This window comes from Dipodomys spectabilis, unplaced genomic scaffold, assembly GCF_019054845.1.
Source record: "Dipodomys spectabilis isolate Male_0828 unplaced genomic scaffold, ASM1905484v1 ptg000273l, whole genome shotgun sequence".
NCBI lineage: Eukaryota > Metazoa > Chordata > Mammalia > Rodentia > Heteromyidae > Dipodomys > Dipodomys spectabilis.
Window position 1 is genome coordinate 5352580 of NW_024870950.1, and position 71647 is coordinate 5424226.

Genomic DNA, 71647 nt, shown 5'->3' on the forward strand with positions numbered 1-71647 from the left:
AAAACGAGAGCCATATATTTTGTTTTGTGGAACTGTCTCCTTCTGTGGGGAATGGTAGGAAAGGATGATGAACTAAACTCTGCGCTCCTTGTTGCTCTGGAGTTGGTCATGTCCTCTAGGCTTTTTTGAACTTACAAGAAATACAAAATGTGTGCATGTGTGTGTATGTATGTTTGTGAGCAAATGTATATGTGTATGCATGTATGTGTGTTTAAAAGATGATCATAAGTATAAATGAACACTTCCAATTCAAAATTTAAATTACAAAATTTTTACTCAAAATCTTTAATTTTGTATTTATGTTTTGGTTTATAATAGCACCACAAAATTATCATATAATGAAAATCTTAGTTTACAATAACATTATTGGTTTGCTTTATTTTACTGTATGTATGTGTAATACTTGGGGAAAATTATACTGTTATGGCTAGGCACTAGTGGCTCATGCCTAGCAATGCAATGCTGAGATCTGAGGAACATGGTTCAAAGCCAGCCCAGGTAGAAAAGTTCACAAAACTCCAGCTCCAAGGAGGAAGGAAGGAAGGAAGGAAGGAAGGAAGGAAGGAAGGAAGAAAGAAAGAAAGAAAGAAAGAAAGAAAGAAAGAAAGAAAGAAAGAAAGAAAGAAAGAAAGAAAGGAAACAAAGCAACAGTAAGAACCAGGCTCTAGTGGCTCATGCCTGTAATCCTAGCTACTCAGAAAGCTGAGATCTGAGGATCATGGTTTGAAAGCAGCCTACCACGAAAATCCCTGAGACTCTTGTCTCCAATGAACCAGAAAAAGACAGAAATTGAGCTGTTCTTCAAGTGGTAGAATGCCTGCCTTGAGCAGAAAAAAAAAGGGGAAATGGGAAGCTCTAAGTTCAAGCCCCAGGACCAGCACAAAAGTCAGCAACAGGGCTGGAAGGATGGTTCAAGTGATAAAACACTAGCTTAGCAATCAAACTGAACAAACATAAAATCCCGAGTTCAAACCTTATGAGTGACAGAAATAAATAAGTAAAATAAAATAATGCTAGGATTTGGATGTGGTTTGTACCCAAAAGTTCATATGTTGGAAGTTGAGTTTCCAGAGTAGAGGCTGATGGCACTCTACTTAGAAAGCTTATGAATTTATATAACTATAAATGCCAGCATTATTTCCAAGGATATTATTTTTTACTGAAAACATTTTAGTCTTCTGGCCTCAAGATATATTCCATTGCATGTGTACAAATACATTACTACGTTTTCCCCATCTTTTGAAATAATCTCTCTTTGAGTGCCTCCACATGACATTCAATTGGGTTCACTTGTTTCGTATACATTTCTTCCTGGTGTTAGGGATGGATTTTTTCAGTGAATTACGCTTTATAATAATGTAAAAAACATTTATACTCTTGCAAAGTCAAATCTGTAGAAAATACATATTCTGAAAATCCCCGTTTCTATCCCTGTCCATCCTCTTACAAATATCCAATATTTAAAATTTGTTATTATTATTACTTCACTTGTCAATAGCTAAAAATATGACGAATACAAGCAAAGCATTAAAAGTAACACATTTGGGCTGGGAAGGTGGCTCAGTGGTAGAGCGCTTGCCTTGCAGGCTGCAGGCCCTGGGTTCGATTCCTCAGCACCACATAAGCAAAAAGAAAAAAGCCAGAAGTGGTGCTGTGACTCAAGTGGTAGAGCGCTAGCCTTGAGCTGAAGAGCTGAGGGACAGCGCCCAGGCCCAGAGTTCAGGCCCCACTACCGGACCCCCCCCCCCAAAAAAAATAAAATAAATAAAAAATAAAAGTAACAGATTTAAACTTCATTTCTAAGTGGTAACAAAAGCCTTTCCTTCTTAAACAACAATCACAGGATGGGGCCTCTTAGGTGAACTACATTGCTCAATTTTTCTTCCTTGATTGATAAGAAGGGAGGTAATTTACTCATTTAATACAGAAAGGAATAGGAAAAGAGAAAGACATTTCCCTCAAGAGCACAAAACGAATTTGGCTGAGGTTTCAAAGGGCCATTAGGTAGACCTTTGTTATGGTTTGAGTCGTCAACACCTCCCCAAAACCATGTGCTAAGTGTTGGACCCTAGCTCATGGTGCTATTAGAATTGGTGTGAACTTTAGGAGATGGGGCCTAGTTGGAGGAAGTAGGTCATTGAGAGAGCACCTTTGAAGGGTGTATTGGGACCCTGGCACTTTGCCCCACCTCCCTGCTTCCTGGTCACCATGAGGTAGCCATGCTCTTCTGCCATGATGCTCTGCCTCACTGAAGGCCCAAAGTGACAGGGCCAAGTACTTGGTCATGGGTTGAAGCCTCTGAAATCTTGAGCTAAAATTAAGCTTTTCTCCTTTTAAGATTATTTTTCTTAAGTATTTTGTCACAGTGATAGAAAGCTCACTAACACTTCTCTGGCCCATCCAACAGGCAGCACAGGGCAAGTCCACCCTGAAAACACTGATTTTTTTCACCTCTGAGAATCTGGGACCTAAACATAGAGGATTTTGCAAAACTCTCTGGGAACAGTAGGTAGCTCTGGCCGATAAACCATGCACATATACCTGTAACACATATTCAGGCTTCTTTTTGAGAATTTCAAAGCAATTTGTTGTGGAAATAAATCTTGCATCCAAGACACAGGACTGCAAGAAACATGACCTTCTTTTCTTTAAATACAACTTAATCTCTACTCTGACCCCTCCCACTCCAGAGAACAGATGTTAAAACTTGGCCGAATTGAGGATGCCTAATTGTACACACATACACGTAAATCCCCAAGAACATCAAGGGGTAGGGGCTTCTTGCTGTCCCCTGTGCCCTCCAGCTTCTTGGGAATCAGCCATCACTCTGCCTTTCCTCCTCATTGCTGATTTTAGCAGAAGGCTGCTAAGCCAGGGCTTGTTCTGGCCATTGGATCATTCAAGCTCAGCAGTGCCTGGCTGGCTCTGGTCCACAGCACCAAAATCATTCTGCCTTCCTGAGTCCCTGTGACTTTTGATTCTGCAAGCCTGACATCTTTTGCCACAAACCTGTCCTTCCTCAGACTTGATCCAAGGGAACAGAATACAATGGATCACTACCTTATATGTGTTTGCTGCTTTTCCTTCTAATAGCCTAAGGAATATTTTTTTCTTTAGCTTAAGTTGAGTAATCCTTATTTTTGGAGAGGGGACCTGCACATGCATGCATGCACACACACACACACACACACACACACACACACACACACACACACACACACATCCTGGGCCTTGAACTAAGGGCCTAAGTGCTCTCTCTTAGCTTTTTTTTCTCAAGGCTAATAGTCTACCACTTGAGCCACAGCTCCAGTTTTGGTCTTTTTTTTGCTGATTAATTGGAGTTAAGAGTCTCACAGACTTTCCAGTCTAGGCTAGCTTCAAACCACAATCATCAGATTTCAGCTTCCTGAATAGCTAGGATTACAAACCGAGCCACAAACAGACTTCTTATTCTCTTTGTGGTTATAGGGCTTGAACTCAGGGCCTGGGCACTGTCTCTGAGCTCTTTTACTCAAGGCTAGTGCTCTACCACTCTGAGCCACAGCACCACTTCCAGAGAACAGTCTCATGAGGACTTTCCTACCCAGGCTGGCTTCAAACCATGATCCTCAGATCTCAGCACCCCGAGTCACTAGGATTACAGGTGTGAGTCACCAGCAGCCGGCAGGCTTCTTGTTCTTTTTTTATGTTTCTTATTGTGAAAATACTATACAGAGGGGTTACAATCACATAAGCAAGGTCATGAGTACATTTCTTATGAAGCATTGTTGCCGCCTCCTTTGTTTTTCCCCTACCATCCCTTCCCTCCCATTTCTACAACTACATTCCCCAGGCTTCTTATTCTTAACTCTCTAGTGTTCTCTCCTTCTTTCTGGCTCTATTATTAATACCTTTTCTTTTCCTAAAGCCGAGGTTTTGGAATGCAAAATCCTGGGAGCATTATTCTCTCCCTGTGTTGTTATATGTCTTGCCATGGGATTGTTACACACACTGCACAGAAAGCATATGGCCATGCGCAACCTGAACAGCTGTATGTATGTGAACACACAGTCTGCAGGGACAGAGGGATGCCAGAGGGGAAATCACACTAACTAGTGCTTCCTAAAACAACAACAACAACAACATTGTCTTGCCACTTAATAAAGCTCCAGAGGGTGAACCTGGGCGATTACTTGGAAGTCTGAATGAGAAAGAATATGAAAAGTGAACAAGGTTTTTTATTTCCTCTCTCTTAGCTTTAGACTATCCATCCCCTATTGATCTTGTCACTTTGGTCTCCCTAAGACAATCTCAGTCTGCCTCCTAGGAGCCCCAAAATACCAAGGATCCAAGAAGAGAAGCTGAAGATATCCCAAAGACAAGCCCTGGAGATTCTGCTTCCCATCGGGATGTGCTGAATGCTGGCATCAGGAAATACTTGAGCTTCCAAACCCCAGCATGATTTTAAAAAGAAAAAGAAAAAAAGCCTCTGAAAAGTTTACCTTAGTCTCTGGCCTGTTCCCCAGTCCCTGAGTTCTAAAGTTCATCTAGTTGCCATGGCAGCTGCTGCCCAATAGAAACAGTTCCCTTCATAGCAACTGCTGAAAGCAGTCCAATCTGATAGGGGCTGTCCACAGGGAGGACTTTGCATCCTCAGACACAAAGGATGCTCTGTTCCAAAACCATCACTAGATAGCACTTGGCCTAAGCGATGGAGCCCAGATAGTGGCACTGAGACCTCAAGTGATGGAGGGCCTGATTCATCACCATCAGTTTACTCAACAACATCAATACCTTTTTCATGCTGAATTAGGCTGCCAAGTCCCTGCGGCCACCAAAGCAGTGAGTTGGAGAAGCCAAGAGAAAGAATTAGAAGGCAGTATAAGAAAAGAAGAAAATGATGGTGATGAGAGAAGATGTGTGGGGGTTGCTGAGGCACCAGTCCTGGGAGGGAAGGACATAGATACTGTCTGGAGAAGAGCTAAGTGGAGTCGAGTGTGAAGCTGGGTACTTCACAGACAAAAAGTCATCTCCGTTGCAACACTTACATGTGTACCAGCATACTATTTATTTATTTTTGCCAGTCCTAAGAATTGAACTCAGGGCCTGGGCACTGCCCTTGCATCTCTGTGCTCAAGGGGAGCCCTCTACCACTTGTGCCACATCCAGCTTTTTCTGAGTAGTTTATTGGAATGAAGAGTCTCATAGACTTTCCTACCCAGGCTGACTTCAAACCACAATCCTCAGCTACCAGCCTCTTCCTGAGTAGCAAGGATTACAAGTGTGAGCCACTGGTACCCAGCTTATCATGCTATTATGCTAACGGAATACTACTGTTATCACATTACAGAGTTTAGGCAATAAATGTTCAGTGTCCCATATTTCTCTAAACCAAATGGGGATTCAATCCCAGTCACTGAATCTTCAATACATGTCCTCTTCCTTGCTCTTTTTCAGTGTTTGTCAAGGAGCTGTAGAACTTAGAAGAGACCCCCCCCACACACACACACACCCCAAAATCTAACCTTTCCAACTTTATTCCAAGTTCTAACAATTGTACACTGAAAAATATGAATGAATCCTTAAGGAATAGAGCAAAGAATTAGCTGCTCTATTAGACAAGAACTGGTGACAAAGCTGGGCATGTTGGTACATACCTGTAATCCCAGCACTTGTGAGTGTAACTTCAACCCAGACTAGATATGAAGCACTATCTTAAAAATGCAGCGGGGGTGGGGTGAGGTAAGGGACTGAAAACAACAGCTTTCCCTGGTAATAACAATTGGCAAATAAAGAAATTCTAAAACAAGGGATGTTCTGGTTTGTCAAAACGACATCGTAGAGGAAAGTGCAGTGACATGGAAAAGTGGTCAAAATATGTCACTGAACTCAAACAATTTGCACAGTAGAGTCCCATTTTTGTAATAAATATAAAATATGCAAATATATGCAGAGGCAAAACACTGGAAGGAGACAAGCCAAAATGTTAGTAGTGACTAACTCAAAGGGTGAAGTTGTGGGTAGATTTTGTTCTTTTTGTATGGCAGTGTTTACTACAACAAAGAAAGATTTTGCCAAGACAATGTGTGAGTGCACGTGCATGTGCATGCACACACGCACACACACAGAGCTAGCCAGAAAACTTCCCAGGTTGGCCATTGGGTGTACAGGCCCTGAGTTTCTCTTGTTCTTTACTCCCTTCCCCAACAAGCAAAGGGAGGTTTGGCCTGCAGATCCTGTGTTTAGTTCAGTCCTGTTCCTCTAAAATGAAGCAGCCCCCTGGCCCCAGTTAGAATGTTTGAAGCATTGCTGGCAGCCTTGCTTTCCTTCTCAACAGACTTCAGGACACAAAGCTAGGAGTGGTGGCGGGGACCCGCTGCTGAAGCAGCAAGCCAAGTCGGCCAGGGTGCCAAAGCATCAGAGTAATTAGCACTCCACTTGTCAAAGGGCCTAGTGCTATTTTTAAAAATCTTCCAAACACATTGGCTTCACAAAGGATTCCAGGAGTCCTTTGCAGTCCAACCAGTGCTTTGAGAAGGCAAATGAACCAATTAATATCTTAGCAGAAATCACTCTGCACTGGGAACAGATGTACACACCCCCACCCCCGGGTCGATCCAACCAGAACTTTATCAATTCTTTCCACATGTCTCAAGACTCCTGGACTACTTCATTGGCCTGAGCTGACTATAGCCAAACTGCAGCAGACAGATGGGTGAGTTCAGCACCAGCCTGCTGGCCCTGCCACTCTCTAGCCCCTGACTTTCCCCTGTGTTCTCATTTGTAAAACTAGGAGTGCATTGGAGCACCTGTCTTCCAGGGGAGCCTTTCAGCAAACTATGGCCCATGCCCCATTTCTATAAATAAAGTTTTATTGGAACACAGTTGTGCACATTCATTTGCATATCATCTGTGATGGCCTTTGGGCTACAAAGGCAGAGTTAAACCGTTGAAACAGAGACTATGTGATCCACAAAGCCTAGAATATTACTAACTGACCCTTTACAGAAAGTTTTCTGATCCCACCTGAGGTCAGATTTTTTTGTTGTTTAAAAAATTTTTTTACCATCTTTACATAGTTGTACAAAGAAGTTTCAACTCAGCATATCAATTTATGAATATGACGCATCGAGCTATGCTATTCTATCATTCTCCACCTCAGGTTAGACTTTTCTAAAAGCAAAACAAGAGGACTTAAGAAAAACCAATAAGGGAGTGGGGGAAACAGAACAGGGAAAGAAAGACAGCCAAGCAAGGACATGATGTCAGAGTCCCCAGACAGGTCCCACGAGAACAGAGCCAGATCCCACGAGGTGAGGAGGCTCGAGCCATCCCAGTGGAAGGTAGCAGGGGTGAACTTGTAGAAACAAAGTCCACAGAAGCTGCCCAGGACCTGGGACAGGGATCCAAGAGACCTGGTGGAGCTCTGACAGGTTTTTGTCCTGGATGTTCAAAACTGCTCCCACGTTTCAAACTGTCTCAGACGGCATAGAGTGAGGGCAGAGACAGGGGAGACCAAGGTAGAAAGTATGGTAGAATAGATGAAGACCCTAGAAGATAGGCCCTAGATGAAGACATACCAATGGAGCTTTCCATAAGTGAATCTGTGGTTGGCCTGACATATCGGAAAGCCTGCCCTGGTTTTGCTCAGAGCATTATTTGGAGGGGACCAGAGGAGGGAGATGGGAGAAAAATGATTGTAGCTGGCTAGCCAGTCAGAGCCCAAGATGCCAGTGGCTGCTGTGAAAACTTAAGACACTGAGCAGCCATGTCCAGGTTGAGCTGGCCCCTCTCCACTGTGACTGACCCTTGTACCCAGGCAGCAGAGAGAACGGGAAGACAGGTAGAGTTGTTGGACAAAGGCAAACAGAGCCCAGAGCCATAGTGGCCTGCAGGGAAAGCATGGAGGCCTACAAAGGCACAAAGCCAGCTGTCACCAGTCCTCTGGACCAGGCAAAGGGGATTTGGCCTTGGGGTCACTGCCTTGGGAGACTCTGATTTGCTTACAGACTCTCCACCATCCCTGCGCTATGCACTATCAATTGTTCCAAAGAACTGTGTACAGAAGGCTAGAGGAAGGAGGAAGCCTTCTCCACACTGTCCTCCATGATTTTTTCCCCCAAAGGTCTTGTTTTTCTAGATCCTTTGGTCCTGGATCCTGGAAGCATTCACCCTTTGCAAACTATCAGACTCTGACTCTCTTTTTGACTCCCTATCCTGTCTGTCTGTCTGTCTGTCTCTGTCTCTCTCTCTCTCTCTCTTTCACACACACACACACACACACACACACGCACGCACCCACGCACGCACGCACGCACGCACCAATGTACACCCTCCACATTTCAAGTCCCACCAAAAAAATCATTCCTTTAGTCCATCCTCCTGGGAGAAAGAGGGTGCTATGCATTAAGTCACCAACACCTTAGTGTGAATTTCTTAATCAGATTTTCCCTGTGCATCAGCCAGGTGTTAAGAAAGTCCTAAGCTTTTAAACAGGAATGAGAAGGCATGGACTAGCGGGGCGGGGTGGAGGTGTAAGCTAAGGAGAAGCCAGGTGGTCAGGATCCTCCAGCTTCCTTTCCTCCTTTCAGCTTGGTGGGAGCTCTGCCATTGTCACCCGAAAGCACCATCATTGCCACATCAGCAAGGAAGAGGTGCGTGCTGTGTTCTAATCAAACTTTTGTTATGGCTACTAAAAGTTGAATTGCACCCAATTTTCACAAAAAATATTTCTTTTCTCTTCCAACCATTGGCAACTGTAAGAATCATTGGTAGCGGGTGGGCTGCCCATGCGCAGGGGCCGCCTGGTGGCTTCCTCACCGTCCTCGGCCGGCTGATCATCTAAACGCCCTCTCCAAGAGTCCAGGCTCTCAGCTCTTCCTCCTGAGCCCCCTCCCTGCCTCCCTTTCTCCAGGCCTAAAGAAAAACAACGACTCCTTCGTCTGTGCACTTTGTCCATGATCCCTGGGGATCTGCTTTCAAAGTGTGGAGGCCATGACAGGGTGACAAATAGCCTGGCGTGCCCGCAAGCCGCCGGCGGCAGGCTGCAGCAGACCACTGGCCTCCAGGTTCATGCCGGCTGACTGAGAAGCCAGCGCAGGTGGGCTCCATCTGCCTGCCCCTCACCAGCCCACACCTGAGGTGGCAGGGCTGGCGGGGTCCCCATGCCCCGTTTCCAGGACATCTCTATGAAATGACCATCATTATTATTACCATCTGACATAGCATTCCCATGAGTACAAACAACTGCACTTGCTTCTTTTTTTGTTCTTATTGTTGGTTGTGGGGCCTGAACTCTGGGCCTGGGCACTGTCCCTCAGCTCTTCAGCTTAAGGCTAGCACTACCACTTGAGCCACAGCGCCACTTTTGGCTTTTTCTGCTTATGTGGTGCTGAGGATTCGAACCCAGGGCCTCATGCATGCAAGGCAAGCACTCTACCACTGAGCCACCTTCCCAGCCCCTGCACTTGCTTCTTATTGTCAGTGCCAGGTGCTATGGCACTGTATCCTGCTGGACTTTGCCACATGGGCCAGGCTCCATGGTAAGTACTTGACTCTGCAGTTAGGGTGCTCAGGACTTATCACCATCTTCAACTACAGAGGATGCTGACACTTAAGGCCACAGAACAGGCAAGTGTATGTGACTCAAAAACTCGGTTCCCTGCTCCCCACTAGGCTCCCTGTCTCTCTCTGACTCATGGCCACCCTGCAAGTTTGGGTTTGGACCCCAGATCTTCAGATCAGAAACAGAAACTCTCCCAGAGGAAGGTCTTGGTCCTCATTCTGATGATGAATGGAGGTGGTGGAATCACTTGCTGGCACATCACTGATAGGTAGAAGAGCCAGAACCACTCTGTCCTCCTGGGAAAACCCCACATCCATCTGGATGCTTCAGAACCCAAGGCCCTAGCCTGAAAGGCTGGGCTTCCAACAAGTGGTGGGAGATGAATTTTAGTCTGAGTGTTATGCCTGAGGTCCAGAATTTGACTTCTCTTGTCTGTCATCGACTGTGGGCTTTCCCACTGAGTGGAGGTGGGAAGAGCATTTCTGGGCTGGGTCATGGTTCTTCAGATAATGGAGCAGCCATGAGCCTTAGCACCCAACACAGGGCAACTGGAGAATGTGTAAGAGGAGACCCAGGTAGGACGCCATTGGTGTCTGTCTGGAGCAGCACCCAAGAGTTGACTCTGAAACTCCTGGGGGGGAAGAAAATGACATGACTTGCCTTTCTCATTCTTTTCTCTCTTGCCGCTCCTCTTTCTGATCTTGTCCTATGTCATCTTGGTTTTTGTTTCATCTTATTATTTTTTTTTTTGGTTGATCAGGGGGCTTGAACTCTGTACCTGGTCACTGTCCCTCAGCTCTTCAGCTCAAGGCGAGTGCTCTACCACTTGAGCCACAGCGCCACTTCCGGTTTTCGGAGTGGTTTATTGGAGATAAGAGTCTTACAGACTTTCCTGCCTGGGCTGGCTTTGAACCTGGATCCTCAGATCTCAGCCTTAGCCAGGATTACAGCCACTGGCACCCAGCTCTATGTCATTTTTTTAATTCTGGGCTGGACCAAGCTGGGCCTGGATTTCTGGCTCTTGTATCTGACCATCAGCTAGATCTGAAGACTCCAGGAAGCTCCCAGTTTGGCCTCTTCCGGACTGGATCTGCTCACTCTGACCCCCCTTCCTGCTGCCTGTCTGTGAGGGGATTCCCAGTGACGCGCTCAGGAAGGCAGTGCAGGCCAGCACACCCTGAACTACACCCAGGGATAATGAATGAGGGCAGGGACAGAGCCAGGCCGCTCCTCCTCACCAGCCGGCGCTGTGGTCCCCAGCAGAGCAAGCAGCTGCCTTCCCAAGGCAGCCTGAGTAGAATGGGCTCGGTGCCTCGTGCTGGGCTGCCAGGAGCTGAGCAGGCCAGGTCCATACAAGGGTCGTTTCTACAGCTTTCCTGGCTTTAGGCTACCTTACATTACTTCCCTTCTTGTCTTCTGCCCTTCATTCATTCATTTTGCTGACAATTATTTAATGAGCATGGATGGGCCACTAACTACTGAGCGTGGAGAAAAGAAATGAGAAAAATGGACAAGTTCCTTCCTGGAGAGGAACAAGGACTGGACAGAGCAGGGTACAGCATTTCTTGGATCCTTTGTGGTCTTCCTCTAGTGCTGGGGAAATACTTCAAACTTGTCCAGCTCTTTCCTCCTTGGATGAGGCTAGGGGCATGGAGTAAAGAGCCAGACCATAATACTCACAATCCTGGAGCAATCACTGCTCTCCTGGTGGCTACTGGGCATTGAAGAGTGTGGGAGACGGGAAGGCACCAGAGAGATCCAAGGCCAAGAGCAACCCAACTGCAGGAGGCCTGGACCAGTGCAGCCATACACAGCCAGAGTTTCAACACCCAAGGGTTCCCAAACTCACATCTCCTACCCAGAGTCCTCTTCCACGTTCTAGATTTATAAAGCTACCTGCTTGGTCCAAACTTTCCCTTTGATCATGTCCTAGTCCATACAGTTATATCATTGTTCTATTTGGGTGGAGAGGGTGAAACAATGGAACTCTATTTCCCCCCATTACGGAAGCTGGGAAAATCCAAGGTGAAGGTGCTAGTCGGTTCTATGTCTGGTAGATGGCATTCTTGTTTCTTTGTGTGGCATAGAGTAGAGAGAGATCGTGTATCTCCTCCTATAAGGACATTAATGCCCTGCATGGAAGTGCCACCCTCCTGACATAATTACCACCGAAGGCCCCAACTCCAACTGCCTCACATGAGGGATCAGGTTCCAATGTAGGCAATTTTGAAAGGATACATTTAGTCCTTAGGAGATTTGATTTAAAGTGAACTCAAGCTAGAGGCATGGCTCAGCAGTAGAGCACCTACTGAGCAAGTGCAAGACCCTGAGTTCAAACACAGCATTGATAAAGCGATTTCAAACTCAGCAGGTCCAACAGGACTGTCCCTCCCTAATGGAGTCCTTTGCCATCATCTTCCACCTCAGGAGCCCACACTGATGAAGGCATTGCCTTCTCTCTTACCTTTAACACCGACATCAAGTCCTGTGTGTTACCTATATAGCTCCTGACAACTTAGGGACACTTTCCAAAACGAAGGCGTGGCTGACCCTCCTGGACAGCTGCCACCCAATGGCTCTCCCTGGGCCCACTTAGAATTCTGTGGAGTCAACTCCTAAGATTCAGACAGTGCCTGGAGCTAATAGAAAAGGCTGGGGAACTAAATCCTCTGGTCCTGTTTGTTCCCAACAGAAAACCCTCTGTTTCTACGTGCAACGGCTCAGGCCTGTAATCCTAGCTACTCAGGGGATTGAGATCTGAGGATCAAGGTTTGAAAACAGCACAAGCAAAAAAATCTGAGAGACTTCTTAGTCTGGTTAAGATTAAGAAGTTAAGATTAACCAATAAGCTAGAAGTGAAGCTGTGGCTCAAGTGGTAGAGCCTTAAGTAAAAAAAACCGAGTATGAGGCCCTGAGTTCAAGCCCCAGTACTAGCACAAAATGAAGAAAGAAAGATTGAAAGAGGAGGGAAGAAGGGAAGGGAAGGGGAGGGGAGGGGAGGGGAGGGGAAGGGAAGGGAAGAGAAGGAAAGGAAGGGGGAGGAAAGAAGGGGAAGGGGAAGGGGAAAGGGAAGGGATCCTTTGATAGATTCCAATTTCCCACATGCCTTCCACCCCACTGCCTTCTAGTCCCTCTGTCTTTCCTACACTCTCACTTCCATGGTGGTGCTGTGCATGTGTTCAGATCCTTGAATGCGCTCCACCTTCCTCCTGGTTAATTCACCCACCAGGTGCCCCATAAATGCCAGCCACAGGAAGGTTCCTCTTACACACTCTTTTCACTTCTATAGCAATTGTCTGTTTGGGTCAATACCTCTCTCCCTCATTGGACCTCAAATTCCTGAAGTGAGAGACCGTTTTATTTTTCAGACCATTGAGTCCCCAGAGTTGAGTACATTGCCTGGCAAAACCAGATTATTTTGGGGACAGAATGAATAAGATCTAGCCTTATCTGTTAATGGCACATTCCCACATTTCTACTAGTCGGGAGAATCCTGGAGTAGAACATTGCCTCTCTAGGGACACGGGACACTTTTCCTGTTCTGGGCATAAGAATCCAAATTCCTGGCCACCAGGAAGTTCTGTTCTGGCAGGAAGTAGAGCAAATTTGTTTGCACATCAAGCCCAGGGCTCCTTGCCAGATCTCTAAGCTGAGCCAAGCTAGCCACATACTCAGCCTGGCAGATTTAGATTCATTTGCTTCTCTATTTCCTTTTAAGTGAGTTAAACAACAGAATTCTATTTGTCACCATTCTGGAGCCTGCAAAGTCCAAAATCTTCATCTAGGCCTTCCCTTTTTCTACCTATCCTGCCCTTCTCATCGTCCGGAGAGGTTGTCAGCCTGCAGTCCAGCTCAGAGAAGACAGAAGGATTTGGTAGATGTAGAATTCAGCTACTCTGAGATCCGACCCCAGAATGAAGAGGACAAGGCCAACTCTCTCACTCTGTATCAATCACAATGCTAGGTCACCTGCAGACATTGCTTCGTGAGCTTATGAGCAAAATTCTACATAGGTTCTACTAGTGTTGCTGTATCATGAAAGAGGAGATCAAGGCTTTGAGAGGCCAGAGGGAAAATAAAATTGCTGTACTAGATGAGCTCAGTCAACTTGTCCCACAGGCCAAATCCAGCCCCCTGCATGGTTTTGTTGGAGAAAAAGAAAAGAGAGGAAAGAAAAGAAAAATATAGTTGTATTGAAACATAGACACATTCCTTGGCTTACTTGTCTGAAACTGCTTTTGTGACCCTGTGGCCATAAAGCCAAAATCATTTTTGTCACCTGGCCCTTTATGAAAGAAGTTTGCAAACCCTTATTTCCAGTTCCCTCTTCTATCTTTGGATCCAAGTATACTGCAAACACATTCTTCTGTCCATTCAAGCTGCAGCTGCCAAGCATATACTACTAGAAGTGTCATTAATGTCACCAAGGCCACAGCGGCCTCTAAGGGAAACAGGCTCCTCTCTACAGAACCACAGGTGATCATGCAATGGATGGGAGGCTGACCCTTGACACTCAGGCATAGCTAGGCTGCAAGCCAGGGTGTGAGTCATGTGACATGAAAAAGATGAGCTAAGCCAATCAGATTCTTCTCTTGGGAATTTGGCATCTGCTTTTGAGGGAAATGGATGGCATGGTCCGGAGGACAGGTTAAGGCTGTGAGGATGTGTGCTGGTCAGCAGAGAAGAAAGTGGAGTTCAGCGGCTCTAAGGGGTCTGAGATACTCCAAGGGAAAGGAGGAAAGAGATGCTTCAGCTGCTGAGGTCTGTCCAGAGCATACAAGTCTAGTTTCTGGGAGAACAACTAGCAATGACCATTCTCTTTATGCATCAGTAAGGCCTTTTGGTTGCAGATAAAAGAAAAATACCATAAATAAACTCAAAACCTAACAGGTATGATGCCTCATAATAATAATAACAACAACAACAACAACAAACAATGGTATCAACAACTAAATAATCTTCATGTTCTGCAGGCTCAGTGTGATCCAGATGTTTAACTGTCACTGCTGATATCATGCCTTGAGGCTTTCTTCTCTGCCTTTTGCAAATATCATCTTCAGTGTCTACTCTGGCCCTTCTCTCCTATCTCTAGCTACCCTACCATCTTCTCCCTCCTGGCATCAAGATGGCTGCGACAGTGCCAGACCTCACAACTCCATGCTGGACTGTGTAGAAATAGAGAGAGCCCACTGACCTCTTCACCTTTTGCCACATGTTCTCTCGTGGTGGGGGTAAGCTGCACTATATTTAGATCAGCGCCTGCATCCCTTGCCTTCACGTTGTTCCCACTTGGAAGAACAGCTGCTCGTTAGATCCCCCTTTGCACCCATCACCTCCCTTGACAGCCCCACAAAAGCCTCTGAAGTAGCTGTGTAGCTTATTTTCTACTTCATTAATGAGGAAAGCAAAGCTCAGAGACTGTAGACACTTTGTCCACAGTCACACAGCCAACCTATGGCAGAAGTGGGAATACTCAGCAGATCCAAGAGCTCAAGGAGGCCTGTGGGTATTCTAGAGCTTGAGATCTCCTGTGCCCACCTCTTGGGAGATGGGGGGAGTCACCCAACCCTCCCCCCCCACACACACACTGCTATTCCACTTCCTGATGTGCCTCAGATCCTCCGCTCACAGGAAAGTGCGGTCCACATATCTCAAGCTTTACACTGAGTCGCTCAAAAGATTCCTGCTCCCACCTCTGGGTTCCTCTGGACCCTCTTTTCTCCCCACTACCTCCAACCGTTTCCATGGAAACGGCTAGGCTCCTATATCCCTTTTATCCTCCTTTCTGGGAAGCAAGAACAACTCTCTGGCACCCCAGGAGTCAGGCCTGACCATGATAAAGACCAAAGAGGCAATCTTTGAGAGAAACATTTGCAGCAAAAAGAAGGTTCCAGGTTGAGCTTCCCGAGTTTTCTGTGATGTTCAAAATAACACCAGGTGCTGGGGGCAGGGTGGAAAAGGGGGGTTCTGACAATTACCATAGCCCAGCAGAGACTGGCTGCAAAGTTGTCATCCAGTCTCCAGTATCTCCACATCTCTCAATTGTCAAGTCAATCACCCTTCTTGGGGAGGAGTTTGGGGGGGGGGGGGTCCTAGGATGGACAGACAATACTTAGTAGAATCCCAGCTCAGCTGGGCACCAATGACTTGTAATCTTAACTATTCAAGAGGCTGAGATCTGAGGCTCGAGACTTACAGCCAGCCAGGATAGGAAAATCCGTGGGACTCTTTATCTCCCATTAACCACCAACAATCCAGAAGTGGAGCTGTAGCTCAAGTGGCAGAGTGAGAGAGAAATTGTGAAGGTGGGAATCTTTGGGAATTAAGATGAGGTCTTGAGAGTGGGACCTCCATGGTGGAATCAGTGTCTTCAGGAACAGGATGGCTCCTGAGAGAGCGACCTTGCTCTGCATTGCTATTCGATGCCCTCAGCCATGTGGAGGCCACAAGAATCTCCCCCTCCACCACCAGATAGGATTGACATGTTCCTGAACTCAACTCCCAGAATCTCTATTTCTTACAGATTACCTGGTCTAGGTATTTTGTTACAGCAACAGAAAAAAAGGGCTTAGATTGAAGGAGGGGGTCAGAAGGCTCTGCCTCATTGACTGCTTTCCCCTCTGCTCCTCCTCCTCTGTACTCCCTCTTCCTGGGAGCCACAGCATCTCCAAGGGCTGCAGAAGATTGTGGTCAGCCCATCTTTCTTCTAGAAAGCTCTAAACCAGAAACAATCCTGGACTTCCACATCCTGCCTGACCCATTGGTGCTGAGATCACAGCACCTTCCTGCAGACTCCCTAGCACCTGGAGGGGTTTGCTGGCTTCATAGAGAGGCTGGAAAGAAAGCCCTCCCTGAACCAGACTTCCCCTTCCATTCTCTGTGCCAGAGGTGGAGCCGAAAGTGCCACCTTCAGAACATCAATAAAGCTTTTCCCACCAACCGGTGTTAATTACAGTTCCTATCTTTTCATGAAGCACCTGATATTCTTGCGAGCTAACCTCTTGACTACAATTACTTTGGGTTCTTCCACTAACTTTGCAACACCAGTATTACTGCCTCTGTTGTTACAACAATTCAAAGAGATTAAATAGCTTGTACAAGGCCCCATGGCAACCAGTTAAGTGGTCTTAAAACCTCAGCTGTCTGATCTGGGTACTTGTTACTCCTAAACATGGCTGCTTCTGCAGGACTCAACCTGGGGATAAAGGACAAAGGTGCCAACAGGAATGACCTAGGGCTGTTCTAGTGCAGTTTGAAGGTCACAATGGACATCCTGCTGTCACATCTTCCCCTGGTCCTCGGCAGCTCGGGGTGGAAGGAAGCAGACCTTTAAAGGCCTTTGGACTTCACAGAGCCCTGGGTGAGTTTTCCCACCCACAGACCTGAACATGAGAGGGGTCAGGAGCTGAGTCAGGGAAAGCGTGATGGCTGGTGTCAGGACTGACAGGGTTGAGCCCAGGCCCTGAGGAGCTGTGTAGCACAGAAGTCCGGAAACCTGTGTTCTGGAGACAGTACATGTCTCAATCTATCCCCTGAACCTCACTTTGCACTAGCTCCCCCAGATCCAAACTGTCACATTTAGCATCCTTCCCCTAGTGATAGTTTGGATCTAGAATGTTCCCCCAATGGCATGTGTTGAAGGCTTGGTCCCCAAAGCTTCCATACTCAGAAGTGGGGCTTCTGGGAAGTGATTGAGTCCTGGAAGCCCTGATCTCACAGTGGATTCATCTATGGATAGTCTTGGCCCCACCCCATCCCCAAACCTCTCTGCTCTCCAGGCACCAGGAGGTGAGCAGCTCGAAGCAGCTTTGCTTTACCCTGCACTTCTTATCACACCCTGAAAACGACAGAGCCACGTAACCACAGCCTGAAAACTCTCCCTAAGATACTGAGGACTGAACTCAGGGCCTGTCACTTACTAGGTAAGCACTTTACCACTTGAGCCAAGCCTCTAGCCCTCCTAAGGTTGGTTTTCTCAGGTTTATTATCACAAGTCAACACACTGACCAAAGAATTTTTTTTTTTTTTGCCAAACTCACTAGTGATCACTGGCCCCACAAAGAAAATTTTGCAGAAGATAACTCTTAAGGCAAGGACAGGTTAGACAATCCACCAGAGGCTACACAGATTACTCTGTGATTCATTCTGGAGCAACCTGACTCTAGATAGCCCAGTCTGAAAACTCCTGCCTCCCTAGAGGCAAGCAAGGGAGTCCTGGTCATTTCTCAGCCCTGGTAGCAAGTGAGGCCAGAGTTCATGGACACCTCGAAAACTAGCTTGATCTGACTTCTCTCCAAACTCCTTTACCCTGGGGCAAAACCTGAGTGGCTTTGGAGGCTGGACTCTGCATTAGTCTCTTCAAGGCTCTCTATGGGTTAGCTTTCCTTTTCCATCTCCCGCTGGATTCCCCCTCTCCTCTAGCGACCTGCTTTTGATTCTCACTTACCTCCTTCCCTTTCGCTCTCCCTTGGAAGGCAGCTCAGCTAACGCTCATTAGCACGTGTTAATGAGCCACGGATTCATGTCCCTCTGTGGTGGGGAGAGGAGATGGGAGAAAGGAGGGCTGCAGCTGTGACTCTAGGGCGGAGGTGTCCAAAGACCAGCACAGACCAGAGGGGCAGACCATTCAGGCAAGTGGGAAGGCACATACAGCCTGGAGTGTCTCATCTGCTGTCCTCAGGATGTGTGGTCATTAACAGCTTTGGTTTGTCTGGGACCAGCTACGGGCGGGCATCCTAGTTCACAGGTGGATGTTTTCCATCGGCTGGTGGAGGCAAAAGCTCCCCATGTCCCTAGGTGGATGTGGCTAACTCTGGCTACTGCAGGGTTTAGTTCTGCCATGACACCTGGAAAGCTGTCCAGAGGCTCCTGGAGCATGTCCAGTCAGCCAAAGTCATCAGAGGGTAGAAGAAGGTGCTCCGCATGACAGTATACCACCACTCAGGAACAAGGGGACACCCCTCCTCCTTCTCCTCTTCCTCTTCCTTCTGAATCCTCTCTGGAATTTGCTGATCACAGCCATCCCTTGGCTTCTGTGCAAGTCTGGGTCCCCTTTAAAGGACCAAGACGGTCCCTTAAAGTGTTGGTGGTTCAAATCCCAGCTTTGCCCATTTGTATTTGCTGTACAGACGCTTTGATCACTTTAAGGCTTTTTTGGAGGGGCGGGGGTCGGTCGTGGGGCTCGAACCCTGGGCCTGGGCGCTGTCCCTCAGCTCTTCAGCTCAAGGCCAGCGCTCTACCACTTGAGCCACAGCGCCACTGCCAAACGCGTTGATCATTTTCAAGTCTCACGATGTTCATCGAAAAGTCGTCCCTGGCTCTTCCTGGCGGTATGAGCGACACCGAGTGAACCCCAACTCTGACAGCCGAGTGTTTGTTGCTACAGCTGGCAATGGTAGCGGCTAGACTCAAGGTGGACCCAGAGGAGGGGGACTGACAGCTTCTCCCTCTTCCCAAGTAGTCCCTGACCATGGTGGAGGAAGCGGTGCGAGGCGGGGGGGGGGGGGGGGTCTCAGCGCAACCTGAGCACCCCAAGAACCCTTGGCCAGCCCTGGCCGGCCGGGCCTCCCGCCCCCGCCGCGCCCCGCCCCTGCGCGATTCCCGGGGCCCGCGCGCCCCCTGCCGGCGGCCGGGCGCAGCGCAGCTCGCCACCGCATATAAAGGCAGCGTGGCGCGCGCGGCCCCAGCGCGAGCGCCAGAGCTGAGCCTGGGTGACAGCGCCTGCTGCCTCCGGTCTCCCAGCGGCTCGCCATGGCTGGCCCGCAGCAGCAGCCCCCTTACCTGCACCTGGCCGAGCTGACGGCGTCTCAGTTCCTGGAAATCTGGAAGCACTTTGATGCAGACGGTCAGTAAAGCTTCCCAACTTCTGGGTCCTCCCCCTCACCCCACCCCACGAGGTCCCTAGGAGACCTGGGGCGGAGAGGCAGGGGGCACGGGGGGCAGTGTGGGCTGGGTCCCTTTGCCCATCAGGAGCGGGTATTTCGGGACGCAGAGCCTGCTGGGCTTGGGGTTCTGAGTTTGGGAAGACATCCGGCTGCTTTGATGACAACTATCAGTAACTTTTCTTCCCCGGTATAGGGTGCCATAGCCCACCCGCCTTTGCGTCCTCATTCTGGGCCGGGTGGACTTTGCCAGGAGGGGCTTGGAAGGAGAAAGACCCCTCGTGGCTCCCCTTGCTCCTCCTCCCCCCCCCCCCCAACACACACACCTTTCTCTTCAAGGTACTTCTTGAAGAGAAAGGTACCTTAGGTTGACACATACAAGGTGGCTGCTGCAGCCACAGGTGTTAGAAGCCCACTCGTGTCTGCCCTCTTGTTCCCCCATTCTGGGGTGCCACCATAGCTCCTAGCCTATTCTGGGAGCTGGGGCAAGCAGGAGATCCCGAAGGAAAACCCTTGGCCTCTCCACCTCGGTTGGCCAGGAGCAGGAATGAAGACTGGCATTTGGGATTCCTAACACTCCCGGGGCTCAGCTACTTGCCAACCCCACGGGCAACCACAGGAGCAGTGGGTGTGGAGGGAGCCCTGGGGTGCCAGTTCCCAACCCGTTCCTTCATAGTGATGATCCTGGGTGCTTTGCGGCCACGAGAGCTCCTTTCCTGGATGGGAGAAGGGGGAAGCTACATGGGTCTATGTCTTTGCTTTGGGTGGTCTGGACATGGACAGCTGCCAAAAAAATCAAGGCTAGACTGAAAAGCCTTTGGAAGTAGCTTCCAGAGCTGAGAAACCCGGGGTATCGGTGGCAGTCTGATTCAGGCACAAAGGAACTCCCTTCATCCCTTTTCCCAGAAAGGTTGCTGAATTGCTGGAGACTTTTTCCATTACATTCTTCCCCCACCCAAAAAATAATAATAATAAGTGATTTCCCCCTCCAAGGGCCTGATTAAAGTGGACACCTCCTGTCTCTTGACAGGATGATGGCTCAGGGTGTTTGTCCTGGGGTGGAGAGCCTGAAGGATGGGAAACAGAAATTTTCTGGTGACAGCTGGCTCAAGATCTGCTCTTCCCTCTTCCCTATCCCATCTTAGGGGGTGTGGAGAGGGCTAGACAGACATCCTCTGCCCAGAGTGCTGTGGGGAGACAAGGGTTAATGTCTAGGGATGGTCGTGGGTGAAGTTGTGTTTCTTTGGGGATAGCTGGGAAAACTGGAAGGGCAGAGATGGGTCTCTAGACATCCAGGGGTAGGATCATGGTGTGTCTATGAGTTACAGTCTATCAAGGAGGTGGGTAGGTGGTTCAAACCAAACAATGGGGGTAAGAATGGGTTGTATTTCCAAGCCTCAGCTCATGTTGCCCAAGTCCCTTGGCAGAAAGGGCTCTATGAGGATGGCATTCCCTAAGGATGCGCCTGCCAGTTTATCTGCACCAGAGACTTGCATGATTCAAGGAAAGTTACCAAGTGGCCAAGGTTATAGCGCTGGCCTCCTGCTAGATGAGTCAGCTATAAACACACAACTCCAGTTCAACTTTCCCCCCACCCCTCCTAGACTCACAAGGAACAAGCAATAACTCTCTGGATGATCATGCACATCCTTACACTTGCAGATTGTCTAAGACACACTTTTCAAGATAGTCACACCATCTGAGAGGCTGGGAGAGAGAGTCCCCCCTGGATCGATGAGGAGAAAGACACAGAGTGAGTTCGTGGTGGGACTGACCAGTGCTTAGCCTGCACTCAGGTTTCTAGGTACCTGCTGAGGTCACAAGAAGGGATTTCATTGATTTATTTATTTTAGGTTGACATATAAGTCTCCCTCCCCTCTGCCCGTAGAACAGCTCCCAACCCAGCCTTACAGCTGACAGAGTTCCTTTTCCTGGGTGTGTACAGGCCCTGGGGCTTGAACTCAGGGCTTGGACACTATCCCTGAGCATATTTTTGCTCAAGACTAGCACTCTACCACTTGGGTCGCAGCTCCATTTCCCACATTTTGGTGGTTAATTGGAGATAAGAGTCTCATGGCCTTTCCTGCCTGGGCTGGCTTTGAACCATGCTCCTCAGATCTCACAGCCAGTCACCAGTGCCTGGCTTCAGGTAGGTTCTTTTATCCCCACAAGGGATCCTGAGCTTGGCTGGAGCATAGCTAAGCTACCATGGGATTTGAAGGACCACTCACTCCAGCTCCTAGGTAAAAGGGGACCTCAACTCACTTCTGGCTTAATTGACCTCTTGGGACATAGCCTCAAAAGAGTCCCACCCTAAGGAGATCTAAGGAGAAGGAAGGCAAAGGGAACTAAAATGTCAAAGAAGAGCCAGATGCCAGTGGCTCACGCCTGTAATCCTAGCTACTCAGGAGGCTGAGATCTGAGAATTGCAGTTTGAAGCCAAGCCTGGGCAGAAAAGTCCATTAGACTCTTATCTCCAATAAACTACCAAAAAGCTGAAAGTGGAGCTGTGGTAGAATGCTAGCCGTGAGCAAATAAAGCTCAGGGGCAACACCCAGGCCCTGAGTTCAAGCTGCAAGACCTGCACATACCAAAAATAAAAAAGTGAGAGATGAAAGAAAAATGATCTAGAAAATGTATACTCAGCCAAACTATACTGTTAAAGAGTCTGGAGTACATTTCCCCCCTCCCAGCCCTCCCCTCCTAAACATCTTGAGCCCAATGCCTCGCCACCTAAGTCAGCTGGCCTGGCTCCATCTGGACCTCTCTCTCACCAGCTCTGGCTCCTGTTAGCAACTTAGGCTTTCTTCCCAACTCTAAAGTGCCTTGCTCACCACCTTAAACACCGCTGGGGGGAGTCTCCTCCACAGCTCACCAGGTCCCTGGAGTGAGCTACAGAACCCAGTATTAACCATGCCACCAGCAGGAGGGAGCTGCCACCCTGCCCTCCTGTATTCTCTTAGTAAACAAAGACAAGGAGACCAGAGGGAAAAGGCTGGACCCCAGCAAGAGGTGAGGTTCTTACTCAGCTCATTACCAAGGAAGAGGAGACGCCATCTTAGTGCCTTTGCCCAGAGGTTGTTGTCAAGAGTCACACTCGCCTTGTGAGGGAGAAAAGGAAGAGCAGGGGTTGGAGAGTGAAGAATTAGGACTCAGAGAGGCCATCTTCTTTTCAGAAGATCACACAGTGAAGCAGGAGGGGCTCAGGGACCAGGTCTCCCAACTCTTCCCCATTGGCTACTCTGGGCAGGAACTAGGAGGGTTTTGGAGTTGTCACTCAAAGGCTACACCAGGGGTCAGGAATGTAGCAGCTGAGCTATTCTATGCATGGATGGTGGTTGGGACTCCACACATCACCTCCCTCCTCTGAATGACAATGTCTCCAGCCATTGCTCAACTGTTTCCTGGTTATCTTTTGGTCAGTTATCTTTTGTGTGCCAGTTACCCCGGCTTGAACTCAAGGCCTGGGTGCTGCCCCTTACATTTGTTTCTCTCTCTCTCTCTCAAGGCTGGTGTTTTACCATAGTGAGCCACACCTCCACTTTGGGCTTTTTTGGTAGCTCATTAGAGATAAGAATCTCCTGGGCTTTCCTGCCCAGGCTGGCTTTGAACCATGATTCACAGATCTCAGCCTCCTGTGTAGCTAGGATTACAAGCGTGAGCCATTGGCACCTGGCTTGTCAGGAACTTTCTAACTCTGCAAGATCCAGGCGCGGGAGAGGCACACAGGTCAGAGTTCACTGCCCGAGTTCACAGACATCCCGAGCCACTGGTGGCTTGTGAGGAGCCATGCTGTGGCTCAGACGAGAAACATTTTAGTTTGGGCCACCCTTTGGGAGCAATAGGAATATAGGGAGAAAAGGAATCTTCTCCTAGAGGCAAGCAGATGTCCATTGGACTAAAGGAGGAATCTCACTCCTCCTGAGCTTCTGCTCTACCTGGCTAAACTCTCACCCATGTACAGAAAGTTTTGTGGAGATGTAGGTGAAATACTAAACATTGAATTTGGGAGAGGGTGTGTTCTCTGCGGTGGACTATTATACAATGGCTAAGAAGAAGGTAGAGCTTCCACTGCAGCTGATGTGGAAGGTAAAAATAAAAGGACGTTTTCTTTTACTTTCTAAATGGATATACTGTAGTGCTTGCAAATTTTACAGGAGCATGTATTATCGTGCAGACAACAGAACAATCAAGATGTAAAAAGAAAATGTTTATGGAGATCTTCCCTGTACCCCCCCATCACCAAAAAAAGAATATACCCTTATTTCTAGGTATAGCCCCCTAACTCTAGGTATAGTCTTTTGTGAGATTTGTCCAGCTCCAAAATGGCTCTGGTGAGGTTTTGAGACCTCCCTATCCCTCACAGAAACTGGTCCTGTTTCTTATACCTGGGTGGACTTCAGTTCTCCTGCAGCTGAGGATATGGAAAGAAAACAAGAAGGACCACATAGGGCCGGGAAGGGCTCTGTCCAGTCTCATCTTCTCCTCCTAAACCCAATGGTTCTCACAGAAAGTCTCCAAACCCGTTCCTGGCCAGCACTGGGTGCCCCAGGGAACTCGCTCCCTCCCTGAGTACTAACCACTGCTAACTTTCTGTCCCTGGGGGTAGAGGGTGGGGCTGGGGGGGAGGAGGAGGCAATGGAGAGCAATGGCGCTCCGCAGAGGTAGGGACAGGCTTGGGTAGCCGGCATTAGAGAGAGCTTAATGAAGACTCATGGGAAAGTAAAACACATGAACTGCTGCACAATGATACATCACAGACATAAGCCATTGTACGGTATTAACATTGTGTTAATAAAACAGTGTTATTCCTAAGCTAGCCACTGGGCTTATATATTTAAAACAACAACAACAACACTACTGGGTCTAGGCTCATTCCATTCAGGGATGGGAGGGCGAGGGGTGGTATAAGGGACCAAGGTGACAGTTGTCTATAGATGATTTTCATCTAAACCTGTTAGCAAATCTCTGAGGAGTCCGTAGACATCTCAGGGGAGGTGGGGAGAGGGGGCAGGGTTGAAGGCTATTTGAAAGAGCCACCTGCCCACCTAGGGAAGCCCTTGGGAATACATGCCCCACGCTCCACGGCACCCCTCAGCTGTGACACTAACAAGCACTCTGTCTCTGGTGTGGAGCGTTCACACTCGATGTGCCAGCTCTGCCCTGGTACCCTCTGAGTGCCCATCGCCTCGGCTCTCAGACTATGATTGCACCAGCAGAAGAAGGGAAGCAGGGAGGCCATGAAGAGCTGGGGTTCTCCCAGGGAGGCAGGCAAGGAGCTGGGGGACCCAGGGGGAGCATGATTCTCACAAATGAAATGCATCTCCCAGTAAACAGGTATGTCTGCTTCCATCAGAAATGGACTTTTCTGTACAACCTTGAGCGTTTGTTTCCTTCCACCTAAGATGACGTTTGTCAGGAAGAGTAAATGCAGTGTTCCTATCATCCTAAGAAATACTTCCCTAGAGCACAGTGCCCGCCCTGTTCATCATGTTTATTCTTTTCTTCAGACGTGCGGGACTTTACAAGCTGAGGCCCTAGGGAAGCTTCGGGGCCTCAAGGAGACCCCTTCAGGGAAATCTTTCCCAAAGCCCAGAGAGCCAGAATTAATAGAGCGGGCAGGAGGCTCTTCAAGAACGGGGCCTCCAGCCTGCCTGGCCCGGCTGGCGTCCCTCCTGGCGGATTGCATCAGATGTCCTCCTGGGCTCAGCCGGCCCCATCTGGGGCCTCCAGCTCTGCTCAGGCCTTGTCTCCTCCTCTTTGGCTCTCTGCGATCCCCCCTCTCATCCAATCTGCCTCGTCCTTCTGGCCTCTTCATGCCTGGGAATCAGCCCAGAGTTAGGCTACCAGCTGTCCATGGGTTCAGGGGGCCCTGCCCAACTCCAGAGCCCTGTTCCAGAAGGAACAGCACAGCCCAGGAACAGATTGAAATTCAAGGGTCCAAACATTCATCCGGGGACTGTGGATCTGGGGCTTACCATCTCACCACAACCCACACCAGGAGCCACTGGGAGGGAAGGGGTGTGTGTGTGTGTGTGTGTGTGTGTGTGTGTGTGTGTGTGTGTGTGTAAGAGACAGACGGACAGACAGACAGACAGACAGACAAGAGACAGAATGAGAGAGAGTGAGATCCAAATACAGATGTGGACAGAGGGATTGTCCCTAGAAGGAATCAGCCTTATGACAGAGTCTCCATCCTGTCCTCCTCTCTAAGATGAGTTCGTACTGCCACATTCTTTGCCAGGCAGATTCATGAAGATCAGGTGGGTAAGAAGTGGAAAGCTCTTTGGGAAGGAGGCCTACTGGGTAAAAATGATATAAATATCAGGGCAGGGCTTGCAACAAGTTTCAACTCCAGACAGAAACTATGCTCACATCCCCCGCTCCCTCCCTCCCCCTGCCTTTCCCTGAGCACCGCGCTGTGGAGTTCCACACACACTGGAGATCTGGAAATAAGGACCTGGTGCAACACCCAGGGCACCGGCTCTCAGGGGTGAGCAGGGGTGTCGGGTGTGGGCAGTGTTAAAGCACAAGGTCTCTGGGCCATGCTTCTAAAGAGATCCCGCAGGTCCTGGGGGAGGCCTGAGGATTTGCACGACTAACAGATTCCAAAGGACACCAGTGATGCTGGCTCACGCCACAATTTGAGTACCATCAAATCAGTGTGTGTCAGATGTTAGCATGCCAGAAAATCACCTGCAGCCAGGCTGTGTACACCTGCAATCCCAGATACTTGGGAGGCAGAGATCAGGAGGGTCATGGTTCAAGACTAGCCTGGGCAAAAAAGAAAAAGAGGACTGTCATGTCAATAAACAAGCCGGGTGTGCTGGCACGTGTCTGTGGTCCCAGCTATGTGGGAAGCAAAGGTAAGAGCGTTGAGATGTGACACTGCCATCTGATAAATAACTGAATTTAAAAAACAGATTGGGGACATGGCTCACATGGCAGAGTCTCTGCTTCATAAATGTGAGGCCCTGGATTCAAACCAGTGATGACCCAACACCACCCACTTCCCTTACCCCCAAAAAAGAATCACCTAGGAGCCTAAGACATGTAATAAAAACATATCAGTGGGCACTATACCCAGAGAGTCAGATCTGGAAGGCTGGCAGGTAGGGCAGGAAGGGGATAGGTAGGGAGGGACTAGAATTCTGCATTTCTAAAAAGCTCCCAGGACACCATGCTATTGCTAGTCGACAGACCAGTCCTTATGCGGTGGTCTATAGTCACCAACTTAGCAGCTTTGGTTGGGTGATTGTTATCACACACCTTAAAGTTGGAGACACGCTTACACCACAGTGCAAGTCAGATGGGACTTTTAAAAGTGGAGACAATATGGAAATGACATCTTCCATTGACGTGAGATTTTACCTTCTCCAGGACGCTTTCAAAACCACTCCATTGTATGGGTCTTACAATAACTAGGGTGCCAAGAGGGCATAAGTAGTTATGCCCATCAGAGAACCTTGGTTACTCATCAGCCCACAGCTGCTGGTAGAATGACACCACCTTCTCAGGTACCTCTTACCTGCTCAACCCTTCGAATATTTGCACACACACACACACACACACACACACATCCCTTAATGGTGTAAAGCATCATCTTTCGGTCAAAGCTTTTCAAATGCCTGTGGTCATATCAGTAGTGAAGAAGCTCTGTCTCCCTTAAAGCTGGGGGAAACGGAGGCATCTGATGGTGAGAATGGAAGCAGGCCTGGGCTGGGAAAGGCTGTGGGGGTCTGGCCCCCACTCTTTAACGTTCACTGGCTATGGTTTGACAAGAAGGAAAGGAGTGACGGTTACTATGGTAACCACACTCTTATTGATGTCCATTCTTATGAGATTTTTCTTGGTGGCTTTTGTCACTCTACCTGCCTGTAAGAGAGTCACAGAAAACCCAAGCCACATACTCAGTGCTAAAGCCCTAACCAGGGCAGGGACCATCCAGTCTGCAGGCCAGGTAACACCCGACAAATTATCTAGCCTGTGATGAGATAGGCGCTCATGCTCTTTCGTCTGCCTCTATGGAGCATTGTGTACGGACCAAGCAATGATGTTATTGATATGCAAATGACTATGGATAGAAAAGAAGCATCCCCCCTTGTGCCTGAGATGTCCACTAACCCCTCCTGTGCCCCCAACTTTTCATGATGGCACCTCCTGGATGATGGGTGGCACTGGCCTTGAGAGAACCCAAAATGGGGAAGACCTTATTACCCTAGCAGCGGGGAGTGCCCCACGTCCATGTCTCACCCTCTGCCTTTAGCCATCTAGATCCTCGCCCCTGTGAGCCATTCCTTCGCCCTTGGGAAACAGGTCCATCTCCACCACACTGTTATCACTCCCTGAGATCCATGCTGAGTGGAACTATTGCTCCAGTCAGGATCAAGAAACTGGTTGAACTGAGCCACATTGCATCTTTTTGCTGGGACACGGGGAAAGAAAGGATTCCTAGCATGGCGCCAGAGGCTCATCATTCCCCAACCCAGTTACATCAGAATGTAGGAGCCAGATAACCATATTAAAAAAAAACCAAATCCCAAGGAAGTCTGGCACTGGTGGCTTCTGGTAGCTACTCAGGAGGCTGAGATGTGAGGATCACAGTTCCAAGCCAGCCCAGGCAGGAAAGTCCATGAGACTCTTATCTCAAATTAACCACCAAAAAAAAAAAAAAGCAAAAACTGGAACAAGCAGTTCAAGCAGTAGAGTGCTAACCTTGAAAGTTCAGGAACAATACCCAGGCCAAGAGTTCAAGCCCCAAGACTGGCACAAAAATCCCAAGGAAATTTCAGTGTGCAGTAAAGCCTGAGGCATGTCTGATTTCCTCCCCCAAATGCCAGTGAGCTTGGCTAGAGACTCAGCTCAGCTTTGGTGTCTGGGCTATGAGGCTGGAGGTATCAGAACCTACAGAGACTTTCATTCCTCCTATGATCTTCTAGCAAATCATGATTCAACCTTGGGACCTGATTCTGATCATTATACTTCACCCTCTTGCACATGCACTTGAACTCAAGCAACAGTTATGGTACATTCACAATGGGCTATGTGATTGACCTACAAAATTCCACTAATTGTAGATGAGATGGGTTAAATGACTTCCCTTCTCTGTGTATTTCTGTGTTTGTTTCCTAGAAGTGCTGTAACAAAGTACCACGCACTGGGTGACTTAATACCACAGAAACCTGTGCTCGCTCTCTCTCTGTTCTGCAGGGTAGATGGTTAAAGTCATGGTTTTGGTTCTAGCTAGAGGCTGTGAGGGAGATTTCCTTTTTCATGTCTTTCTCCCTTTCAGCTTCTAGAGGCTTCTAGAATCCACAGCATTCATGGGCTCGTAGCTGCATCACAACAGTCTCTGCCTGTGTCTTCACAGGGTCGTCTTCCCTGTGTCTGTGCTCACAGGGCCTTCTTATGAAGACTCATGTCCCCGGATTTAGGGCCCACCATGAGCCAATATGGCTTTGTTGTAACTAATGTCATCCTCAATGACCCTATTTCAAAGAAGGTCCCATTCTGAAGACCCAGGCAAACGTGGAATCTGGGAGAACTCTTCAACTTTCCAACCCCAGTCTCCCAACTTCTGATCTAACCAGAGCCTGCCACCCACTGACAGTCCTGGGGCCAACGACTATCACCTATGGACCCTCAGCATTGATAGCTAGCCACGGTGCTAAGGACAGAAGCCACAAGGCTCCAGCTGCTGCCCACCTCTGCCAGCTCAGCTAGATGTTAATTCCTCTGGCATTCCCTGAAAGCTGGTTGGATGTCCCAAAGATACCTGTTGTTAATCTTGGGTCTCCACATGCAAGTACCCTTGCAAGGATCTTAGCACTGCTACTGACTGAGACACCTATGAGTTCTCCAGGAGGGGAGGGGAGAGTAGGGAAGGGAAAGTAGGGGAGGGGTTTTCAACCCCTGTTCGTGGTGTATCATTAAGCTCTGTGGTTAATTCTTTCCTTTTAAACCTCTCTTTACAGGAAATGGGTACATTGAAGGTAAAGAGCTAGAAAACTTTTTCCAAGAGCTGGAGAAGGCAAGAAAAGGTTCCGGCATGGTAAGCCTGGCCACTCCCATTTGTGGGGAAGTTTTCTGTCACATGACCAATATGATTTTGAGCAACCCCATTATGCTGCCACCCAGCAGAACTGGAGGAGCTCTGGTCTTGACACTTAAGAGGGTTTTTAAAATTTATTTTTAAGGATAAAAAGAAAAATTAGAATGTCTTTAAGAGCACTTTTATCTCAATATCTTCAGGTGTCCGAGATTGAGAGGAAACCATGTTGAGTACCAGGGGTCATGAACTTGCTCCCTACCCTCAGCCAAAACAACCATGTATCTATGTATGCATGTACAGAATAAATACCATTTCTTCTAGAGACAGACTCCATGGCCTCCCTAAAATGCTTTGGAGGATTAAAAACTCAAGATTCAAAGCTCACTAGACCTCTAAACCCAAGTGTCTCAGCCTTGGCACTAGGGACATTTGGAGCCAAGTAGATTTTTGTTCTGTCAACTTGTCCCGTGCATCACATGATGTCTAGCAGCATCCCTCGATCTGCCCATGAGATGCCAAGAGCACCTCCTCTTCGGGTCATGACAATAAAGCTATCTCAAGACATTACCCAATGTCCCCTGGGGTAGGACCCAGGAGAGAGCCGCTACACTCCATCAACAAAGGCTGGATCCCTAGCAGATACCTGGAAGAAAAGCAAGCGTTGCTGTGAAGGGATCTCTGAACCCCAGGCGGGCCTGACTAACCTTGTGTTAGAGGTATCTGGAGTAATTCCAGACCACATCCCAGAGCATAATGATAGGATGCTGCTGCCTCTGGTTCCAACCTGACTGACAGGCACAGGAAACCCTACAGTTTCCTAGAGTCTTCCTGAGGAGATGTGTAGTGTATTATAAAGCTAAGGTGATAGATCTAGTCTATTGTGGTTCCTATGTCCAGTTCTGGAATGTATGGAGCCCACTCTCTCCAACATGACCCTCTTTTCAGGTCCCTTAAGAATCCCTCTGTCCTCCCCTGCTTCATGCACTTTGGACAATCTATTGCTAATTAGCAACTCTTCAGAGAGCAGCTCACGAGATGAGTCATGAATCATCCATGAACTCCTGGTTCAAAGCTCAGCAGAGTATCCTGGTGAGACGGAGGTCAAAGCTGCAGGCTTATGAGTGTCGAGTGATTCATGGGTTTGTTTATCAACAGTTCACTCCATGAGCCTCATTACTGGGATAGAAGACCCTATATTACCAAAATCAGGGCTTCAAAGCAGATTCTGAGCTCATGAGCCAGCAGAGGAATGTGCTCTAATGAAGTATCTCCTCAAATCCCACAGTCCTTCTCTTAGTCATTCCTTTCCTCGGATGGTACCGGGCTGATTTCTGTGCTCAACAGTCCCATTGGGTGTCCTCCAGGTTTTATGAAGAAGTATTATATGGTAGAAAGGACACTGACCTTGGAAGCCGGAAGTAGGAGTACCATTTCTGACTGTATTTAATTGAGTGATCTCAAGAGAAGCCACTTCAGTTTGGACCCCATTTGTATGTCAGAGGGAGGGGGCACTCACTTCACAGGGGCCCATAGTAAAAACTCTAACAGGTTGACCTAACAGGTTGATTTTGTGAGAAATCCTTGTACTGTACACATTTGTAAATGAAAATACTGACTAGCACATAAGGACTGGCAAATGGAGACCAATTTGGAAGCAAAAATAAAGGGTTGTAGAAAAGATTCAGAAAAAACCCTCTGAATTAATAGCATTTCCCTTGGCTATTCATCTCATCTCATGGTCTACATCCTGAAGAGTTGCTAATTAGCACTGGGTTGTCCAAAGGATAGCATAAAATCAGAATAAGAACTGTTGTGGAATTGGTAGTTTATCTTTAAGGAAGAAAATAAACAATTCACCTTGCTATGGTAGAGTACTGAGAACCTATTTGGGAACACTAGATTTGTTTGGGGTTTGTGAAATGTATTTCAGTAGTGCTGAGGACTCAGTTTTCATATCTGAGTAATAGAAATAAGTCTAAACTCTTTTGATAGGGTTATGGTTTAATCCATGTCAGAGGCAAAGAGAGGAGCATATTGCATGGTATGGAACATGTTCATGTGTTCCAACTCCCTTTGGAAAATACATGACTGAGCTTTGAAGAAGAGATCATTTGATTGGGATGTATCCTGACGAGGAAAAAGACGAATGAGTCCTGATCTCTCCAAGCACTGTCTCCAGTATTGAAGTATTTGCGTCCAGGAAACAAAACAATTCCTGACACTGCTACCCTGAGATTCAGGCTCCCCCAGGATGTGGCAGCAAAAATCATCCCCCCCTTTCCCTGTTCACAGATGTCAAAGAGCGACAACTTTGGGGAGAAGATGAAGGAGTTCATGCAGAAGTATGACAAGAACTCCGATGGAAAAATCGAGATGGCAGAGGTGAGGGTTTGTGTGGAAGGCTTGTCTGTCCTGTGCCTCTGCCCTGCGCATGCATCTTGCTGTGACCTAACGAGGAGAGCTCCATTGCCAGGGCTTAGGTTGACCCAAGAGAGCAGGTGGAGCTCTTTCTCTGTGTCATCCAAGAAAATAGGAAACAACAACAACCTAGGATAGGGATGGAGACTTCAAATGCCCCTAGATGTTGCAGCTTGTGTGAGGAGCCTAGCTCAAGGCAGTAGGGAGGATGAAGGCTGATGAGCAAGTATACACATTTACATATATGTGTGTCTGCATATATATATGTATATATATCACATTTAATTTACACATGCTTACATACATACACCTATAACCATATACACACATCTACAATCATATACTCAAACACATAGCGTCACACAATCAATCTGTGTCACTCTGGTTATTAGTATGCCACCCACCGTCAAGGGGTCAGAAATGACAGTGTTGGCACTTGGATTAAAGTTCCTGCCAGGGGGCTGGGAAGGTGGCTCAGTGGTAGAGCGCTTGCCTTGCATGCCTGATGCCCTGGGTTCGATTCCTCAGCACCACATAAGCAAAAAGAAAAAAAAGCCGGAAGTGGCGCTGTGGCTCAAGTGGTAGAGTGCTAGCCTTGAGCTGAAGAGCTGAGGGACAGCGCCCAGGCCCAGAGTTCAGGCCCCACGACCAGACCAAAAAAATAAAAATAAAAAAAAGAAAGCTCCTGCCAGGGAATATTGTCTTAGATGCTGCTGGAGGCTCAGATCCCTCAGCTTTCCTTCCTTCGCATTTTATTGGCCAAAATAGGTCACATGTCTACCCATAAGCCAATCTCTGGCAAGGGGGAGGAGATTATCACACTTAGCTAATTAACTAACTTAACTTAGCTAACTTAATTAACCTGCCCAAGGATTCTGGGAGCTGAAGAAGGCCCAAAGCTCAGGTGTGTGGGCACAAAGCAGTGCTCGCTGTCTGACCATGTTGGTATTTTTCTAAGAATTCAATGGTTGAGGTCTTAAGTAACATCCATTTTCCATAGTGAAAAAATCTGTGAGTTTAGATTTTTGACCATGAAATCACTACCGCAACCTGATACGGCCATTCCCTCACTCCCCGAAGCCGCCTCCTGCCTGGGATGCCTTCTCTCCCATCTACCCAGATTGGTTGGCAGTTTGATTTCATGTATATGGGCTCATCGGCTAAGTATTCTTTTGAAGTCTGAGTGCTTTTGTTTCGAATGAATTACCCTTCTGTCTGTCCAGCTGTCCCTGCGTTAAGGCTTAGGGCCCCTCGCAATCATTTCTCAGACCCGCCTCCCCTCCTTCCTTGGTCTCCAGGAAGGAAGCAAAATGGAGCAAATGGCGACTCCCGTGAGGCTCTCCACTGACCACCTTCTAGCTTCCTATGGGAAAGTCAGATCTGCTTCTGAGGAGCCTTAACGCTAGCATTGTTCTGTGTTCCCTCAGCTGGCGCAGATCCTGCCGACTGAAGAGAACTTCCTGCTGTGCTTCAGGCAGCACGTGGGCTCCAGTGCTGAGTTCATGGAGGTGAGGCCCCAGACACTGCCTTCTCTCTGCGCAAGGGTTCCCTCCTTCCTCCTGTGTTTAGAAAGGCCCACCGTAATGCCTGGGGATAATCCCAGGAGATGCTACACTGCCCAGAGCTCAGCTACTCGAGGTGTGGGCCATAGCCTAGTATCAAAGGCGTCATCCAGGTTCTTGTCAGAAAGTCAAAGACCCTGCTCCACTAAATCAGAAGGAACATTTTAAGATCCCCAGGTAGCATTCACATACTAAAGTATGAGGATCAAGATGGAAAGTAAGTGTGGGCCAAGGTTGACTGGGAGAGGGTGTATGTGTGTGTGTGTGTGTGTGTGTGTGTGTGTGTGTGTGTGGCATGCAGCTCCCCAGTGGAGACTTTGTGGCCAGCATTTGCAGAGGGAAGGACCTAATTCATTCAGTTTGGCACTAGGATGTCCCCAGTGCCAAAGATGTATATATGTACTAAAGCTGGGAGAGTCAAGGGAGAATTACAGCTTCTAGTATCTCCCAGGTTTGATCTTAAACTTGTAGACTGGCTGCAAACTGGGCTCCAGTGTTTTCCTCATATAAAATGGAGTATCAGCCAGGCACTGATGGCTCACACCTGTAATCCTAGCAACACAGAAGGCTGAGAAGGTTCAAAGCCAGCCTGGGCAGGAAAGTCCATGAGACTCTTATCTCCAATTAACCACCAGAAAACCAGAAGTGGCACTGTGGCTCAAAGTGGTAGAGCACTAGCTTTGAAAGCAAAAGAGTTCAGAGACAGTGCCAGGCCCTGAGCTCAAGCCTCACAACCGAGAAAGACAGACAGACAAGAAAGAAAGAAAGAAAGAAAGAAAGAAAGAAAGAAAGAAAGAAAGAAAGAAAGAAAGAAAGAAAGAAAGAAAGAAAGAAAGAGAGAGAGAGAGAGAAAGAAAGAAAGAAAGAAAGAAGGGGAGGGAGAAAGGGAGGAAGGGAAGAAAGAAGGAAGGAAGGAAGGAAGAAAGGAAGGAAGGAAGGAAAAGAGAGTAAAAACAAGAGTATCACCCAGTTTGCAATAGAAATTCTTACATCCAAATTTTGAATATCCAAACTCAGATGTCTCTTAAATCAACCAATACATTAAAATCATGTAAAATGACAGAGATTGAACTATTTTTCCATGCCATAAAAGAGGAAATTCCATATGGTTTGGCCAGTTCAATTACTAATCCTGATTTTTAGCAAACTATCAAGTATTTCTTGCTTCTTTCCTGAGTTCGCACCAGAGCTCTTCCAAGGGTATTTCTCAGCATGAAAAGCAATGTGTACTTGTCACGCAAATTGCCTGTTCTGACACACACTGGACATTAATGTGACTTCAGTTGTCATTCACTGGGTTAAATCCAGTCCCGACTGCCATATGCCCTCCCCATGATTCACCTTCTAGAACCATGGGCCGGCCTGCCCAGAAACACACACAGGCAGAAAGTCAGCTAGAGAGACCCAGTTCTTAGGGTATATTTTTTGTCAGTCATTTTTTTAAACTACAACTTGCCTAAGCATCAGAGAGGAGTTTAATTTTATGGTGCTTTACAGAACTTTCCCAGCTTTTTAGAGATGGAAAGATTCCGTAAACTGATGGTTGGCATTCTGGATTCTGTCCTAAATTCTCTTGCCTATCTGAAGGGGAAAAGTCCAGCATATTTAAAAAAATTTGCCAGGTGTTGCTTTTGAGAATATGTTTTTTTTCTGTCTATAGGAAAGGGAGTATGGGGCTTGGGTAGAGCTCAGAGATAGAGTACTTGCCTAGCATGCTTCTATCCCCAACACTGAAAAAGCGAGGGAGAAACCAAAGAAAAGGAAAAAGAGAAAGTAGGGCCAGGTATGATGTGACATGTACCTGTAATCCCAGCTACTCCAGAATCTGAAATCAGAAACCTCATCATAGTCAATAAAGCTGAGTCTCATCTATAAAGGAAGCATTAATAGGGGGATCATGGTCCAGACTCGCCTGGGCACAAACATGAGAAATAAATAACTACTGCGAAAAATGGCTACAGGCATGGTTCAAGTGGATGCTTTAAAAAGCACAAAGCTCTGAGTTCAAACTCAGCACTTCCAAAAGGAAGGAAGGAAGGAAGGAAGGAAGGAAGGAAGGAAGGAAGGAAGGAAGGAAGGAAGGAAGGAAGGAAGGAAGGAAGGAAGGAAGGAAGGAAAATGAGCATTGTTCCTGATAACTTCTTTCATGATTAGAAGTCAGAAAATGATTGGCTTCTACTCCATCCTGTTCTGGGAATTAAGATGATAGCTTTCATATGGTAGAGGTCCCTAATGGAGAGCAAAATTCATCACCATCTTCCTTTCTCTTTCTCTCTCTGTCTCCATCTGTCCCTCTTTCTCTCTAAATTATTAGCCACTTCTTTCTTTGTGGTTAAAATGATTCCACACTCATGCTTTTATTCTTCCAAAGCCTGGCATAACTGCAAAGCAGACACCCCCTGGCCCCTACATTTGCTGAGAGCTCACCCTCCTGCACTAATTCCTCCTCCTGGAGTTGGCCATTCATTCCATTTTTATCAGGCAGAAACATGAAATGGCCCCTCAGGAGCCCTGAAAGGCTTGTGCTCTGGGACAACTCTGTCCTACTGCTCAGCACAAAATGTAATGTCTAATTTTAGGGAAGCCTCAGGACTTCTTTGAGATTCTACAAAGCCAGGGTCTCTTGAACTTGGTTCCTTGAATGCAAAGAGAATAAGGACACTGATAGATGAGCTCAGAGTACTGGAGGGAAAAAAGAGTCCAGCCAGGGAGTCCACAGCCAGCATGGGGTACGGGGTGAACTGAAGGAGGGAAGATCTGCCACAGGATCTAGAAGAGCAGCCTCTGGATGCCTTGCTCTGTGGAAGAACTGGGGAACCATCTCCCCAAGTTGTCTATAGCAAGTCCACTAGGATTTGCTCATGTCTCGTAAGTTTAAAATCAGGACTAAAGTTTGATGTGGTAGATAGTGCAGCCTATAATGCCAGCAGGAATTGCAGGAGACTGAAGCAAGAGGATTAAGAGTTTAAGGCCAGCTTGAGCTACACTCGAGATGCTTCTCTCTCAAAAAAAAAAAATTCCAATGCAGGCACCAGAGGTGCCGGTGGCTCATGCCTGTAATCCTAGCTACTCAAGAGGCTGATATCTGAGGATCACAGTTCAAAGCCAGCCAGGGCAGGGAAGTCCTTGAGACTCTTATCTCCAATTTACCACCTGAAAACCAGAATTGGTGCTGTGGCTCAAGTGATGGAATGCTAGCCTTGAGCTGAAGAGCTCAGAGACAGCATCCAGGCCCAGAGTTCAAACCCCACGATGAACAACAACAACAAAAATCCATACCAAAAATCTCTGAACCTAAGCACTAATATATCATGAAAACTCTACTACCCTGGTAGATGATATAAAAGAAAGACTCTAAATTAGCCATAAACTCTTAACAGTCTGGGCAGGAGATAAAATTTAGAAGGATTGGTGATTCTGACTCTCAGGAAACCAAGTATAGTTGGAGTTCAAGGGTATGATTTGCAGCTAGGGGATGTGAAGGGGAAAAAAGTCAAGGGAACAAAACTTGAAAGAAAAATCTAAGAACTATTAGACACCAGAATAGTCCAAAGATTTAGGAGGAGGGGGAACTCTGGGCAGCATAGGCCCCTTCCTGATTCCTCATTTCTGCCAGATGGCTTTTGGTTACAGGCTGGGTCTCTGAGCACTGGAATACAGGAGGTGTGTTCTTAGGACATTGTTTTCATTACTTATGACTCTATAACAAATTATCCCCAACATTTAGCAGCCTAAAGCAATCAACTACTTTTTTTTTAATCTTAGAGTTTCTATGACTGAAAATTTGGGGATATCTCAGCTGGATGGTTCTGGGCCAGAATGTATGGTCAGGATACCAACTGGGCTGTGTCCCTCTGAAGACCTGACTTGGGCTGGAAGATGGGACATCTTCACAATGGTCAGATCCTGTCACCTGATGAGACTGTCTCTCTTTGTCAAGGACACAGTTACCATGGCCAACAGGCTGGGCCTGGGTTTCCTACAGGGATCCAATACATGACCAAATAATTAGGGCTCAGCTCAGAACCACTATGGGATGGGATCAGGGTGGCATCTGATTGGCCAGGCATAGATCACATGCCCACCCTCCTTCTGGAGATCAACCTTCCTTGAACCATGTAGTGCAGAGAGGGAGAATGTTGAATAAAGGTTCAGAGATAGTCTAAAATAAGTGATTGCTTTTTCCCATTCTGTTTCATCATGAGACATGACTAAAAGGCATTATGATATAGGAAAGGAAGCAAGTCTGTTCCTGTCCCTGTTAGAGAATGCTCTCCAATCTCTAGCCTCCACTTAGTATGAGACACTTGCAAAGCAATAAAAAGATACCCTATACCCCAAACAAAAATATAACCCACCAGATGTTTGTTCTAGTCCTGGTGGAGACTTTCAGGTTAGTTCTTTAGAAAGTGTAGACTGTAGTTTTAAGGTGATCCACAAAAGGACCAAGACCTACACCGTGTTAGAGTGGGAGACCTTGTCAAAGCACTTTTCCTCCCTTTTTGTGTGACCTTAACTAAGAGACTGTCCATCTCTTCCTCCAGAACATTACAGGGACTGGACCATCTCCTTGCCCTTATCCCCCCTTCCCCACTGCAATGCTCTTGAATACCAAGAGCCTGGCTGGTTCATTAAGGAGAATTGGAAGGGAGATGTGTAGGTCTTGAGATGTCTTTGTGAATGGGTTGATATTCCCATTGCAGGCCTGGCGGAAGTATGACACAGACCGGAGTGGTTACATCGAGGCCAATGAGCTCAAGGTAGGTTGGGCCTCGGGAAGGACAGAGAGCATGACCGTTGCAATGGGTGTAGGAGACCTAGGGAGGAGTAAGACATGGGCAGAGGAGCAGGGATATACAGTCTGCTTCGCAGTGCCCAAGCCTGGCACAGAATTGTTGGATTTGCTCAGAGAAGCCTTGTGAGGTCAGGGATGTTAAGCCAAAGTCCACCCCCTCTCCACCCAAGAGCCCAAGACAGATTACCGAACACCACCAATCTCTCTAGACAACCCACGGTTCCTGGACACTGGCTGAGCCCTGGGCTCTGAAGGGTGAACCAGTCTTTATCACCTATTCTGTGGGCAGAGTTGTACCCAGGAGCTCCAGGGTCCCTCCACAAGTGCTAAGACATGGAGGAAGCACGTGGGACATACACTATATAACAACTGGTAGACCTCGGGAAACCATCTTGACTGAACAATGATGAGGGATCTTATGAATGACTGGAGCTCTGACCAGGCCTTTCATGTTCCAGGGCTTCCTGTCAGACCTGCTGAAGAAGGCCAACCGGCCATATGATGAACCCAAGCTCCAGGAATACACCCAAACCATAGTGAGTGACAGAAGCGCCCTCCTCCCACGGCACGGGACTTGGGTCTCAAAGCCACTGAGATTCATCTATCCTAATTACCAGGCCTTGTCAAGTGAGGCCTGGCAGTAGGCCTCACATACCTCAGAGTGCCCATGGGGGTGACTCCTGGGACAGTTTGAGAGTGGAGGGCATCTGTTTCCATGGCAACTCCTCAGCTCTGGGAGAGGATGGACCCTCGATGCTAGCTGCTACACATTAGTCACGCCCCTCCCATCCCCAAGAGTCTCCATTGTGTCTCCCATGACTGATTTAGACCATGCTGGTCCCTGATTGCCAGGAAACCTCAGTGAAGGCCTGAGCACACTCCAGCCTCCTCCCTCCTCTCCTCCCCAGTGAAAGGAAATGGCAAGTTAAAGGCCCCACGTGAAAGGTCAGAGCAAATAACCTCAGTACGCCTTTCTGTTCCCACCAGCTCCGGATGTTTGACTTGAACGGGGATGGCAAATTGGGCCTCTCAGAGATGTCCAGGTGAGGACCTTCCCTCCTTGGTGTTGCTTTGAACAACTTTCTGTGCTGCTGTCACCCATCACTGAGAGCAGCTGTAGAATTGGAAACATCAACATATCACTTTGTCCATCTCCCCCTCTTCTCAGCTCCCTACCAACTCCTGATTATAAAGTGATCAGAACCTGTTTCCATAGCCACAGATGCTACCTCTGTACCTCCTAATGGTGTGTCCATTGCCTATGCCCTGTCTACTAATCTCTGCTCTAATGGTTTCTTTCCAGGCTCTTGCCTGTTCAGGAAAACTTTCTGCTGAAATTTCAGGTAAAAGAGCCATTTTGTTTTTTCCTGGCTTCTTCCCTTCCCCTCATCTCTCTGAGCTTCAAAGCTTTTCCTTAGCGCTGATCCAACACGCATACACAGACACACACACTTGCTTACACACTCACTCTCATACATTCAGATAACACTCACAATCCTGGGCTTTTGTTACAGGGCATGAAGCTGACCTCGGAGGAGTTCAACGCCATCTTCACATTTTATGACAAGGTAAGAGGGAACAGAGTGGGAGGGGGGAGTAGGGCCCCCAATATAGAGAGGCCCTGGCCAGAATGCTCAATAATATCTGTAAGAAGAGGTCTGATTTCCAGAGGGGGGCCTCTGGGCCATGTGGTTTCTTTCTATAGCATTTTCTGAAAAGACAAATGTCATTCTTGATCCTTGGTCTATCAAGCCCAAGCATTTGGTTTCTTAAAAGCACAGCAGAGGGCTGGGAAGGTGGCTTAGTGATAGAGTGCTTGCCTAGCATGCATGAAGCCTTGGGTTTGATTCCTCAGGAACACATCAGCAGAAAAAGCCGGAAGTGGCGCTGTGGCTCAAGTGGTAGGTGCTAGCCTTGAGCACAGAAAGGCCCTGAGTTCAAGCTCCAGGATTGGCACCAAAAAAAAAAAAAAAAAACCACAGCAGAAAGTATTTATGCAAGACAGTTAGCAATGCTTAGAGCAGGAGTGGGTCATTCTGGCTCCAGGTCATGATGTTATATGATAGCCAGTTGTTTTCCTAGGACAGGGAGATGACCTCTTTGCTACAGCCACTCCTCCCCTAACTGTCCCCTGGCCCTGTGACTTTCCTGGTCTTCTTTACAATCAAAGGATTGGAGGTTGACTTGAAGCATCCCCTGGATACAAGGAGTTAACTGTTGTCCCCTGGAACCACATTTATATTTTCAATGTAAATAAGAAATACCACACGCCAGGTGTTTGTGGCTCACTCCTGTTATCCTAGCTGTTCAGGAAACTGAGCTTTGAGGATCATGGTTCGAAGCCAGCCTGGGCAGGAAGATCTGTGAGACTCTTATCTCCAACAAACCACCAGAAAACCACAAGTGGCACTGTGGCTCAAGTGGTAGAGTGCTAGCCTTGAGCTGAAGAGTTCAGGGACAGCGCAGAGTCACATAACTGACAAAAGGAAGCAAGCAAGGAAGGAAGGAAGGAAGGCAGACAGAAAGCAAGCAAGCAAGAGAAAGAAAGAAAGAAAGAAAGAAAGAAAGAAAGAAAGAAAGAAAGAAAGAAGAAAGGAAGGAAGGAAGAGAAGGAAAGCAAGCAGAAAGAAAGAGAGAGAGAGAGAGAGAGAGAGAGAGAGAGAGAGGGAGGGAGGGAGGGAGGGAGGGAGGGAAGGAGGAAGGGAAGGAGGGAGGAAGAAAGACCACAGGGAAAGCTACCAAGAGTTTATACTGAGAGACTTCATTCCTGCACTAACTGGGAAAGACAGAATTGACACATTACACAGAATTACACAGACAAAACCTTTTGTAGAAAACATGAGAGAGATTTGACCACGGACGCTCTGTGATGGTGGGGGGAAACAAATCAGGCCTCAGTCAGATAACTGGGGCCTGGGTCTCAGAGCTCTGAGCTGACTCTCTGCTGCCACCCGCAGGATGGAAGCGGCTACATCGATGAGAATGAGCTGGATGCCCTTCTGAAGGATTTGTATGAGAAGAACAAGAAGGTGAGCAAGGGAACAAGGGGGAGGTACCCAGAGCTGGGGGCGGTGCTCAGAGCATCTTGCCTCGTTTTGCTCTTTCCTGATCTTCCATAGTAAGGCAATGGAAGATTCTTGATTTTTGTTTATATCTAGTTTGATTGTTGACTTTTAATAGAATCGGGGTAAATAAAAATAGACATAACAAAGTTTGCCATCTTAACCATTTTAAGTATGTAGTTCAACCATATCAAATATATCCATCCTGTTGTGCGATCATCCCTTCCATCCATCTCCAGAACACTTTTAATCTTGAGAAACTCAGGCTCCATACCCATTAAATGCAAACAGCCCATCCTCCTCTCCAGTCTCCTGGCAACCGTTCTACTTTCCGCCTCTGTGAATTTCTTACTAGGTACCACATAGAGGAGAACTCTCTAATTTCTGGCTTCTTTCACTGAGACTAATGCCCTCCAGGCTCATCTGTGTTGTCGCATGTTAGAATTGCCTTCCTTTATAGATCTGAATAATTGTGCCTGTACATATTAGCCCCATTGTGTCCACCATTCCTTGCCGATGGGTATTCCAGTTGCATCTGTGGGTTGGGTGACTGACATTGCCATGAGGAGATGATGGTGTCAACAAAGGGCAATCGCCTATGAAGATTTTTTAACACAAAGAGACATGTTGTAAGGCAGGGCCCGACAGGAGGTGAAGGTTCTTCTGAATTGATCATTTAGGACCCATTGAAGGTTTGGCCCTCTCCAAGAAAAGAGGAAGAAGTGGTTTCCATTCTTTTGCATGGTGTTGCCTCTTGGGCTTCCCCCAGGGACTCTGCATGGGCTGTCCTCGGGCGCCCAGGATGTGAAGATTCAGGTAGAACAATAGCCAGCAGACAGCCTTTTCCACTGTCTTTCTTCACATCCTGGAAAATGTCTTTCATGGAGCAAATGGTCTTGCTTCTTTCTTTAATTAGATGGTGAAAGCGCTATAATTCCTTGAGCTGTCTAACTGCCTAGGCTGCCAAGCAAGAGCTAAATTTAAGGCTCAATTTCAAGGGACAAAAAAAAATCACTGCAGCCTCTGAGTCTATCTGTCTCTCTTTGCAAATGCTCTCCGAGACTTTCATCTTCATCCTGAATAGCACCCTTCATTTATTTCACCCCGCATTTATTTTTTATGTTACCTACAAGTGCTTTTGGAAAGAGACAGCAAATAAGGGATAAAGAATCAAATACTTCCCAGGAAGAAGGGAGCCTTCACCAGGTATTGGAATTCAGCAAACTTCTTCCTAACACTATGTCCAAGTACAAAATTATTTATGTGCATAAGTGTCCAAAGGGATGCTTATCTGAGTGGAAAACATAACTTTCATTTAATTGCATTAATGAAGCACACTTCATCTTTATAGGGCTCTGCCAGACATCTAAGATTGATAGATTCTAAAGGTGCGCATTAAATCTCAATAAGGCTCAATTTGGTGGCATATGATTGTGGTCTCAAAGAGGGAGAAGTAGAAGGATTTTGATCAAAGGTTGCTCTGGACAAAAGCAAGAGACCCTATCTGAAAAACAAACTAAAAGCAAAAGAACTAGGGTATGGCTCAAATGGTACTTGTCTAGCAAGCATGAGGCACTGAGTTTAATTCCGGCCAAAAAAAAAATCTCTGAGTGACAATGAATAGCCTGGTCTTCAACTCAAGAGAGTCTTTCTTGATGGACATGAAGGATAACACATGAGCAGGACAGGTGGACTCCAGATATAGAAACAATGGCAAAGAGGTGTGAGGTGTTGAGATTTGGAAGCAAGTTTGCAGGTTCAAGAACAAGATGTTACTAATATAGCTGTATCTGGGTGCCTTCCACCTGTACCATACCCCAGTTTGGCACCTGGAGATGAGGGGAATGAATTGGTAGAGAACACTCACTACAGCACTGAATACCAGCACCTGAGCGGGGAAGGAAAGGCCACTTTTGATGAGCCCACATAGCAGGTGCACTTCCATTTTGAAGTGGGTAGATGGTGATAAGGTTTCTGAGTGGGCAAATGCTGGAAGCTCTGGAACCTGGCTAACGATATCTCTTAGCCATGGCAACTTGCTAAAACCTTTTGATGTTTTAGGCAAACCTTGGGAACTCTCCCTGGTGCACTTCACCCCTGCACTTCAATTTTCTCGTTTGAGGGCCCCATCTTTGGCTTTTAAGTGAGTGGCAGATAACTCAGCCACACTCCAATGTTACAAATTAAATGGCACTTCCAGAAACGTTTCAATAGAAGCACCTCCCATTCCCCGTCCAGGTCAGAGATGCTTTCAAGCACTCTTGGTTTGGGCAGTCACCAGAAAGCCATAACATGAAGAGATGTCTCTAAAAAGCAAAGAACATGACTGATATTTGAGGACTAAGAGGTGACTGAGGACAGATGACCCTAAACACTTAGGTAGGGGGGCTGGGAAGGTGGCTCAGTAGTAGAGCGCTTGCCTTGCATGCCTGAGGCCCTGGGTTCGATTCCTCAGCACCACATAAGCAAAAAGAAAAAAGCCGGAAGTGGTGCTGTGGCTCAAGTGGTAGAGCGCTAGCCTTGAGCTGAAGAGCTGAGGGACAGTGCCCAGGCCCAGAGTTCAGGCCCCACAACCAGACCCCCCCCCAAAAAAAAAACACTTAGGTAGGGTTCAGGGATAAGGGACTAAGGATATTTATACTGAATTGACCCAACTTTTGTTGTATCTTCATCTTCGTTCATTAGCAGAATGGAGATCGTGACTCCCCGACCTGGAAGGGGAGGGCTTTTCAAAGTATCATCTAGTGATTTTAATGTAAAAGGTTAAAGAGAAGAGAAAGAGAAGAAGGTGGCAGGAGGAAGGGAAAGGAGTGAAGTAGAGGAAGATGTGAAGGAGAGGCAATTTTCCACTGTTGATTTTGCTAGATTTCAGGCTCATTGGCTTTTTGCATCCAAAGCAAATATTTAATATAAGGCCTATCAGCGTGGGTATTCTGTTTCATCTTGGTCTCCATCTATAAGGATTGTGGGCTTCTGTTCATGGATCATGTGTCTCGGAGGCTTTTGCAGACATTAGCAGCCAATGGCTGAGCGAGAAGTAGGCTGGTGCCAGGCACTGGTGGCTCAAATCTGTAGTCCTAGCTACTAAGGAGACTGAGATTTGAGGATTGTGGGTTGAAGTCAGCCTGGGCAGGAAAAGTCCATGAGACTCTTATCTCCAATAAACTACTCAGAAAAAGCTGGAAGTGGCACTGTGGCTCAAGTAGTAGAGTGCTAGCCTTAAGCACAAAGAGGTTCAGGGACAGCTCCCAGGCCCCAAGACCAGGAAGGAAGGAAGGAAGGAAGGAAGGAAGGAAGGAAGGAAGGGAGGGAGGGAGGGAGGGAGGGAGGGGGGAGGGAGGGAGGGAGGGAGGGAAAGAAAGAGAGAGAGAAAGAGAGAAAGAAAGAAAAAAGCAAGCAAGCAAGCAAGCAGGCTGGTGAGTTTTATATTCAAGGAAACAAATTTTTTTTTTTAATGGAGGTGGTGTAGGGAATTTTGATCCAGTATACTTGGAGCCAAGACCAGGGAACTCTCCTGATATCCATCACCCAAATAAGGGGAGCCCCAATAAGACAGAAGAATAAAGACAAGTTAAATATTGCATAGTTAACAACTGTGGGTACACTGGTCCCCCTACTGGGAATTGCTGAGCATGAGTGTTATACTAAGTGTTTGTATCTATTCCCTCACTCCATCCTAACACCTCCATGTAGAAGGTACTATTCGTTTATCCCTTTTCTAGGTGAAGCAGTTGACTGCATTCCCTAAAGCAATGCAGCCCGCACTTGAAAGAGGGTTTTAACCTGAAATCTATAGGATTCCAAATTCCCTCTAAGCCACTTACCCTGGGACGAGTGGAGAGGAAGGTTCCCGGATGGATGTGTGTGATGTGTGGAAGGGCTCCCTTGGGTGGAGCCATTGCTGAGCCTGCTCTCACCCTCTCCTTCCATCTCCCAGGAAATGAACATCCAGCAGCTTACCAACTACAGAAAGAGCGTCATGTCCTTGGCTGAGGCGGGAAAGCTCTACCGGAAGGACCTGGAGATTGTGCTCTGCAGTGAGCCCCCCATGTAAAGAAAGGGCCGGGGGAGCTGCTTCTCCACCTTCCCCAAAACCCTTCCCTTGCTCCCTGTCACTTCTCCCCAGACCAGAGATAGATCGTGAGCACCCTTGCCCCACCCCGGCAACCTGCACATCTCAGCTTGCAAACAGGAAGGCGGGATGGCGAATGGGTAATGGGTGGGACTCTTGTGAGTCAGCTCCAGCCCAACCCTGACCAGACATAGGGCTCTGCCCGCAATGGTCACCAACTGCATGAATGGTGGGGGGGGGGGGGGTGTGGGTACAGCTTCCCTAGTTCTCTTTGCTGTGGTGCATGTGTGCATTTGCTGTATGATTTAGGCTTTTATGTCCAACAGAGTGGCCTCTTTCCTCCTGCTGCCTCCTGCCTTTCCTCCTGGCCGCTACCCACCCCAACTTTCCAGGTTCCACCCACCATCTTGCTCATGGTGTAGCTGTTGTCAGAGTTCCTGCTGTGGAGGGCACTGGCCCTCTTCTTGCCTTCTTTACTCGTGTGCTCCTTTTCTCTTTGGGTTTCCTGTCTTCTTGTTTACCAAAGAAGAGTTTACAGACAATAAAGTGGAAACACTCTGCCGTGGAAAGTCACCTAGTTCTTGTCAAAGGGGGAAGGCTTCTCTCCTTCACTGGGGGAGAGCCTGGTCTCATGTGAGGTGGAGGAGGGGACTGTGATCAATTAGTTTGGGTATAGGGCCCCAAACTCTGTGGATTTCAGTCATTTCTTTTGCCCGTCTCTACACCAACCTGAGTCACTTCTTTGTTCCATGCTTGTTTCTATCTCTCAGATTACAATAGCCATTACCCATTCATTGAGGGCTTGATAAGTCCAGGTGTTATGCCAAAAAGGTGACCTGGAGATCATATACAGTTGTCTCCCTGCTATAGTCAAAGCAACAAAAGATTACAAAGGCTGAGTGATAACCCCAAGTCTGGTGGCAGAGAACCAGGATATGAATCCAGCAGACTGAGACCATAGTCTAACCATTCTCTTTTTGTCATGGGGGCTCAATGAGGGTGTGGCAAAGGTAAAAGTAGATGATTTCCATCAAAGAGGAGACACCTCCAACCAGGAGTTTCAGATCACTGTGTGCTTACTTTTTCCTGCTCAAAGTGCAAACTATGCAGCAACATCTTTTCAGATGCCCTATGCTATACCGCCAGCTTGTCCTGTGGGTTCACAGAGCTGTTTGAGAGCCTAGAATAGAGATAATTGATTTTTTAAATGTTTATGAATTGATTGCCTAAAGATATGTTTAATGCCACAATAATCCTCTGATATGGATACCATTTTCAGATGAATAAACTGAAGCTCGGTGGCATTAAGGAACTTGATCAAGGTTCTGTAACAACGAAGTGACAGGCCTTGGCCTTAGGTGTGGGTTGGTTTTGACTCCCAAGTTGTCTGTGGAAATGTCCCTTGAGCTGATATCTAGGAACTCACCAAAGATGACAGAGCATCGAGAATGCTGGCCATCTGAATCATAGAATCCTCATTTCTTTCTCAGCCATACCTGTGTCTGAGAGAACTTCACCCAGCTCCTTAGGGATAGCGTAAGGATCCAGCTGACCTCTGTCTGTCTGCCCGCAGCTAAATGTGCAAGAGTGGACACCTGATCCCAGCTGAACCTGCCAGACTCTCCTGGGACTTGCAGTCGAGACCTGGGCTGCATGGGGTGTGGTTCTGAGGCTGGATGGAAATAGGGCTTTAAGACTACAGGTCGTACTGCAGATGCTTGACTTTGGATGCTGGGAAGAGCAGAAACTACAATCTTGGGAAAGGGAGCCAATCAGATAACACTGGAGGACATTTACAGAGGAAAATGCAGGCGGGAAACCAAAAGCCAAAGAAGGAAGAAAAGAGGGAGGAAAGAGAGAGAGAGAGAAGTAGGGAGAGAGAATGAGCAGTCGATGGAACTATGACAGCCACCTAGCTTCCCTCGTCTTCACCCAGGGTCTTCCTAGATGAGGAGCAGCAGCCAAACTCTGTGTCCTCTAGCACCCACTACTCAGAGCCTTAGCTCAAACCCTCCACTCTCTGCCCCATGGATAAGATAGGTGAACTGGTCGCCATAGCCTGAGATCTAATACAATGGGGAAGAGCTGAGTCCTTTCTGTCTAGTTGTGTGGCATTTGCTGGAGCCCTTTCTTCACCTATAGTTGAGGAAAATTCATTCTCTCAAGAAGATAGTCTTTTTATAAAGGAGCTCCTTTGGTGAACTCTGTACATAGGTACTTATCCAGTAGGGACAAAGGGAGAAAGGAGAGCGATCCCACAGGCCTTCATGGTACCAATCACTACTGGTTGTGTGGCTCTCTCCCTATTCAGACCACCATACCAAGTGAATAAGGATAGCATTGGAATGATCATTCTGGTTTTTTTGTTGTCGTCGTCAGCTGTGAGGTTTGAACTCTGGGTCTGGGCGCTGCCCCTCAGTGCTTCAGCTCAAGGCGAGCGCTCTACCACTTGAGCCACAGCACCACTTCCCATAGCATTGGATTGATTGAAGTGTCTTTCTGCCCCATGAATGCCAACCTTTGTTGCTGCCTGATTCACAAAACACACGAGAAGGCAAGTATAAGCCATCAGAGGAAATCCCACCCCAGCCCTACTCCCAGGAGAGGCCAGGATCCCACCATTTCCCACTTGAAAGGGAAGCTCCAATCCCAATGGTGAATGCAAACAATATCACAGCAACAATACCCAGAGGAGAGCTTTCAACCCTAAAGCTGGTTTCTTCTGGGAGCGTTCTGTATTTACATAATGCCCATTTAAATGTTTATTGAAAGTCAAGCACAAATCTATATAACTCTGGAGTTTGGAAGGGAGTTGTAGTCCATCAGACCCAATCCAGGAATGGTCCAGCACTGTCATACTGATTCTCTGACACCTGTTAAGAGGTTACCTTTGGGGCCGGGGAGGTAGGTCGGTGATGGAAAACTTATTTATCATATATGAGATCCTGGATTGGATCCCCAATACCATGAAAAGGGAAGAGGTTAAGTCCTTTGCTAGATTCCTTGTATTTATGTATATTAGAAACATAATATCTAAAGTTTTGCTAATAGCATTTTGAGGTTGAGTCTTCGGGAGGTAATTAGGATTTGATGGAGTCATAGGGTAGGGACCCCATGTATAAGAATGAGAGAGGGAGTGGCGCTGTAGCTCAAGTGGTAGAGCGCTCGCCTTGAGCTGAAGAGCTGAGGGACAGCGCCCAGGCCCAGAGTTCAAGCCCCACGACCGACAAAAAAAAAAAAAAAAAAAAGAATGAGAGAGGGACCGGGCACCAGTGGCTCATGCCTATAATCCTAGCTACTCAGGAGGTTGAGATCTGAGGATCACAGTTCAAAGCCAGCCCGGGCAAGAAACACTGTAAGACTCCTATCTACAATAAACCACTAGAAAACCAGAAGTGGTGCTGTAGCTCAAGTGGTAGAGTGCTCGCCTTGAGCTGAAGAGCTGAGGGACAGCGCCCAGGCCCAGAGTTCAAGCCCCATGACTTGAGAGAGGGGAGCTAGCACGCTTGCTCTGACTAGCTATCTACTACCCTCTGCCATGCTCTGGTGCAGCAATAAGGCCCTCACCAGAGACTATACCCTGTCCGTGGACTTCCTAGCCTTCAGAACCATGAGTTAAATAAACCTCTGTTTGGGGATTTTTTAAATAAATCATCCAGCATTCAATTATAGCAACAGAAAAGGGACAAAAGCATCTCTCTAATGGCTTGAGTCCCTCCAGGCAACTCCATTAGCTGTCCTAGCATCTAACAGAGGGCAACAGAAGCACTATTAGGAGTGAGAACGGAGCCCAGGGGCTTGAACTCTGCTCAGTGAGTACTAATGAGGACTCTGCTCAGAGCCGCAAAGTTATAGGATGGAGTTCGTTACATCCTCTGGAACCCAAGGCTATGTGGGACTGTTTCCTAGAAGCTGCTGCTCCATCTACTGGCTGAAACACTGGGAAGAACTATAGAGGGCCCAGACCCACTGCCCATTCTTTTTCTGTATATTTTCCTGGCAAATACTTTCTATCCTGTGTCACATGGGAGGGCGGGTAGTAAGAAGGCAAAGACATGGATGGTCGGGGGTCAGGTCTGCTGGCACTGAGAAGCCACGACCCTGGTCACTCAGGATCATGTGACCCCACAGGAGGCCCTCCTTTGGTGTGCCCCAGGGACCAATAATCCCTCTTTGAATTGTTAACAAGGGAATCATCCCTTCCTCTGGGAACCCCGATGTCTAGGCTAGACTCCAGATATTTACTTGTTCCATGGAGTTCATTCAACAACAAATACTGTATTCATGAAGCTCTAGAAAGGTATAAGGGAAAGATAACACACACACACACACACACACACGCACGCACGCACTGAAAAGAGGCCCTCAACACACACACACCACACACACATACACACACACACACACACACACACACACACACACTGAAAAGAGACCCTCAGTGCCCTGAAGAAAAAATAAGCAGGAGAAAGTTGCAGCAAGAGGGAGATTCTCTGAAAGGACGCTTCAAGTACAGACCTGAATGAAGTAAGAGTTAATCCTGCTACAATCTGCAGAGAGTCACACAGACAGAATGGCAAGTGCAAAGGCCCTAAAGTAGAGGAGTTCTTAGCATGCTCAGGAAAGAAGATCATGGGGACAGGGAGCTGGAAGAGAAGGCAGAAAGAGTGAGGACAGTACTTGAAGCTGGGGAAATAGGCAGGGTCAAGTCCTGCACTTCCTTGGGGGCCACAATATAAAGGGCTTTGGCCAGATGATGGTGGCTCATACCTGTAATCCTAGCTACTGAGGAGGTACGGGATTTGAGAGTCGTAGTTCCAAGGGCAGGAAAGTCTGTGAGACTCTTATTTCCAATTAACCACACAAAAAAAACCAGAAGTAGAGCTGTGGCTCAAGTGGTAAGACACTAGTCTTGAGTATAAAAGCTCAGGGATAGAATCTAGGCCTTGAGTTCCAGCCTAGGATTGGAACACACACACACACACACACACACACACACACACACACACTTTGGATTTTTTTGGAAGTGTCAAGAGTGTCAGAAGAAGCCATGAGAAAGGAGGAGCTAGTGACCTGGCCCCAAGAAGTGTTGATGGAGGTTACATTTAATACTAGGTTCTGGATCTAAGATTGAAACAAAAACACCCTGCTAGAGATCAGATATGGGATATAGGAGAAAGCAGGGAATAAGACAGAGAGCAAAGCTGTTGGCTGGAGCAACTGAGTGACAGTCAGTGAACAGGGAAGGCTGGTGAGGAGCTGGGCTTTCCATATCTCTGTTGAGATATGAGCAGGAAGCAGGTGGCACATTTGCATCAGAACTGGTTGAGTCTGGAGAACTATTTCCCAAGGTGTGAATGTGGCATGGAGGAACCACAGATGGTACGGTGAGTAGCCAGGGCTGACATATGATCTTCATGCCGCCATTTCAAAGCTGGACAAGAGGGGAGCTGGTCCCCCACACATGGAATGGGAGATAGGGAAAGGGCTCACTCTGGGAATAAAAACGGGGAGGTGAAGGTTAGGATAAGCCTTTGGCTTATCTACATCTCCTCGAATATTCTTATTCCAGTTTCCAGGGCCTACTCTCTCTCATGGGAAATCTTTCCTAGCGGAGATTTGCCTCTGTGAACACACAGCTCTGTGCATTTCAACCCAGGCTTGGTTCGTGGCCATATCTGCACTGCCACCATAGGGCCCTTCAGGGCCCTGCTGCTCCGAATTGTACATCTGTGGTTTGAAATCTTTCTCCTCATGTGTGTGTTCTCTAGGGCCATAAGAAGAATCCAGGTGACTCAAATATCTTTCAATCTCCTTTTGTTGCCATAGAAACCACAGGCCCCAACCATCTGAAATCTCAGTGCTTTATTTTCTACCTTCCTATCATTGTCACCACCACTAGTAATTCCCAAAAGATTTCTTATGTTCTCCATCTGCTACCAAGAATCTATGTTTCTTTTTTTTCCCCTTCTGCCTTTTCTTGAATAATGGATTGACCAAATCCCAGAATATCCAGGCTCTGTTTTGCTAGGGCCATCTCCAGGGTCAATTACTAATTCAGGTTCCCACAGAAAACAGATGGCACCTTCAAAACTTGTCACTCACAAGGATTAGTCCATAAAAGTCTCTTACAAACATGTCGGTAAAATATAAGGAACTCATGGGAGACAGCGGAGCTGCTGTTACCGCCTCAGGCCCAGGGACTGAGAAGAGACAACCAGGATTCAGAGGAGAGTGTTCAAACCATGCCACATATTTGGTTTAAGCAGCCAGCCAGCCCCAGATTAAGGCTAACCGAGTAACTTCATACTCCCTTCCCCCACTTCCTGCCCATCTTGTCCTTTCCAGGATCTACACTGCCTAAGCCCAGCTAGTAATCAGGGGCCAGGAGCCTTCTACTGATGAAGTCCCCTAGGCCAGCCTCAAAACAGCAAGCAAAGCAATGAGGAAGGGAACTGGAAGATTCCTAGCACATTCAGGCAGAAATATATGAATTGGTACGAAATGTACCGATTTTGACTTCTGGGAGTGTTGGGCTAGAGATATGAATTTGTAGAACGTTTGTGGACAGAGTTATGGGAATATGATCACACAGGAAAGCAGTAAAAGTCCGGTAAAGGATCTTCGGACCTTCACATCACTAGCGCTCAGAAAACAAATGAGGGTGTGGCCAGGGAGATGGAGAGAAACCAGAAATCCGTGTGGCCAAAGACATCAGGCAATGCTGAGTCTGTAAGGACTGGGGTGGGAAGGAACTTTCCAAGACATTCCAAAGGATGTCCTCTCTGAGGACTATGTCTTTTGAGCAGTGGGTAGATGCAAGAATGACCATTGGCCTAACAGGATGGGTGTTATCTGAGCTGAAATTGGGAAATCTTTCAGGTTAGAATAAAACCACTGGTGATTTTTTTCTTTAAATTTGTTATTATTACCATAAAGGTGATGTACAGAGCGGTTACAGTTAGATAAGCCAGGTAAAGGGTATATTTCCTTTTAGACAATGTCACCCCTTCCCTCGCTCTCTCCCAGTGGTTGCTGTTCTAATAGATAGAACCTGGTTCAGCCATAGCACTGCAAGTCTCTAGATAGAACAGAAATTCAGAGGGAAGACAGCCTCACTGGAGCCTGTGGCACATACTCTGTAATCCAAGCTACTCAGAAGGCTTAAGATCTGAGGATCATAGTTTAAAACCAGCCCATCAGGAAAGTCCATGAGACTCATTATCTCCAATTTACCACCAAAAATAAATTAAAAAATAAACAAAAAAAAAAACCTGGAAGTGGAGCTGGTGACTCTAGTGGTCAACAATGTTGGGCAAAAAAAAGCTCAAGGACAGTACCTGCCTGAGTTCAAGTTTCAAGACCAGCACAAAGGAGAGCGAGCAAGAGCCCTGCTCAAAGACTGGATGCAACCAGCTCATGAAAGGCCCTGCAGGCCTACCAAGGGACTTGGACTTTACTTACCTTCTTTTCCTGGATTACAGCATGGTTCCCCTTCGTGACTCCCAGTCTTGGGTCCAATGTCACTTTCTCAGTGAGGCCCACCATGGCCATACCGCAGCCCACAGCCCCCTCGCCCCTCACACTCCCTCCCATTCCCCAACACAAGCTTTCTACATGGCGCTTTGGCTCTAGTGAATGTTTTGGCCATGGTCCCAGTACATATAGGGAAAGGAGAGTTTGAATCTAATGCAGGAAAGGCCAGAACCAGAACCAGAATGAACAGCTGGCTTCTAAGCTGGAAAAGGGCAGCTCCTCCTACTTTTGAGCTCTAGGAAAGAAGATACTTGGCTCTACAGACACATTCTGTGTCTGCCCCAGAACTCATGGCTTTCCAAGTTCAGAAGTCCTACTGGGCTCTTGCTACTCCATAAGAATCAAAGTGCCCACAGAGTCTCTTTTTATTTGGTGGTTGTGGGGCTTGAACTCTGGGCCTGCGTGTTTGTCCGTGAACTCTTCAGTTCAAGATGAGCACTCTACCACTTGAGCCACAGCACCACTTCCAGTTTTCTGGTAGTTAACTGGAGGTAAGAGTCTCACAGACTATTCTGCCTAGGCTGGCTTCGAACCACAATCTTTAGATCTCAGCCTCCTGAATAGCTATGGTTAGAGGTGTGAGCCACAGGTGCCTGGCAGGTCTCTCCTTTTATGAGTCCATTTTCTGTGACTATAACAAAATATCTACTTTATAAAGTCCTTACTACAGCAAGTAAAAAGGTAGGCTTGGCTCATCATTCTGGCTGCAGGGTGCCAGGTTCTGGCAAGGGCCTTCTAGCTGTGTCACAACATGGCAGAGAAAGGAAGAAAAGGGAAATGGTAGCATGCCCAAGGGCCCATGTGTCTAGTGGCCTCGCTTTCTGACCCACTCTCAAAGACCAGCACTAATCCCTTCGGCGGCCACTGCCCCAGGACCTAATTATAGCATTGGCTCCCACCTCTTTTTTTAAATTTTTTTTATTATTATAAAGGCGATGTACAGAGGAATTACAGTTGCATTCCATTTCTTTTTGGACAATGTCTCCCCCTGCCCCTTCGCTCTCTCCTAGTTTTCCCACCCCCATTCCCATCCACAAATTGCATTGTTCATTTTCAACACAGTGTCTAGTGAGTACCATTGCTGTTGGACCCCACCTCTTAATATCACCATGCTGGAGCCCAGGTTTCCCACATATGAACCTGCTCTGAACCTGGAAGACACCCCAAAGGGACACTGGGGAGCTGACCTCCACACATCTACACTGAGGAGATTGGGGTGCTGGCTCAGTGCGCTCAGTGCCCCCCCCATCTGCCCTTGTTTCCATTCAGAGGCCCCCATCTGCTGCCAGAACCCAGCCAGACATTCCCCTTGGGAGCTCACATTCCCATCTGTAGAGCAGGGAGCCTGGGGCAGCTGAGACGGGTCCTCCACGTCCTGACCTCCTACACCACGGCACGGGTGATGCTACTGAGCAAGATGTGCCGCACTTAACTGCTAAGCTGCAACCCCTTTGTACAACTACTTCAAGAGAAAATTAAATGAAAAAGTCTTAACCTCCTGACACTCTCAAGAGGATCCATGAGCAGAAAGCACATAGAAGATGGTGAACACCATTAACCATCAAGGCCAAGCTAGAAAATCATGGTGAAATACCCCCAACACACACACACACACACACACACACACACACACACACACGTGTAATTCCAACACTGCTTTCAAATGCTTGATTTCCATTTATAAAAGTGGAGTTTGCTGGCTTAGTGCCATTACAGACAGCCAGAGGAAAAGCAAAGGCTTTCCTAAGGGAAGTTCAAAAGTGAACATGAAAACAGCGTTTACAATAAACAAGTCATTACAATGGCTCCCCTACCTCCCCGCCACCTCCAGACCTCTACATCGCTATGTGCTGTCCCTACATACATTTATTTACTTATTTATTTATTACTGGCTCCTAGGTTCAATCTGCTCAGGGAAGCAGTCTACTTATAGATTAAAAAGGATCCCAGAAATCCTGACTCTATTCACTGGGCTGGTTGGAGATCAGCCTGTGTGCACAAGCCTGCTCTTTAAAGTGCAGACGGTGTGAGACTCCTGGCAGCATCATTTACCTGGAGCCTCCAGGTCCTTTTTCATGGTGGACACAAGCTGCTGGTTATGCCATAGAGCAGCGCCTTCAGACAGACATCAAAGTAAACTAATAGCTCCCTGCAGGCACACACTGTGGTTCATTTATTACCATAACCAATAACATTAGGAAGGAAGAGTAAATTTCTCTATCCGCATGTCTATTTAGAGTGAAAACTAGCATGGACAGAAGAAGGATCTTGAGAAACCGCCAGCATGTCCCCTACCATTTCTAAAACACTGAATTCCCCAACAGCATTTAGGAAATGAGGGCGGAGGGTTTTTTCCGGATCTGACCATTCTTCTCACAAAGCTCTCACAACAGGAGCACACCAAACAAAGCCAGCAGGTGCTAGCATCAAGTTTTCTATGATGAGAGACAAAAATCGCGGTGTGATTTCCCAAGGCTCCTCTGGGAAATCTCAAAGACCACTGTAGGTACAAAAAGCACTCTGTAAATTCCCTTCCATTTCTTCCTGTCTGCTTAGGAGGGGCCGGATCTGAAGTGTTTTCAGAGCAGACTGGATGCTTGATTAATGAACAATCACTGGTGCCTGAGACGCAAGGCATGGTTACCCATTTGATCGATAATACTTGAGAATATACAGACCCAAGAATATTGAAGATAGGTAGTCACATTTTGAAAAATTGCACACAAATGTCCATAGCCTTTGGTACTTTTCCAAACAGTGAAAACAACCCAAACGTCCATCCACTGATGGATAAAGAGAAAAATATGTGATCAAGTATCCGTACAGTGGAATATTATTCAGCCATAAATGGAACAAAATATTGATACATTTGGTAACATAGATGAACACATAATGCATTATTCCAAGTAAAAGAAGTCAGGCATATAAAAGGCCACATATTGTTTAATTTCATGTATATGAAATGTCCAGAATAGGTAAATCCATACAGACAGAAAGGAGATCTGGAAATGCCATGGACTAGGGGTAAAGAACAAGCATGAAATTTTGAGAAAAATGTTCTGGCCTGAGAAGACTTTAAAACCATTCACCTGAGCTCTTCATAACACCTTAATCTTTTTTAAAGTCCATGCAGACCTGGATTGCAAAATGCGTAAACTAAACAGAATGAAGTAGGTGTGTGTGTACACATACACACACACATATATTGCTTATAAATGAGAAATTTTGTTATTTGTGTCTTAAAGTAATTTTGGATGTTAAAAATTCAACATTAAGAATAGGCTGGGGGCTGTATCAACTAGTGGAACACCTGTGTAGCAAAGGCAAGGCCCCGAATTCAAACCCCAGTGATACACACACACACACACACACACAAATTCATTGTAAAAAAACAAAAACATATCCTGCTAAACCTAGAATTTGGTACAAAGAAGAGCCTTCATATATTGGCAATGGTGTCCCTCAGTAACTAAGGATTAATAAATCTACTAAACTGAGTAGATTTTGCTAATATTTAATGCAATTCATACACACATTCTTTTCAGACACTTGTTCTATAAAACAACACAAAATTGACCTCCTAAATGCTACCCTTCACGGTATTCTTACCTACTGTGCAACAAAGTGACACTTACATAAAAAAGGCACAGGAGATGCAAGATGAAAACTATTTTCATAATAACACTGAAGTGTTATTTGTACTCACATGCAATATGCTCATCATCGCTATTTTCAAACAAATCAATAAATAAGTCTTTAAGTGTCTCTGCTTTCATTTCTAATGCAGCAAATGTCGATAGTTTTAACCCACATAAACAAAAGCTCTTTGGGTCATCTCAATATATTTTAAGTCGATAAAGAAGGTCATTTCTTAAAAATGACCTTAGTGCTGAGGGAAAAGCGGAAGAGACTCAGAAATGGTAGGGCAAGTCTTCGTGTGACAAATTCATCCGTCACATGGAACCGTGCACTTTGTCAGAGCCTTAACCAAAGACACCAAAGCCTACCAGAAAGTTTGAGGGAAAAGGCCTCAGACTCAGAGATCTGATTCAAAGTGAAGAAAACAAGAGTGGCTTTGAATAGTGCCAATAGTGCTCTGCCATGAGCCACAGCATGAGCTTAATTCACTACCACCCCATCAGGCCATAGTGCCCATGCCCTTCCCCCACCCCCACCCCACCCCAAAATTCCAGTGGCTGCAGGGGCCCACCTTTCTGAAGATGCCTCCTCCTGGCCATTTTCTCTGGTAAGTCACACAATGGAAGGCCCCAGGGGGTCAGCCTGGAGCAGGAGAAGCAGCCACACTGTCCAAAGAACTTACTTGCTCCATCCCTCAGCGCATTTAGGCCGGCTGAGAAGCATGACAGCTCATGCAGAAATAGGCAGAAAGTGACGATCATGCCACTTAGTGGACATCCTTTGATGCGTGAAATAAGAGTCATAGAACATGATGAAGGGGAACAGGCCCTGGCCAGGAGAAGCAAGTTCCTCCAAGGTACAGAGTCTCTGGAGAGCTAAGAGCCACAAGGTCAAATCCCACTGTGATATATCAAAGGGCACACACGCCAGGGTTTCAACCCGAATCACCCACTGGTTTTGGCATCGCCAGTGCTCCTGACCAGAAACTTAAAGCTTGTCGTTGAGCTCCAGTATGAACTTGTTCACTGCTTGGCAACTTTTTGGTTTGGGCTTTGCTTTTTTTTGTTTTTGTTTTTTCTTGGAACATTGCTACAAACCTCAAACGCCATCTATACTGAGAGCTAGACTGGCCCCCTACTTCAACCTCTCTGATACTTGCTTGGCCAGTCACCTGGCTACTCTGTCCCTCCCCACGTGCCCTCCAGTGACCTTCTCTGTGCACACTTCCACTCTGCCACAGGCCCCTCTCTTCAGAACCACATAAATAATCCATTGGGGCTTTGAAACATACACACACATATCTTCCCTTGAAAACCTGTTTGGTGGAGAGGACCACAGCAGAGCATGAAACAGGGGAGCTATGTGTAACCGGCTCCGGACGCCAGCCCTACTCCTCTTACGTGTGCAAGGACAAGCCAATGACACTCAGGCCCAGAGCAGCTGCTCCAGAGCAGGGGAGACACTCCCCCATAGCCCTTCCAGAATCGCACCAGCTCCCCCTAGAGGGCAGTAGTAAAATTCCCAGCATAGAAATTACAAAGTGAACTTACAGGTTCAAAAAGAAGGCTGTTTGTATAATACTCATTTAAAAAAAAAAAAAAAAAAAAAACCTTTGAAAAGTCTTTCTTGACCACAAAACTCAAGACTAAATCATAAAGCCTCCCTCACACACACTGAGGTTGGGGTGGGGGAGGGTCATCCCTGGAGGCTTCAGACTCCAAGATAGGGTCCGGGGGTAAAAGGGAGTCCTCAGGGTTTCTGTCAACATAGAAAGCAGAAACTGAGGAGGGAACAAGCCAGTGGCAGAGGCAGCCTGGGCTAGAGACGCTTCATCTCACCAGTGATGGTCTAAATCCTGAACAAAGAGAACTGTGACTGGCTGAAATCTATCCTTTGCTAGGCACGGTGTTTCATGAAAATAAGTCAAAAGAGGGAGGGGGAGGGAGAAGTGATCCCAAGGGCCCGAGGCCAGAAGTTCTGAAAGTCCACCCTATTCCCAGAAACTTGAGAGAATCCCTCAACCAAATGAGAGACCGACTGTGTAAACCCCTCCGCTTCCTATTGCCACAGACGCTCATGGCTCATACCACGCCCACACCAACATATTCCTCTAGAATCCGATGCACCCATGAGTTAAATCCCAAGACGACATGAGATCATGATCGCAGGACAAAATATGATCTAGGTGTCAAGACAGGCAGTCCTCTTCCATACTACGTGGGAGAACAAGGAAAGTGGATAGCTAATGTTCTAGGGGGGAAACCCAGAGGAACGGCACACAAACCTTCAGAAGGCCACCAGCTGGAAGTTATACCTTCGGAACCCAAACAAATTCAGGATGAAGGAGAGTCGTTTAAAGATGTTGCTGCCTTCCATTTCTAAGGGGCAGAGTACCCTGAGAGGCCAAGAGTTATAAGGGTAACAAAAGCAGAGAGGGAAGCCAAGAGTTCCTTGGCTTATGTGCATCCGAAAAATGAAGACAACAAAACTGCACAGACTTCTCTGGAGGTCACTGTCAGTAAGACATGTTGGTGGACAGACAGCTGATCAGGAAGGAGAAAGAGAAGAAGATGCTTGAGGAAGCAACCATGGAAAAAAACCCTCAAATCCAAGACCTGGATATATATATATAAAAAAAAAAGACACTAGAGAAACACAAAGGTCTTGTAGAATTCAGTTCCATTCTAAACAGGAGCACCCAGTGACTCCCCTTCATGGCACAAGACATTCAAAGCATCCTTGCTACATAGAATGGTGAGAGCTGCCAACTTGAAGCACAATCCTGGGACAAACACACCCAGAAACACAGCTCTGAACAGCACACGTCCTGAAGATGCCAGCAGTGTCTAGCCTGACCCCCCACTACAGGGGGAGCCCCGCCCACTAGCACAACCCACCAGCCAATCAGAGGGCCTTTCCCTAGTTATTCTTGCTGGAGGAGCTGGGTCTAGACTGAAGATCATTTCCTTTGGTCATCCAAGTTCCCGGCACAGCACACCCTTCTCACCTGCTATGACTCAGGGTCACCTTTTATAAAAAGTGCAAGAAGCCCTCTCTTCTGAAGAGCTGTTGTCACAGGAAGCCTATTGTTTCCACACTTTCTGAGGTTACCCCAGGATGGGGGAGCTATCCCAGTGAGGAGACCATAACCAGTTGGAGGGACTTCCTCCACTACACCTTAGACCTTCTTAAGAAAACATTCTGTAATAAGAATATTCTGTAATAAGAAAGACAAACATTCTGTACTATGAAGAAAAACATTCTATACGAATATTCTTAGAAGAGCCTCTGCTCAAGAAGGGTATGCACAATCCGAGCTGTGTGACTTTAACAGCTGGCTACAATAGAAAGACACACCACCAATAGTATATATAGTTGGGAAACTCCGCCTTGACTGAGGATTAGGCCTCTACCTCTACACACACCTTGTCCTGAGCACACCTGAAGCCTTTCCTGACCTCGTATATGTTCTCTGCTGAAACCTTTACTTCTGCAGATAAGTGCAGAAGAACCACTGTGTCAAAGTGTCAAAGAGGAATCAACTCAGTTCTTGAAAAGAAGGTACATCTCTGGAGTCAGCCCGATCCCCAGCCTCCCTGGGGCCTCAGCAGCTGCCACAGGCCCTTCTGAACAAGAATCATGAGATTGGAATCCCAGCTGTGGAGGCTGGCATATTCTCTGGCTAGGTTGTCTATATACACAGCAAATGAGAATACGGCACACAGTCCATACCATTCGCACCACCAGCCTCTGTGTAGTATTGCCAGTTTTAAGTGATGTAGTCTCAGAAGTGCCATTTGTAATTAACCCCAAAACTAATGACCTGTGTCTCCAGATCTCCAATGTAAAAATCAGAATCTACAGTAACACATGTCCATAGGGACCTGCAACACTGATTGATTAGGTCTACAGCGTACATCACTGAACATCTTATTGTTGCCCTCTGGGTTGGGAAACATCTGGCCCACACAATCAAAACCTAACAAAGCAGCTGTAGGTGAGCCTCAAAATTCAGTCAATCTAGGTATTTTTTAAGTTTTTTTCATAGCAACACTAATACAAGATAACATCACATGTCAAATGATCCTTGCAAAAAAAAAAAAAAAAAAAAAGTTCCCCAGCCCTGTGAGAGAGTCTCATGTTAACATTTATATCTGGCTCCACAGAACACATCTTTACTTGTAAGGCAGCCAGCATCGCCAGGGAACACAAATGCCTTTCCCCGACTCTACACATCTCTTGGCACAACTGTAGGACTCCAAGGTGCTAAGTGGAATCCTAGGCATGTAATTCATAGCCATCAGCTGTGCAGTGGATGGCCCAGGTCCACACAATCAAAACAGAAGCTCATCAGTACTGTACTGACCAATATGCTCAGTCATAACCTCTGAGTCATAACCTCTACACGCTTGACTCACACCCAGCCATCATCATTGACCAACTCAAGGCGAAAAACAAACCAACAACAACAACCTAGCACCTGGTTTCCTTATTCTAAGACCCAGTGGTAGCCCTTGCTCTTCCCACAGCATTTCTAAAGCTCGCTTCTATCGCCTTGGGCCACTCATCAGAGGCAAACTCATAGTGAGGAATTGGTGAGCGTACAACTAGAAGACTGCCCTAGAGGAAGCACTGAGAGATATTCAAGGAAAAACAAAAGGTTTCCAAGTCTGGAGGAACATTCTTCATTCTTCAGAGGTGACACAATCTTGAGACAGAATGACCGAACGATCTTAGAGCAGGTGCGTAAGAAGTTAAACAAGAGAAAGACAGCTGAGCCTGATTTGTCTATAGAAGACGATTAAACAGAACCACAGAAACTATTAAAGGCCCTCAAAGCCCACCTAAGATACCCCAATATGATACCCCCAAAACAAGGGTGCTCGTGGGCTTCTCCCACAAAGCATTTTGGCCACCCTCCCTCAATAGTGGTGACTTCAAGTTCTTCAAATACTCATTTTCTACTTCTGCTTCTTCCAGAGCCTACTGCCTGGGGCTCCTTTCTGAATGAGGAAGCATCGTCTCTCAGGTTCATTCATTTGCCACAAATGATTACTTCAAGATCTTGTTCCCCCCCCCCAAGATATTTTGTCCCACAGTAAAGGACTGTGAAATAAATGTATGCTGCATTTCCCAACCAAGTCTGCAGCCCTTTGACTTTGAAAGCCTCCCTTTCCTAGGATTGTACTACATATACAGTCAGTGTACAGAAGTAGGCAGAAATCAGAGGTCAGGGTCAGAACATTACCCCATTACAGAGTGCTCAACCCAGAGAAAACATGGCAAGGAGCAATTTGATTCCCCCTCTCTCCCTCCAAGCGGACATCCAGAAAAGTCTGGAGGTGATTTTCACTATCAGTACGGTGGAAAGGATGTTGTGGAAAGTGCTACTAGCCATCAAGTAGATAGAGCCCACTGCCACCAAGTTCCCCCACCCCCAGTGGCTAGGACTGTCCCCCACAACAAAGAATGTGTCAAAAGTCAACAGTGCTAAGGCTGAGGGACTTAAGACTCCCCAAACATCCAAGAGCTTGAGTCTGGGACCCCTCTGAGCTGCCTTCATTAAGCCATAGATACAGAAATCATATGCATACTGTACATGCACACACAAACATATAGCTTTCAAGCTAGGGGCTGGGGGCTCAGCAACCCCGCATGCCCCTTCATGAATGCCTCTCAATCTCACACCAGCAAGAGAAATGGAGGTCAATGCTGTTTGGGGAGCAGTCTGTTTCTTTTATCTTCATAAATAAAATGAACCCTGCCCAAAAGGACTGTTGGCACATTCTCCCCGCTTAAACCCTACAGACATCCAGGTGAGCTGGGACTATTACAATCACCATATGATAGAGAAGACTAAGTACACACCACTTGCAAGTGACGACAGGAGTGCCCCCATGTAGTCCAGGCTCAGAAACTGAGCATGGAACCTGCCATGATCCCCAAAGGTTCTGGCTCCCCCGGGTTTTCCACCTGGCTCACACAGATGAAGTGGGAAGGCTGAGCCTAGAGAAATTATTAAGAAATACCTGGCCGACCACTGTGCCTCCCGTGTGAAGCTGCTTTGCAGACAGACTTGCAGACGTGGAGATCGATGAACAGGTGGACACAGACACCAAACAGGGGCAGGGGGGCTACCTTCAAGCGCCCTGTTGGGTTGCAGGGAGCCCACTGCTCCTGAACCTTCCCACAGGGGGGAGGCCTCCCCAGGGGCAGCTCTGGCAGGAAGCCCCAGGGTTTCCCATCAGCTCCTTCTTATCTCCAACCAGTGAACTTGATCAGCGCACGCCAGTCACCCAGCACCAGGCCACACCCCCTGCCACTGACCACTCCCACCACCCTTCCCCATTCAGAGCCTACCAGGCCCCTGTCTGTGCTCCTCAAAGGAGCCAGAAGTTATCTGGAAATTTATGAAGCGAAAGCAAATGGCAAATCCCTTGAGTTTCCTAATTTTCCTTCAGTAAGGCCTCCTGTTGGCTCTCCGTCTCTCTCTGCTTTTGTTTCATAGGAAGAGGCTGTGGATAGTCCAAGCTAGCGAGTGATCACAGGAACCAATATTACTTTCCTCCTCTGGCTGGACCCTAGGACCACAGACTGGCTCTGGCCTTGGGATTGTGAACCGCGGGGAGCTGGCCTCTCTCCTGGCATCCTGATGGTCTCTTTTAGTCTCCTCACTCTTGAAGACCATGACACGTAAGCATCCACTAGGAGCCTGGAACTATCAAGAAACTACATTCAAACACACTGATCAGATGCAGGATTTCCTAAAAGTTTGCAAATACACATGTTCAGAAAACAGCCAACCAGATGTTATACACTTACCAGACCTGCTTTTTGAATAAGTAAAATGTTAGCATAAAGTTAGCAGCATCCTGTTCTACCTTCCACACCCTCACACCCCAAGTCCATCCCTATCCTGGTCTGAGATGCACTCATTACTCTCTCGTTATGGTTCTGTAGCCAGAACCAGCATGGCAAGCTACTTGGTGACTAGCAGAAACAGCAATACAATGTGCATATCTGGGCACAACTGGACCCCGGTGCCTTTCCTAGAACAGGCTGGAAAGGATAAGCCTGCCGTTCAGTGAGAAGGAGATCCTGGGAGGAAGAGGTGAATGGCTGGGATGAAGCATGGACTAGACTCCACTCGGCATCATCAGAGTGGACATACAGAGAGGGCTCGCCCTGCCTCTGAGAAAATCCTGCCCCCAGTATAAATGCACTCATGCTTTCAACATCAGAGAAGCTGCTGGGCATGTGTGCAGAGGACAGATTAGGGGAGGATCATGGTTTGAGGCAAAAAACTTAGGAAGGCCCCCAACTCACCTCCACCTACCAGGCCAACAAACAAGTCAGGAATTGTAGAATGTGTCCTAGCTATGGTCCCACTGGGAGGCATAGGTCAGAGTGATCATGGTCCCCAGCTGGTCCTAGGTTAAACACAAGATCCTGGCAAAAAAAATAATAATAATAATAACTAAGAGCCACGTACTGGTGGCTCATGCCCAGCATCCTAGCTAACTCAGGAGGCTGAGATCTGAGGATAGCAGTTCAAAGCCAGCCTGGGCAGAAAAGTCTGTGAGACTCATCTCTAATTAACCACCCAAAACGCCAGAAGTCACACCTGCTCAGCTCCTCTGTGGATGCTAAGGTCGAAGGTCCCATCCCTGGCTTTGTTATCTGAGCTGCTCCTCCAGGGCCTCTGCTCTCCAGACCATTCCTTTACCTGGCAGATCTGGAATTTTCCCCATTCATCTGAGCCACAACCCAGGACACTGAGACTAAGGAGGAGCTCCCTCAAGACAGGGCTGGCTTGGAATCCCAGGGAAGCCAGATGGCCAGGGGCAAAAACATGGTTTTCTTTTTTGATCTGACATCCCTGTCTCTGGTGGGAGATTAAACTTGTTTGAAATTTCATGGTGAGTGTGCAAGATGGTCACAAGGGGGCAGCAGAGACAGTTACCCAAAAATAATTGGTCTGAATTATTGGCCCACAAATTCTAATTTGTGCAACCCTAACAGGTTATTTACAAGCTCCCCGAGAGGAATGTTAATTTTAAAATGAAAGAGGAGGATGGGCTGTTAAGGTGGCTCAGTGGTAGAGTGTTTGCCTTGCATGCATGAGTTCGATTCCTCAGCACCACATAAGCATAAAAAGCCGGAAGTGGTGCTGTGGCTCAAGTGGTAGAGCGCTAGCCTTGAGCTGAAGAGCTGAGGGACAGTGCTCAGGCCCAGAGTTCAGGATCCACAACTGACCCCCTCCCCCCAAAAAAAATGAAAGAGGAGGAGGAGCTACTCCTCAAGACTATTCTAGTAATCCACTAGGGCAGAGAACCAATAGGCTGGTTCTTTATAACCCCGGGCCTAATTTGCTGACAACTGGCATGAATTCACCCAGGACTCTGGGAGTATTATAAACTCTCAGGACCCACTGAACTCTCAGCCAGGATGGATAAGGAAGTCTGTGAGACTGTTAACTCCAAAGAAGCACCAAAAAAAATAGAACTAGAGCTGTGACTCAAGTGGTAGAGCACAAAAGTAGTGAGCACAAAAGCTCAGGGCCATTGCCCAGTCCCTGAGTTCAAGCTCCAGGGCTGTTACAAATTAAAAAAAAAAAAGTATTTGGGGCTGGGAAGGTGGCTCAGTGGTAGAGCGCTTGCCTTGCATGCATGTGGCCCTGGGTTTGATTCCTCAGCACCACATAAGCAGAAAAAAAGCCAGAAGTGGCGCTGTGGCTCAAGTGGTAGAGTGCTAGCCTTGAGCTGAAGAGCTGAGGAACAGTGCCTGGGCCCAGAGTTCAGGCCCCACGACCGACAAAAAAAAAAGTATTTGTTTACCATCATGGAGTAAAAGAGTGTCACAGACTTCAAGCCCCCTGAGGTCTGGTAACCCTGTAGTACCCCAGAACTAGGTATTAAATGGTGGCAGGAGCTCTTGGCCATGACCTCTGTTTCAGGGGGATTTCATGGTCATATGTAACTCAGGGGGCAGGCACACTTGTTGTCAGCCAAGGAGTGTCTCACCTGGAGTTATGTTATAGAAGTCCTCTAAGCCCAGGCAAAGAGAGAAGGGAGAAAAGGGCCAGAAAACTTCCTGCAGGCTGAACTTGTACAGCAGGCGAGGGGGTTGGATTATCAGGGATGATTGAGAGGAAGGGCCATACTTGAGACCTAAAGAACAAGATGAATAAAGGGCATTAGGGTGGAGAAGAGATTAGCATAACCAGGGTACCAGGCCAGGGCTGCCTTCAAGCGAAACATCAAGCTGGCATGGGATGGAGACTTAGAACATCAACAAGGTCCTGAAATCAGGCAGCAAACTTTGGGCCAGATAGGGGCTGGTTTGCTGGAGGTCATTGGGGAGCTAAGTGTTCAAGCTAGGGAGGTGGGAATCTGAGCCCTGGAAAGGTCTGCTTAGAGTTGGTCCCGTGGGGAAAATCTCTCCTAAGCTTACAATGACCATTGTCTGTGGTAAGGTGTGGTACAGACCTGGCATCTAGCTGGTTGCTCCATGTCATGGCAACCCCACCCTACTTCAAATTCAGTGCACCACCAGTGTGGGTCCTTGAGTTTCTTCTTCAGTCTCTTCTTGTTCCTAATTAATGACAGCATTGGTAGGGTACTTTTTACACAACATTTACATATAGTGGCATCTCACCCAGCAATAATGCCTTGACATCAGCATTTCTCTAATTTAAAGGTAGGAAAAGGTAAGAGCACAGCTCACAATTGAGCCCAAAGGAAAGCAAATCAGATGTCTGATTCAGGTAGCCCTCTTCTCCTATGGCCTCCAATGCTCAGGACTGTCTTGGCCTCAATCCCTCAGGATACTCTTTCTTCCTCTTTCATTCATCCCCAGACAGATGTGAGGATTTCATTTTGTTCCAAATCTTCTTCTTTGTCCAATGTTTCTAAAAGTCAATGAGCTAGATCCATGGGAGTGTGTTTCCCCTGAAACCCAAGCCTTAACTTCCAACCTCTAACTCTAGCCTGTGCCTCAGACAGCCTGTTGCTTAGTCCTTCCATTAGGGCACCAAATCGATCCTATCCTGAAGGTCAAGTTCATCATGGCTCTGCTGATCTAGTTCCTAGTGGCCCTGCTAACCACCTGCCCCGGAATGAGGTAATCCTAGAGAGCAGGAATATGCTCAGTGTCTTCCACAGATCCAAGCACAGCAGCTAGAGAACTTACCTCTCTCCCAAAACAGGCTCCCCTCCCATTTTTCCTGTCCTGTCCACAGTGACATTGCTCATCCTCTGACTCACCCCTCTCCAACTGTCTCCTCTTCCCTCAACGGTCATCTCTTCCTCGGCAGGGACCAACTGCCTTTTAGATCTTCTACCTCTCCCACATTCCAACAGCCAACGACTCACCCACTTGCCAGTGAGCCTAGGCCAAGTCCCTCCTACCTAATCTTACCCCATGCTCTGCCCCTTGCTAGCCAGGGTTTTCCCCCAAAGACCCCTGAATGTCTTTGAGGCAGAACTGTGTCTCATTTTTCATCCCTAATTGATACTAAGGGGAAAAATTAATATATTGCGCAAATTAGGGCTTTTGTTAAAAAGGTCTGGTCCATAGGATCTTTTGGATTAAAAATAATGTTTGGGGCCTGGGAAGGTGGCTCAGTGGCAGAGTGCTTGCTTTGCATGCATGAGGCCCTGGGTTCGATTCCTCAGCACCACATAAGGAGGAAAAAAAGCCAGAAGTGGTGCTGTGGCTTGAGTGGTAGAGTGCTAGCCTTGAGCTGAAGAGCTGAGGGACAGCGTCCAGGCCAAGAGTTCAGGCCCCACGACCAACCAAAAACTAATAATAAATTTAACAACATAGACGTATTTCTTGACATAAAAAGTTATAAAGTTGGTCACCAACAGCCCAGCTCCTTGCCTGACAATCAAACCATGTTTTGATCTATTTGTGCTGCTTCAGAGGAATTTATACCTGAGTGCTGGAAACTTAATCCTGGAGCCCATGTCCAAAACTTACTTTACCAGGCTCTCTACAGTAAGACCTCGTTCTATCTCTTTTTAATTTTCTTCCTTTTAAAGTTCAGACTTACAAAACAATGATAGAAATAATAAAATTCCCATGAACTTTTTAACTCAGCTTTCCCCTAACACTCAATTGTCACACAACAATCAAAACCAGAAAATTACCATCTACACATTAATAAATCTACAGACTTTACTCAGATATACCCAGTGGCCCATCCACCTCTTCTCATATTCCAGGACCCCACTTGAATTTACAGCTCATTTTAATATCAGGCAGGGCTAGTCTTCCCTCCTTTTTTTGGGGGGGGGGTCCAGTCATGGGGCCTAAACTCTGAGCCTGGGCGCTGTCCCTCAGCTCTTCAGCTCAAGGCTAGCACTCTACCACTTGAGCCACAGCGCCACTTCCAGCCTTTTTCTTTTTGCTTATGTGGTGCTGAGGAATCGAACCCAGGGCCTCAGGCATGCAAGGCAAGCTCTCTACCACTGAGCCACCTTCCCAGCCCTCTTCCCTCCTTTTATCTCAGTTTTTCCCTAGCTATTCTAGCATGCTTATTTCCTATGTTAGTTTTACCAACTACATGAAACAAAAAGATTGGTTTTGGTTCTTGTCGCCATGGGGCTTGAACTCTGGACCTGGGTGCTGTCCCTCAGCTCTTCAGCTCAAAGTTAGCATTCTACTACTTGAGTCTCAGTGCCACTTCTGGTTTTCTGGTGGTTTATTGGAGGTAAGAGTCTCATGGACTTTCCTTGCCTGGGCTGGCTTTGCACCAAAATCCTCAGATCTCAGCCTCCTGAGTAGCTAGGATTACAGGCGTGAGCCACTGGGGTCTGGCACAAGATTGTTATTTTTTTTGTTTTGTTTGTTTTTGTTTGTTTTTTGGGGGGTCCGGTCATGGGGCCTGAACTCCCGGCCTGGGCGCTGTCCTTCAGCTCTTCACCTCAAGGCTAGCACGCTACCACTTGAGCCACAGCGTCACTTCCCGCTTTTTTTCTTTTTGCTTATATGGTGCTGAGGAATCAACCCAGGGCCTCATGCATGCAAGGCAAGCACTCTACCACTGAGCCACGTTCCCAGCCCAAGATTGTTATTTTTTTATGCCAGTACTGGGCTTGAACTCAGGGTGTCAAGCTGTCCTCTAGCTTTTTTGTTGCTGTTGTTCAAAGTTAGCACTCTACCACTGGAGACACACCTCCACTACCTGCATTTTGCTGACTGGACATAAGAGTCTCATGGATGTTCCCAGCCTCCTGAGGAGCTAGGATTATAAGCATAAGCCACCAGTGCCTGTATATTGGTATTTTTATAATACACTATATTTATAAATTAACTTGTGGAAAAGTAGCATCATAAAGAAGTTGAGTTTTGTTATCCAGAATCAGGGGCTATCTTCCCACTTTGCATGTTTCTGTCTCTCAGAAGTGCAGCAAAAATTTCCTTTTATAGGTTTTGCACATTTCTTATGAAGTCCATTCCTAAGAATTTTATCTTCCTTGTTGCTCTTCTTCTCAGAGTTTGTTCTGGTTTGGTTTGGGTTTTGGTGGTGGTGGTGGTGGTTTGTTTTGGTTTGGGTTTGGGGTTTTTTTTGTCGGTCATGGGGCTTGAACTCTGGGCCTGGGCACTGTCCCCATGCTCTTCAACTTAAAGTGAGCGCTCTACTGCTTGAGCCACAGCATTACTTTTGGTTTTCTAGTGGTATATTGAAGATAAGAGTTTCTCAGACTTTCCTGCCCGGGCTGGCTTTGAACCGTGATCCTCAGATCTCAGCTTCCTGAGTAGCTAGGATTACAGGTGTGAGCCACTGGTGCCAGTTGTTGGTTTGTTTTTTAAGATATTAGTTATTAAAAAAAGACATTAGTTACCAACCACCTACTATGCCTTAAGCTTCATACTATTCCTTCTTTATGGAGGAGAAAAGGAGAGCACAGAGAAGTCAAGCTCCAAGCCCACACATTCTGTTTAGATTCCCATCTGCCTGGCTTCAAAACCTACACTTCCTTCACACCAAGAAACACCCAAGAATAGAACTGGGCTTCGAAGCTGAGGAAGCAGAAACCAGGCAGCCTAAGGGTGTCCCTTATAAGGGTATGAGTGCCCCCTTAGGGGGTCAGCAATTTTTAACATCAGTAGGGCACTCAAAAGAATGTCTCCAGGATTTTATACCCAGCCAAACTGGCCCTTCAGAACACTGACAATATATCAATGCTTTGGATTATGCAAAAACACAACTAATGCTGTTCCTCTTCTGTTGAGATTCAGAGTGTAATAAGACTGTGTATGTGTGTATATATACATACACACACACACACACATGCTGCAAGCTGTAGCAGATCTACAGACCAGATTCTCCAGGTTCCATTCTACACTCTTAAAGCCTTCCCAGTGGTGGGATAGGAGTTAGGTGAGAGGCAGACAAAGAATGTGAGGACTGACAGGGATTGTGGGGCTGGCATACTGGACTGGTATACTAGACAGGCTGCCCCTGTGGTGGGCTCCTCTATCTCCAGGGGACTCCAGGTTGAGTGTCAGGCAACAGGAAGGAGTACAAGGCACCCACTGCAATTGGGTGTCTTGGAAGCCATGTTCAGGTCAAGCAGTGGTGGGCCCAACCTTTCCTTCCTCATTCTCCTGAGCCAGGGGTGGAGAGCCTTGAGCTAGCACAGAGGTCCGGATCTAATGGAGGAGGCAGGCCTCACCCACAGAGAACCACTTGAAGCCACAGCATGTGCTAGGGACTTCAGTCCTCTAAGAGCAATAAGAGTATCAGTGTAAGAACTGTCTCCGTCTGTTCCCACAGGAGTCTTAAATTAATTCCTGAAGAGGAGGGGGCCTTGTCAGGCATCATATTATTGCTTTTGTGAAAACAAATTCCAGAAGGGCTTAGTGGGTGAATAAGCTAGCAAGTCTGAGGTTATCATGTCACCTGTGACCCGGGGGAAAATTGAGGTATATTGTTCACATCTAGCAGCAATGCCCTACTGTCTTCTGTTATAAGGATAAATCGTCCTACCTGGCTCCCTACCCATAGGCTTGAGCCAGGCCTCCACTTCTGGCTTCCCACTGCTTAATTTGAAATATGAGTCTCACCTCTTTTGACTGGTTTCAAATCATAATCCTCAGATCTGGGCCTCTTGAGTAGCTTGGATGATAGATGCGAGCTCGAAGCCTCTGCTCAGAGGGGTTTAAAGTGCTCCTCTTCTGCCCTTCAAAATCACATGTCCTGGTGTGTACCAAGGAAGGATATCGAGACAAAGAGAAAAACAAAACATAGGGTAAAATAAAGGTATCTGTGAGCAAGTCTAAGCTAATCATTATTTCTCCCCTCCACTTGCCTACTGGATTCACATCCAAGAGTCTTCTGGAATCTTCTTTGCCTTTCCTCATCTCACACCTGTCCCTAACTCTATGCACAGCCCTGGCTCTGGGCTTGGAGATTTCCCACTCTAACTTCGTCCTACTCCTCCACCTGGGCTCCCCAAGCCTAGTTCAAGACCCCGAGTCCAGCTTTCTTCTCTTGTTCACCCACCAGCCGTCAGCCATCACCGTAGCGAGCTCCGGCTGCAGCGACCACTCCCGCGGTCAGGACTGGGGATCCCAGCGGGGCCGGTCCCCCCCACTCCCCCCCCCCCCCTCCGCCACGTCCGCTCCCGCTCTCCCCACCCTGGCACCCGCAGCAGTTCCCTGCTTTCGGGGTACACTGGACGCCTCGCACCTGTAAACGACTGCACCTTCTGCTCCACTGCACACATCCGGGACCTTTGGTGGAGTCTTGGGCAGCTGGGGGCGACGGAGCCACGCCCCTTCCACGTGTCCCCGCCCGCCACGCCCCTTCCACTCTCTCCGGGAGCCTGTGCTGCCGCAGGTGCGGCGGGCATTGTCTCTTTAGTGGTGGAGAGTGCCCTGTAGTCGAGTTGTCCTCGTGGCACAGTGGGCAGCACGTCAGCCTCATAATTTGAGGGTCCTGAGTTCGAATTCAGAGAGGGCATGGTCTTTTGCCATGCTATATGGGCTGTCCCCCAGCAACGTGCATCGAAGTGAAAAAGAGGCTCAGAAAGATGCTGCGCCAGGGACCCCGGGACACACACAAACCCAACTTGG

At 47.4% G+C, this 71647-nt stretch overlaps 1 protein-coding gene across 1 annotated transcript; it reads left to right on the top strand.

Moving 5' to 3' along the window:
- Positions 1-19294: 19294 nt before the first annotated feature.
- Calb2 (calbindin 2) lies at positions 19295-45367 on the top strand. The gene is made up of 11 exons (XM_042700907.1): positions 19295-19388; positions 29400-29476; positions 31769-31858; positions 33322-33402; positions 38160-38216; positions 38710-38787; positions 39239-39294; positions 39555-39594; positions 39766-39819; positions 41209-41280; positions 45251-45367. The coding sequence occupies exons 1-11, from the start codon at positions 19295-19297 to the stop codon at positions 45365-45367; spliced, it is 816 nt and encodes a 271-aa protein (XP_042556841.1).
- The last annotated feature ends 26280 nt before the right edge of the window (positions 45368-71647 follow it).

Bases quoted from the DNA above. Each gene is read 5' to 3' on its own strand.
- Calb2 (XM_042700907.1), top strand. From the start codon at position 19,295: ATGGCTGGCCCGCAGCAGCAGCCCCCTTACCTGCACCTGGCCGAGCTG. The intron at 19,389-29,399 runs GTCAGTAAAGCT...CTCTCTTTACAG, and splicing joins GAAGCACTTTGATGCAGACG to GAAATGGGTACATTGAAGGT. The intron at 41,281-45,250 runs GTGAGCAAGGGA...TCCATCTCCCAG, and splicing joins TGTATGAGAAGAACAAGAAG to GAAATGAACATCCAGCAGCT.